Source organism: Procambarus clarkii, chromosome 42 (assembly GCF_040958095.1).
Source record: "Procambarus clarkii isolate CNS0578487 chromosome 42, FALCON_Pclarkii_2.0, whole genome shotgun sequence".
Taxonomy (NCBI): domain Eukaryota; kingdom Metazoa; phylum Arthropoda; class Malacostraca; order Decapoda; family Cambaridae; genus Procambarus; species Procambarus clarkii.
The window spans coordinates 30,165,904-30,237,992 of NC_091191.1; the positions used below are offsets into that span (position 1 = coordinate 30,165,904).

The window sequence follows — 72,089 nt, forward strand, 5'->3', positions numbered from 1 at the left end:
ATTGTTCATGTCGACAAAGGTAATCAGTGTGCCCGGTGGTCACAACATAAACTTTTGCCCAAGGTATATAATATGCTACTGACATCTGTGTCAAGTGAATTGAACAGGAGAACATCCTCTTTTATATCCCTCTATAAATCAAATATATAAAAAAAAAAATATTTATTTTAATTTGTTTTCTTTTATTAATCCAATTATCCTTCTTTAATTATCGAACATTGTAATTTGTTAATTATATATTGTTTTGAATGGGAAAGATGCTTACATACATACATATATATCTCAAAGGCATAGATTAGTTTAGTAAAGTTACTACAAAAAATTCAATATAATAGTAGTAATTAGGTTACATTTGTATACTACAGGACTTTAGGACTTTCAGTTGTGTGGGCCTAGCTAGTTTGTTTCCCCTTAGCTGGCAGAATACCACCCCCCTGCAACAGCATTTGTAGGATTCATGGGCATAGATAAGACCAAGGAGTATGCTTACCTCTACAATTACAACAAAATGGAAATTTTTGTTTCTTTGTACACTCTTTAGAGTCATGTTTATTACCACAGTACTTACACCTTGGGTCGTACTGGCATTTCAAAACCAAATGCCCCCAATAATAACACTTCAGGCATAATTTTGGCTTCTCTTGGTATTTTGAAACTTTTCTATAGCCTAGTCCTTGTACAAATTTTTTTTTAGGAGCCTCACCTTTTATTAAAGCTATAACCTGACTTTGTTTTTTATAATGAACAATGTTTCTCTTTACCCAAACAACACTGTCATTGTAAAGGAGACGATCGGGATCCAAGTAAGTTGGATATTTGAAAAGTATGACCTTTGTGAAAATACCTTCTTCTGGAACAACCATCACAATATTCTGAAAGCCATCTGTAGTTAAATGTTTAACTGCCTCTTCTGTTCCAACTGTGATATATGGCTGATGAAGACCCTGACCCTCCTTGAACACTAGTTTAAAATCTGGATACTCCATAGCTAAACGTACAGTCCACACTATCTTTTCATTGAAGTTCAGTAGGCATGTTTTAGGAAATAACAACCGCCTCCTTAGGCAGACCGCCTCAGTCATTTCATCAACACATAAGTTACTCACACTTATCACTGTAATTGTTGAGAATCACTAATTCACACTGTATATTTAGCTAGTTGTTTGATTACTACTACTACTACTAATTTCTGTTGATTCAAAAAAAAAAAAAAAGTTTGCGGCACAGGGGCATTTGGTATGCTCAATGTCCTAAACTTCCTCTAACAAATTAGGAATAAATATTCGTTCACAAATTAGTTGTGAAATTCGATCTCTCTTTTTCACAGTAAAATCTACTTTAGAATAATTGAAGAGAACCACAGAAACATTTCACCATCAATGACACCACCCCTAACATCAATGTGATTAAAAAAAAAAAAAAAAGTAAGATCAGATCTTGGAGCTATTCTTCATAACAACCTTCTGGTACTTTTACTTGAATATCTATCTTGATTACACCTTTTCCTTGTGCTGGCACAGTAACATCGTAGGCAGCACTGAAGCAAAAGGTAGATTGTTAATTAAAATATATTAAAATATATATGGTAATTAAAATATATTTAAATATAAATAAGTCATAAAATAAAAAAAAAAGTAAATTCCAACTATACAAGTCATATCCAGCAGCTAGTGTAGATCTAAAATGAACAAGATATATGCCAAGAAAATGTGGTGGTAATAGAAAAGAAGTTCAGGTAGGAGAGATATATATCTGTGTTTACTCTCACTCCGACAGAATTAATAATCTCATTAATATTTCTACTCCTTTTATATGTTCCTTGAGGTGCCAGTTACCACCAGAAACAAGTAAAAAAGTTGTTTAAAGATTTGGTCAATGTTCCAATACACTTATTAGTTTTCAAAAAACGTCTGAAAATGAATGTCTGGAGTTATCAAATCTAAAGCTGATATATCTTTGGTAAACTGTTCCAACAAATGTTCATCCAGGCTGGTTATGCTTTTAAATACAGTTCCACATTCAAAACAAGTAAAAAAGTTGTTTAAAGATTTGGGACTGATTTGCTGTTTGTTTCCACATATATCATATTTTTTTTCACTGTTTGTTTTCAAAGGCTGAATCATGTGTATTGATTTCAAATGTTGGGTCAAGTTATATTCATCCCTAAATCTATTCCCACACAATTGATATTTTAACCGTTTTACTCTGTGTGTTCCCATATGTCTAGTCAAGTCGCATTTTTTAAGGAATTTTTTTCTACATACGTCACATGAAAACCATTTTCTCTAATGTGTTGTTTGTTTGTTTTTTCACATTCACTGCACTTTGGAGTTTTACCGGTATGAATTGTAAAAAGGATAGTCTTCTTTGTATGAGTTGTGAAATGGACTGTTAGTGTTCTTATTGTACTATATTTTTTTCCACATACATCACATAAAAGAAAGTTGTTTGTTGTATGGGTTTTTGTTTGATCAAGTGACATCTCTAAGGGAATTATCTCACTTCCACCTGAAAAGAAAACAAAATTAATTAATTTATATAATTATTCTGATTTATAATATATACATTGACTTTTATTACATTATAGTAATATGATATACTTTATTTTTATTACTTAATAATTAACTTTGTTATAATAGACTTAAGTAAATTATACAACATACGTATGGGGTTGGGGTTGAAGAAACATTAAATGTTGAATGTGCTTTAGATTGTGTGATTGTTGTTTTACTACTCAGAATGAAGTGCCCATGAAGTATGGCGAACCTGTAATGATTTGCATAGCCTGGCAAACTCTTTTATATACCAATCCAGTCAGACTGATACAGACTTGAGAGGCTATAGTTACTTACTCAGTTATTTGTGACGTATTTTTCATTATGTTTTTGTAATTATTTAACTGATCCATAACCATTTGAGAATATATTTCTTTCTCTCTCTCTCTCTCTCTCTCTCTCTCTCTCTCTTTTTCTCCTACCCTATGTTATATATTTATATATTTACAATGAAGGGAAGAGAAGAGGATGGCTCACTGGGATGTGTTTTGTCAAAGAAAAACCCAGCACAATAACACTGCCTGAGTAGTAGGTGACTGCCCTCAACAAGAAGAGCAAGGGTTTATTTAGACCTGCTCTCTCTCTCTCTCTCTCTCTCTCTCTCTCTCTCCAAGTGTTAGTTTAAAATATTATTTGTTTCTTCAAGTCAATCTTCATCTAACAAACAAGATGTGGGAAGTAAATTAATCAATGAAAATGAGATGATGTGTAAAATTCACAAAGTTTTGGCTTTGTTAATATTTATTATGTTGATATATTGGTGTTATAGTAATGGTCAGATGGATAACGAAGACATGATCAATATAATATAATGTTAAGACAAATTGTCCTAGTGTTAGGTGGTTACCTAACTTTTAAATAAAATGATACAACCAGTTTTTGCCCCCCCCCTCTATACTACTAAATTTTATAAGATAGGAATTAAATAAAGGATATTTAATTTCTATATCTCTTTTATTCGCTCTAAATAAACCTTTTCTCGATGATCCTTGTCAAATATTCTTGCATCATTTAGAATTTTTGAAGTGTTCACACATCGCATCTTGAAACGATCCAGATCTGCAGCAGCTGTGTTCCACATTTTACCATCTATTCTACCTTTCTGATAGGCATATGCCCATACATATAAATATCGTATCGTTATATGTGGATTAAATTGAACTTCCTTTTTCATTTTTTCTTTTCTCTCCTCCATTATCCTCTATTTGACAAGTACACGTTTAGGTTCAGGTCTGAAAAGAAAACATAAATAAAGAATCACACTCCCACGATGATTGATTGATTGAATACAGTTCCAACAACCAACACCCACAATACCACCAACATCACCATCATTTTATAATTATCTGAAAATGACAAAAAATAGGTCTTTGTATATTATAAGCTCAGAAATATATATATAATACAATGGTAAATAACAAGATTATGATTTTTTAATATAAATAATGTAAATGTCATATAATACCTTCAAGAGATGATTTTGAGGATTAGCTAAAGATGCGCGTTGGAGTAACTCTTAACCCAGCTCAGACCGACTTATCTCCTCTCCGTCCCTTATTAGAATGCACAAGATAGTGTGGGTATCTCTCTTACATCCTGTCATCATATACATTACAATAGACTTGCCCAGCTGATAAATGGACCAACTCAGCCGGATTTCCTTGAAAAATCTATATATGATTTGATTTACATACCTTATTTTTTAACTAATTATCTTTTTAGTAATAATATTTAAACAAGTTAGTATATCATGCTTTACAGTATTATATCCTACATATAACAAAATAATCCCAATTTTATTAAACCTTTTTTTTTTTTAAATCTCTGTTAATTTGTTCAATGTCTATATAATGAGTAGGACCTTGAATTTCTATACCTAATTGTAAATCTGAGAAATATATATCAATTTCAAATAGTTTGTTATTTTTTAATAGACCTCTTTTGTTTATATCTACTTTGATATTATTATTTTTTTGTTTTTTTGTTAAATGACAAAATATAGATTTATATACACGATATTCTAATTTACTCTTAAATTTTCCCAAAGGAAAATTTCTATATTTTTTATTCATAGTTTTTTATATCCCATTTACAATAGATTTTTCTTTATAAGAAAAAATCACTTAAAAAAAAAAAAAAAAAAATATGTTACATTTTGAGTAAGAAAAAGACATAGGTGGGAACTTTGAATGTATATAATTGAAACCAAAAATGCATAATTTTCAAATAAATAACAACAGCGATGATTTACAAGAAGATGATGATGATGGGGGTTCTGGTAGGAGTTGTCACTGGTGTGTGTGTGGATAAAGTGTGAGTAGTGGTATCTATGATTTTCCCAAGTTTCATCTTAATAATGTAAGATAGATACTTTTTTTATGGTACTTGCACTTGGCTCTCCACCCCATCCTATCTGTGATTAATTACGTGAAACCATTATAAATATACAGATAAAGAATATCTTTCTCTCATTCTATCACAGATTACAATGGATAAGCTGGTGCTTGCAGCAATGGCCTTAGTGGTATTGTTCTTGGAGGCGCAAATTCTGGCGGCGATGATGATGGCGCTCTTGGATGCACTGGTCCTGGCGGTAATGGTGATGCTCTTGGTAGTTCAGGCCCTGGCTGTGGTGGTGGTGGTGCTTTTTGAGGTTCTGGTTCTAGTAGTGGAAGTATTGTTCTTGAAGGTCCTGGTCCTGGTGGTGGTGGTCAAATTGCTTGAGGCCATATTAGGACAACCCCGGGGCCCAGCAACCCCTCGGTCCGGTCCGCAACCAGTCACCCTTTTTTTTCTTACAAACCCGTCATGAAAATGTTCATTCCTCTTACCAATCACACATATATCATATTGTCGAATATGGTAAAAAAACGACTAAGTTAGCTAACTAGCTAGTTAGGAATATTATTTCTAAACTGTATTAATATGGAGTATAATAATAAAAATTATTTATAGTTATGGATTTCATTAAATCACAATGATTCCTCCCTGGACAACAAACCATCCACCATCCTTCTTCTTCCAGCACAAGCGTACTCCTGATTATACTTCCAAAAAACTTTCTTCTAACTTTTGAATACCCAATATAATATTAACTGTTTTAAGTGGATTCGCTCGAGATTTATCTGGGCGATGACGGCAAACCTTTATAATGTTTCTGTTGTTATTTAACAACACCTCATATATCTCACCATCATGAAAATTTTCAAATGGTAATGATGGGGATATTGATAGTTTGGATATGCTTAATTCCCCTTGAAAGAAGATGTAATAAGGTGCTAAATCATTTCTAAAATGGGCTCGTAATACTTGTAATATATTCATCCTTTCTGCAGCATTAAAAGCCGTAGAGACAATGTCTATAATGGCAACTGGTCGATAATTATGTACCATAAAGGAAGATGAATTGTTGTTTATAGAGTATAGATCAGTTTCTACTGTAAAAATGAAATCGATCAAAGAATGGAGAATATGTTGGGGTATTAAATGTGGATGTGATGTCGATAACATCAGAGGATTTGAAATAACAAAATGACTTGGGTAAAAACGTAAAATTCCATTATTACCATCCAACTTAAGGAATATATAAACAGGAGATTGATTCAAACTTTCAGACGGAGTTGGATGATGGGGAGTACTATCTTCATGAACATGTTGATACATACTAAGATTTAAAGGAAGTTGAGCTTCTAATCTCCAAGAAGTATACCAGTAAATTGAAGTTCCCGAAGGCGGTGATATTGTAGGTATACCCTCAGTATTCATTGTTAAAGCAGGTCCTGTCTCACTTTGTTGTAAATCTTCTGTTTCTAAAGTGAAAGGGAATATTTGGGTATGATCATTAGGAATGTATCGATGATATAGAACTGTTTTGGTTGAATAATCTAGGAGGTAAGTTGTTTTTATACAAAGATCACTTCCATCAAGAAAGCTAGCCATACCTACTAACATGCTTTCCCCACTGCTATCATCACTACTATTATGTTGTATATACTGGGCATCGTAAAAAGATTCCCCTTCATCACTAATATAAACAAATTCTAATGTGAGGGAATCTAAACGAAAAACCACTTTTTTGTCACTGAATTTCTTATATTGAATAAAATATCTATTCTGTTGTGGTTCAATAATTAGGCGATAGTCTCCAATCCGCATTTCTAAAACCCTAGAAATATATTGCATGGATAGTTCACCCAAGGGAGCTAAATGAGCTTGAATAAGTGGATGTGCAATATCCACATGACGCTGACATTAACGTTCTTCTACAAAATGAGTATTTTTACAAATTAAATTTTGGTCAGTATTCTGTCCTACCCTCATTATAGCCTCAAATGAAATAGAAATTTTATGAGGGGGTAGGTTACGATTAGTCTTGATACATGAATGTATAATTTCCGTAGCAGAATACAATTTACCATTGTTTTTAAACATCGAATATTTATGAGCTGCATAGGCCATTAAAATTTTATTTTGTAGAATTTCTCTACCATTTACAAAAATAGTATTTGCTAATATTTCATCGATTATTAAATTACATTTAACTTTCATTTTCGGGTTTAATTTTAATATCAATACAATTTTGAATTATCCAGTTATAGACTAGTATACTTGAATGTTTAAGACACTCTAACTGCCGTTTAATATCGTCGCTTGATGATTGATGTCTAAGAAAATATTCAAATAAAAAATATGGATAACTTTTAGAATTAACTAGCTTAGTTAAATCTTCACAGAGTTTTATTCCATAAACTTCTGTAATTATTTTATGTATTGTTTTCAAAAGGTATTTCAAAACGGTTGAATGGAAGGAATTGAAGAGTTTGATCATATCTTCAGTTTCATCGTCCTTTAATATTGGTGGTAACTGTATTTTTTGTTTTTTGGGTGATTTTGATTTCATATGTTGATTTACAATACTATCCTTAATACGATTATATTCATTATGAAGAGAAAAAATGTTTAAAACTGCTTTCCCTAAAATTTCAATTTTAATTAATTCATCCTCTTCATTTGATAATATACGTTTTTTATTTTTTATCTTTCTTTTGGGTGATGGAACAGTTGACAATGGTACATTTTGACTTCTATTATAATAATAGTCTAATATATTATTAGTAACAGAATCCAGTAATGTATTTACAAATTTAGAGGGATCTTCTTTCATTTTTAAAACAATAAAATTACTATCAACATTTTTATCAGACCCAGAACCTAGATTACTTAATGGTTCAATCACCTCCTGAACTATGTCATCGACAAAGTCTTTACAAATTTGTTGACGTCGATTCATTGTTAAGTTTTATAAGACTAAAAAAAAAAAAAGAATTAATCTCCTTTTATGCCCTTCTAAAAAAAAAATACTATAGAAATTTAGTTTTCTATTTACCATTCCAAATACAATTGTTTAGGACAAAACTCCAATAAAACCATGATTATATATGTTCGTTGCCATTTATTTAAATTGTTCAATTGTATTCGACCAAACTGCCGAATTTTATATTGCTTACTAAAATACAATATAACTAGGATGTGGAATGAAATCAGTCTCTCTATTTTTTCAAACTCCTTCTCTCATATATTAAAAATATTTCTATCAATCTTAAAGTACTATACAAAACAGTATGTTATCATTCAAATAGCCATTGATTGAAGTGCTTATCAGAGTCAGTCTCTGAAAAATCTTCAAATCAAGTAACATGAAGAAAAACACCATAACTAAGTATTTACAATCACATATAGTTGGGAGAAGAGCGGCTTCTATGAAGTTCGGAAAGACTGTTGTTGGACTTTACATCTTTAACTTCATCTGTTCACCAATCCCTGAAAATTAAAATAATGAATTTATGATTTTTCAAGGATTTTCGTAAACCCATGAAACCAGGAACATTCATTTTTAATAGCTTAATTTTCAACAAATTTCAATTAATAAATATATTTTGATGTCCAAAACTAAAACTAAAATACACACTTACTTACCACAACCATTTCCTTCTGATAAACTTTCTGTGTCTGAATTCCATAATATCTGGTGCAGGGAGAGGGTTGTACTTATCTGATTAATATTGCTGTTGTTTGATGCTTTAGGTAAGGTTGTGACAAGCTGCGATGTAAGGTTTTTGGATAATGAAGCTGTCGATTGAAGGTGAATATCATCATCCTCCCATTTATGAGGGGATGAAGGTGAGGCAGAATTGGTAATTTTGTTAGAGATGGGGAAAGATTTTGGCACCTTCCCTAGCCCTCACTCAATGATGATAACTTAGAAGATGAGAAAGAATATTTGCATTGAGCATCAAATAATAAACTTTAACTTTCCTCATCGTATCCCTTCTGGCTACCCACCACCCACACCATCCCTCCTGTCTGCAGCAAGTACACACTCGTTTGGGTTCTACCTAAATAATAAACTTTACTTTCCTCATTGTATCCTTCCTACCTACCTACCACTCACACCATCCGTACACACACTCGTGGGTTCTACATAACTTTTTTTATACTATAAAAAAAAGGAAAACAATGACATTGGACGCACTAAGTATACCACCCAATTTAATCCATGAAAATTCTATATGAACAAGAAAAAGAAATCTCACACAATCTTCATCACCATCGAGAGAAAATGAAGATCCATTAGAGACTGAAATTATAAGTGACCATCAAAATGCTGCAATAGAAACTGAAATTCCTTCTTTTAAAACAGAAATAAGATCATTAAAGGAAAAGAAAATAACTTCATACATAAATTATCAGATGGAAAAAATATTAATAATAACTATTTTTATTCTATTTTTAGTAAGTCTTTGGGAAAATAATTGGATTTTGGGAATAATTATTTTACTAACTATATTTTTGATTAAACCTATCCTTAGTAAAATAATAGCGGGATGGCTCATTGATATTTCAAATCGTAACGACTAAAAAAAAAAAAATACATAATTGTTTATAGGCCGAATTAAAATTAAATTGTTACACTTTTATTTTATTTACGTTTTAAGACTTTTGTTGTAATAAAAATCTCAACAAAATCTATATACTATGTATTTCAATTCCAGGGATAAAAGATACTTACAATATATATTTTTTTTTATTAACTAAAATATAAATTACATTTCATTTTCATATAATTATTATATAATAATGATTAACGCAAGAGGTATTTTCAATTATCGGCATCGACAATGGGCTTTACCTGGTGGAAACCTTAAACCCTGTCCTAAATGTTCGATCATTGATTTAGCCGATGCTGAATTAGAATTATTTCTTAGACACAGTCTCTACAATAAGCTTCAAATCGAAAATGATAGTTTTGAAAAGTTATTTAAAATTTACCCTGGCATAACTGGATTTTCATCTGAGTAATCAACCATATCTACTAAAATCCAAAAGTGATGAATCCCAATTTATAAAATATTATCTAGATCGCAAATTGGTACTAGGGGTAGGACTACAACTTCCTGAATGGGATAATGACAAGCGACTAGCAGATTATGCCAAGTATAATTTTGCAGTGCCTGTAATGAAAAGTGGTCAAATGTGGCAAATGTTGGTAGAAGATCCTGAGAGACCTATTGATTATGAACAATGGAAGTGCTGGCAAAGTAATCGGCTAATCCCCCCAAATACACATTTCCCGTTTAAATGTCTTATATGTGAAAACTTCCCCTTTGACGTTTATCCGGGCAATTTCATTGTGAGTGAATCTGTATGTTCCATCAAGTCGATAATATGGCCAGATCGTCGACGTCCTCATTTTAGCAGAAAAGAAAAAGCAGTTATTATTTATGAAGAATCTAAGATTAAAAAATGGCCTTTTCTCTCTTCCTATATAAACCAGGATATTAATCATTTAGGAAATATGGCAATCTTTACAACTGGTGAAATATTTATTAATTGTTTTTTAAATCTAGCTATACGCAAAGTAAATGCTACACTACTCCATAACAAGGTGGTTAAAATTTTGAAAGATCTTAACCATTCACTTTCTCAAGAAAATTTAACAGTTTTAATGGAATATTATCGATTAAAAAGGAGCGATGCTAACAAAAATAATCTTAAAATTTTGGAAAATTATACATCCAATCATAATAATAATAATAATAATAATATGAATGAAGGGAACAATGATATAAGATTAAAATTATCAGGACCACGAGTAGCTATGATTGCAATTAATCCTTTGAAAGTTAAAGCCACTGCTATTCGGTGTGGTCATATTGATGAGAGTATTACGCAAACAAAAATATTAAGCAATTCTGCAAGTATAAATACTTTAAATGAAAATAATGGTGGTAATTCATTTAATAATAGCGGGAATAATGAATGGAATAAAATTGGTCGGTTTAGTCGGAATTATTCATCTAATTCATATGCCAATATATGTCTGGTGGCATGTGGATTACAAAAATTATTGCCTAAAGATTCCAAAGCCAAAGAGCCTAAATCTATAATGGTAAGTGAGGTCGGTTTCATTGATTTACTCAATACACCTGATACTCCTCAACGATGTGGTATCATATTAGAAATGATACCTGATGTGATAATCACCTCTACCAGCATGTGTAATTCACAACCTGATAAATTCTTATTTACATATCTCCCTCAACTAAGACAAGTGGGAAATCCTTCACAACTTGATCAGTTAGAATCTAAATATGTCTATATAATTATTCATAATAAACTGTTTAATTTCCCATTAGATTCGATCAAGAATGGTTCTGCAGCTCAACATTTTTTTCCTCATTTGCCTCTAGTTCAATGGGAATATGTTTGTTTATTTGGAGTAGACAATTTATACCGATTTGTTCAATATATTTTGAAATTAAATATCGCCTGTATAGAATTATTAGAATACAAAAAAAATCAACTGTGGATATGCACCAGTCTGCCACGTATGTCTTATAAAATTTTACCCAATGGCCAACTCTATACGTCTAAGGAAATAGACACTTTTCAAATGGAGGCTAATCCATTTTTTTATTTACCACCTCAAATGCAACCTCAGATTTTTCTCAGGAAAGAAAATAGTGATCTCAAAGAGGATTTTGAATTACTCTATATTGGTTATGACCGGGAAAAAATACCTAATATTATGGGGCCAAATGCTCGAGCGATTAGCCGTCCTAATGCTGCCCATCCCCCTCGAATTAGTAACAGTCTGCAATCGTATCGTCATTATGCTGGTATTTCTGTCAATACTCATTCTGTAGGTGAAATTCATCAAAAGACAGTTATTCATACATTATACACAACATCTCGAATGAGTAAACTTTTACCCATTCCTTGTCAAAATCCTATGGTGGCAGTAGTAAACTGGCACAATCCCGAAGAAAGTATTACAGTAAAACAAGATAGTATAGACCGTGGGTTATTTTCAGGTGTTTCTTATGAAACATCAATTGTTCGATATAATTATGGATCAGGACAGAATGCACTACCAACTTTTTGTCAGACCTATTTTGATCAGCATACCCCACTTCAACGTGGTGTTCAGTTGGGAATTTTAAAAGGGGTTAATCCCAAGTGTCAAGAAGATAATAGTTTGCTTAATTTTACAATTGGAGAAATAGAATTCGTTCACATAGATGCCAATACTCTTGCTCTTATTTGGAATGGTAAAATTGGGGATTTAAAAGAGCCTATATATGACGATTCTGTTCCAGTATCCACAGGGACGAAGAATGGAAAAGGGAGTCGAAATGACTACCGAGTTACAGTAAATGATCCACACCACCCTTCCCATGAACGGCAACAACGGGTGAAGAAAACTCAATATTCTTTAGCTTTTAAAGAACATCATCCTAATTACATATTACATTTAGGTACTTTAAAATAGATAGTGTAGATTTACCAGTACTACAAAGTTGGCATTTTTCTCTGATAACAGTGTCACTATATATACCATCTTTAGGTGATAAGTTACAAACACCCACTTCACAAAAAGGTGTAATTGGGCGATTAGTTAGTGAACAGGATATGCCTTACATTAAATTAATGAGTCAGGGTGATATGTTTTCATCAAATGTACCCATTGATGTTTTAGTTAACCCTCATTCACTTAAAAGAGAAGCTCCAGATTTATATTGCAATACCTTTGATAATTTGAATTACATGGATGCAGCTTTTACTCTCACTTTTGAAAATGTTATTGAACATCTACAGTGGGGTCGAAAAACTTGTACTGGAATCCTTATGAATCCCTATACGGGTGAACCATATTTAAATAGAGATAATGAGCCAGTTTTAGCTAGTTTATATGAAGGTTCTTATATGTGTGTTACCAATCACCGCGCAAATGCTACGATGCACACTTCACGAGCAGATGAAGTTGTATTTTCTGAACTGACCGGAGCACCAGTTCGAGGACGACGTGGTGGTCTTTCCACAGGACCCATGGAACTTGTATCATTCCGTAGTATAGGAGCTGCTCGAATTCATACAGAATTTACTCAAATACGCTCAGACATGAAACACATTGAATTGGAAACTATTCAAAATAATGAAACAGAAACAGAAAAAAATGAAAATGAAAGTGGAGTTATCTGTGGATCAAAATACCTTCAACGTTATCATGACGATTTAATGTTAGCAAATATTAACTTAGCATACAAATGTACATCCATGGTAAATATTGAAGAAATTTAAAAAAAAAAAAAAATATTGTTGTTGTTAAATATGCTTGTTTAATAATATACATTCACCTAAGCCTTATTATTTATAAAACTGACTCTTTGCCACAGGGAAATAATTGTTGTGACACTAGTAAACTAGCTCTCTATAACTGCAGTGATTGGAAATCACCTCAGCCATAAAAAACTGGCTCTTTGCCACAAGGAAAAATAACTGCAGTGACTGGAAATCACCTCAGCCATAAAAAAACTGGCTCTTTGCCACAAGGAAAAATAACTGCAGTGACTGGAAATCACCTCAGCCATAAAAAAAACTGGCTCTTTGCCACAAGGAAAAATAACTGCAGTGACTGGAAATCACCTCAGCTATAAAAACTGGCTCTTTGCCATAAGGAAAAATAACTGCAGTGACTGGAAATCATCTCAGCTATAAAAACTGGCTCTTTGCCACAAGGACATAACCTGTGTTAGAATTGGAGTAAGTGAAGAATGTGTGTTATGCAATCGGTAAATAACTTTATTCTTCCTTCTTCTTCTTCTTCTTCTTCTTTTGCACTGGGGAAGCCGGCAGAGTGACTGACCAGAGAGACAGAATCATACGTTGCTGATAGAAACAGTCCTGTAAAACAGATAATAAGGCGTAAGTAAGGCTAATATTTTGTGTCTCTTATATAGAAATTACCACTTGATTTGTGTTATCTTACTTAATGTGTCTAAGAATCTGGTCATAACTATTGACTTTAAATAAACTTTCAATTGGAGTATGTGTGTATATATGGATGACTGATCTTACCTGCAGCTGATTGTTGGTTCTGATGTCCAACAATGAGGTTATTATTAGCAGACATCTGGATGTAATCGGCAGTGTCCCCCTTGACCTTGATCTTCTCGGGACCGACCATTGTGTCAGCCTCAACTCTCGTGGAAACTAGTAGACACAAGACTATTATCTTGAATACTTCCCCTTCCATGCTCTTCTGTACACATACAAAACCCAGCACGAGATGCTGTCAGAGTAGCAGGCGCCGGCCCTGTCAAACGTGTATGAGCAGTATATTCTTATTATTCTACTGCAGATAATTAATACTCTCAAATAGCGGGTGCTGTAGCTTTAGGAGAATGAGTTTTCTTATAGGATGTTGGTTAGACTGCTGTGGTTTTGAACACTGTGGTGGCGACGACGGCGACACGCGCCATCTTATATACAGCGAGGTTACCTCAGCCAGACTCCAGGGCGTCCGGTTGTGAAGAACACTTTCCACTATCTTTTTGGTCGAGTTTTATATTAAACTAAGCTTAGGTTGACTTATTCAGCTTGTCTTATCAGCCATAATATTTATTATTTTTTTTAGATCAGGTGACCCAGAGTACATCATCAACATTAAGAAAGAAGTACCCCCTAATAAACTTCGGTCACACTTACTTCACACTACCATCCATGTTCACTGGTCCAGATCCTAAAAATCGTGTATATTATTACTCTTGTTAACTACTGATTTTAAATCTTCCACAGCTCTTAGATTTTCAGGACCTTCAGTGAGTGTGAGTATATCAATCTCTTTATACAGTCTATTTCAGCATCACTACAAAAATTATACAATTACAGAATGCAAACTATAACTAATCCTCTGAGATGATAATATACCTTTATCTTATAAGATAAAACTATAAATTATATCCTTTTCCCTGTTACGAACCCGGATCCAGCGTCCGAGCCTGGAGCAGTGACAAACACGCCATCTGTGGGTCAGCTCCCGAAACCCCCGCCAAACGAACGACGACACCTAGTGAGGACAGCGTGTACTGGCCTCGAGGACCAGTTTCCAGTCTGGTTCAGCGCTCAACACCGCCGCTCCTGACCTCTGGTGAGGTGGTGCTCCGACGACAGCGCCATCTATGGACTGGATACGTCAGGTGTTTGTGTCTGAGGCTGTAAGTGTGGTGTTTTAGTGTCCCTGTTATTGATGACGTGTCTGCTTACAGAGCCGACCTGGGACCACTGTGTTGAAGGTGGAGTCAGTCTACCCGAGGCAGCCAGTCTCCATACTGTGAAGTTTGCTGCAGCTGTTGTGACGTCGTCCCCCCGGAAGAACACTGAGGTGTGTTAAGCCTGCCAGTGGAGTGGCAGTGAAAGGATTTACCCGGGACCGACTGTTGGAGACGATCATCCACTGGGGTATTGAGGACAGGAGGGTGATTTGTGATATCACACGAGACTCCTGTCTAGGGCGTACCCCTTAAATCGTTCGTGGAGTGGCCGTACCAGCCTTGGTGGCTCAGTACCTGCCAGCAGACCAGCTGGACGTGTGGTTGACGGCCTCCACGACGGTGCCCCCAGTGGACCTGTGTTTTGGCTGACCTGTGGCCCGGGTAGGCTCGGCATTCTCAGAGGACACGTCGTGAGGCCACGAAGAAAGCACCAAGGACTTGGCACCAGAGTCTTCAGCAGAAGACTAGATTATGCATGATCCCCCTGTAAAGTGTTAATACCCCTCCCCCTTGTGTACTCTTTTATTCTATATATTTAAACGGTGATGAACATTATATTATATTAAGTTCTTAGCTTTCTTTCCCTACTCCCTTTAAGTTACTTGCGTCACGGATCTCATCCCTTGATGGCCACTACTGGCTTGGGAACGGATACATATATCTTCCTCTAACAACATCAGAGTGAGAACCCCGTTGCGTCCCGAGAGGGCCGTAACATTCCCCAATTTGAATTATATCATAATGAGTTGGGGATTACAGATTACTTTTCTCCCTGAACACCAATTATTCATCTACTAACTAGGATATAATTCAAAATTTAAAATAATATACAAACTATATTGTAATGTTATTGATGAAAAGATTTTTATCACATCAGTTGCTAAAAGAAGATAATTAAATTTTATTTTCACCACACATATATATATTTAAGGAATCTGATATAGATTTATGTTAATTATACTTTTGTATAAGAGGAGGCAGGAAGTTCCAAGGCAATCATAATAGTCATGGGATCATCCAAAAAAAAAAAAAAAAAAAAAATTGTCAAGAAAAAATGTATCCATAATGAGAAATTCTTCAGAGAAACAATTACAGACAAAGTGAAGAAAATAGTGGACATGCTTATTAATGTCCATGGTAAAGGAGATAAAATGATTTATAACCTCTTCAATTTAGATAGGTATTGGGAAAAAGTATCCACGGTTTCTTTAACCCAAAATACTTATGTAAACGCCTGTTTGTCTTACTTGAGAGATCCAGTGCACACATATGACGCTCTCATCAGAATGAATGTTTTATCTCATAATGAAAAAGGTGATTACATGTTTGGTCATCCAGTAATATTACATGATAATCATCTTGCTGGACGACAGCTTCTAATTAAACGTTCTCGTGTGGATGTGATTATTGGGACTGTGACAACTGAACAAGGAATGCTAAATGGTATCTATAATACTGGTCCGATTACTTGCCAATCAGTCACATGTAGCTTCCGTGAATATCTGATAGCTAAAAAATTTTATAATAAATTTGTACAAAATTGTATTTAATAAATCAAATTATAAAAACTGAAATGTATTTTTGTTATGAAGGTATCCATCTCTTTATACAAAGTAGCTACATTCCAACATTCGGTTTCAGTATCCCCAAAATTTTATCCTTTTCCCCCAGTTTGAAATATTTTCATAAACAGTTGAAGATTTCAGGTCCAAAAAAAAAAAAAATAATACATTCGCTATTATTCCAAGAAAAAAAAGCTTTATAATCATTTCTAAATAAATGGATCCATATTTTTGGCTGTGTTTGGCACAAGCCAGCCATTGTTCGTAAATTTCATATTCTCTTGTTCAGCTGACACAGTGCTGCATCTGCTCTAGGCAACCAGCTAGCTATGTCGCAACCTTATTATTTAGAACGGGAACTTTAGTTTAGGTGGACGTCACCATGAATTTAATGAATAGTTCAGATTGGAGAATTATCAATTTCCACAATACCATCATTACAGCATGAGGCGATTTTTTTTTTAAGTAAAACGAAAGATATAATTAGTTAAACCAAAAAATATATTTCATTTGTTGTTTTATAAATCAAAGAGATATATATTTTTTATTTCATTTTTAATAACTCCTTTACTCTAAATTATTTCAGATTAAGAAAAATATACTTTAGTTACGTGACTAATTAAATTGCGACATATTGGACAGTTACTAAGTTGTAAAAGACACAATTCACAGACACAAAAATGTTGACAGGGTAAAATGAGAACACAACGTTCTTTATCTTGGCAGATATTACAGCGTGTATTCATTAAATTCTTATCATGTTGACAATCGGATGAAACTGTGAGTTGTTGACGTCCTAAATTCTTTATAGTAAAGCTCAATATCTGATCACATTTGGGATCAGATATACAATAAGTAGTTGTATTAGGCTCATTATAAGTCCTGGTTAATGTTACTGTGTCATTATTCATTGAGGTTAAACATATATTTCCAACTTCATCTTTTTCGTTTTGATTATTTTCTTCTATGATTTTAACCCTTTTAAATTTTCTTTGGTTAAAATATAAATATCTTGTTATAATAGCTATAGCTCGATCATATGATTTAAATGATCGTCCATAGAGTATTACTACATCTTTAAATACTCTTTTAACAATATCGCGTTTGTAACTTTTAGATAAAGTTACTAAAATATCTAATTTGTTCATCATTTGCATAATTATATCATTAGAAAATATTTTGGGGGGATATTTAGTGATTGTAGATGAACGTATATTTTTAATAAAATCAGGCCCTTTCATGATCAATATATAATAACATTGTGTTGACCAACGCCCATGTTCTATCCATGGATCATGACCTTCTTTCCAATTTCGAAAATGCATATTGCAATAGAAACAGATTACTTCATCTCCACGAGGTGGTTTTTTATAAAAAAAACCCAGCTTGGGCTAACTCTTTTGGGCTGGGATGTTTTATTGAAAGTGGCCACGAGTCTTTGAAACTAGACAAGCGAACTCTAACCTCACTATATTTTTCATGATGTGGAGTTTTATGCGAGAGTATCCCCTTGGGTAATCTGTTTTTTTTATCTAATTCAAATTCCAAATCTTTATTATACTTAATATACTTGGGTTCTATGAGATAAGATGAAAATTCAATAGGAATATTACCTACTGGTTCGCCCTTCAAAAATGGACATTTAGGGCTTATTCTCCTATGAAATTCACTAAGTTTAATAGTGTTGTTATTTAAAATGAGTATTATATCTTCATTGAAATAATCGTCATCATTTAAAATATCATCCCAAGAATTTACATAGACATAACAAAATGCACAAGCGCATTCTATTCCTTTTTTCAGATAGAAGAAGCCATTAGTTACCAACTCTTTGGGCTTTGGGTTACTTACAGGCCAATTAATAAATGTTTCTAATCGCTCTTGCTCGTATTTTAAATCATTGTCTATACACAGCATCTTTTATACTGATTAATCCTTGTGTCTTTTCTTCTATATATCAACATAAAAGAAATATTTTTTTTTTTTACTGAATAGTTAAAATAGCTTTTATTTCATCACTAGTAGTTAAAAAATGTATTTTTAATTTGGTTGATTCTTTATTTTTTCTTAGTAAACCTACCTCCACATATGAATTTATATTAAATATATTTATTGGCAGAGGTTTATAATTATTATTATTATTATTATTATTATTATCATTATTATCTATTACATATATATTTGCTTGATTTACATTAGCTTCACTAAATAATTTTTGAACTAAAATACTCACACAAGCCATAATATTTTTCATATCTTGATTAAAAGGTGAGGAATATGATGATGGGGGAAAAATATAAAAAAAATTATTGCTTATATCGATTAAATCTGGAATAGTTTGCCCAGATATATACTGCATATTAATATTTTTTTTATATACTATTAATGAAACTTGGTTCAACTAGAACCATACACACAAATCCACATTCACATTACAAAGTAATATATATGACACAGCATAAAGTATTCTGTGATAACATATGCTATTGACCTCAGAAACATTGACAGAGTTTATCATGTTATGAATTCAACAAAAAACATCTTAAATAATCATATAATTATTTATGCAACCTTTATTCCCATTTTCTTAATAATAGAAATTAATTTCTTCTTGCTTCTAAAGATTTCCTGATAAAGTGACACTTTATGTTGAAGAACTTTGTTTTCTTGGATCAGATTATTCATATCCAGCACAAGTTTTTCTGAGGTCAACGTATTGGCAAGTAATTGATGAACCTGTTGGTGGGTCAAGATTAAAATACGGGACCCTTTACTTGCAAGAAGAATTTCCTTCATTGTTGTTATGGGTTGATTTTCTTCACTTGGGTCTTGGGGACAAGGACGCTTTTGGGAAGTTGAAACAGTCTTTACTCCAATCTCGTTTCCTTGGGAAATTCTGGTATGTCCATAGGTTCTGGGCCTGGCGGGTCTGGTACTACTTCCAGCATTTTCTTGACCTATTGCTCCAGTTGAATTTACTCCAATGTCGCTTCCTTGGGAAATACTGATAGGTCCATGTGTTCTGAGTCTGGCGGGTCTTACACTTCTACTGGCATTTTCTGCACTGAGTTCATGGGAAGTTGTTGCAACAACAGTCTGACCTACTGTGGAAGATGATGGAGTTGCCGCTCCAGTTGAATTTACTCCAATGTTGCTTCTTTTAGATAATTGCTGTTGTGTTCTGGGTCCTGCTAATTTCGGAGGCAATGGGTCCACTCTAACTCTAGCAGCGAAAGTAGATGTTCTGCCTAAGTCTAAACAAACCGAACCATCAGTTATTCTGTTATAGCCACTGCCTCGGACACGTACTAAAGACCTTATTAGCAATTTCATGTCAAATTCATATGGTGCAACCATTATGAAAAACACTGTGCGCTCTCTTATTTTATATGATCAATTGTTATCCACTTCCCTAGAAAGAAACTTCCAACAGACAAAGGGTGGTTGTAGACCAGTTGATGGATAGGTTGGTTGGGTGGCTGTTGACCAGTTGATGGACAGGTTGGTTGGGTGGCTGTTGACCAGTTGATGGACAGGTTGGTTGGGTGGCTGTTGACCAGTTGATGGACAGGTTGGTTGGGTGGCTGTTGACCAGTTGATGGACAGGTTGGTTGGGTGGTGGTTGAGCAGTTGATGGACAGGTTACTACCGTGAAAGAAAAAAAAAATTATTTGAAAAAGAATAAGACACATACACACATACATTAGTATATTAAATATCTCTGTAGCTGAGAGAGCCATCTATAATAACCTTTCGATATGATGCGGAGCCTGGCCCGAAGGTGTGGACCTCTTAGCAGAAGTTGAATAAGACTAACTGCAGTGTTTCCGTCGCCACCTACCATAACTCGCTTATCTTTTGCCCTTCTAGCCCCCCCCCCCCATCATCCCCCAACTCAGCATTGTTGTATATTGCAGTTGTGACTCAATAATTAGAGAGTCGCTTAGTTGAATGCCGCCATACCATCTTCAAAACTACACTGGCTATAACTTCATTAAAGTAATCGACATATATAAGCTCACCTTTACGATGGATGTGATTGATCAGAAGCTCATGTTCATTTTCATAATAAATATATTTTTGTGATAACTGAAGAATCATCATTTTATACAATTGCCATTTTGATATAGGATATGACATAAAATAAAGCTTGAAAATATGAACAATGTTTTCGTTATTTTTTGGGAATTGCATGCTGATCTTCCTTAGACTAGTACCACGTAAAGTCCCAGTTCTGACTAAGCACTGTGTCAGCTGAGCCATATATAAGTATTCGTGGCCGCCGGCCATCCACTGACGGCCAGTCACACTCTTCGCTGCTCTTCCAAAGAAAAAAAAAGTGGTACGAAAAGCTCTCTTCAGAAAGAACTCACGCTGTTTCCTCAGATGGAATTAGAATGTAAGCTTATTCCTCATACAAATATAATATGTGATATTATTTTTTCTCAAAAGTATCAGACACCTGATCTAGATGAAATCCAAAACAATTAAAATATACCTTGTCATTTGAAATCTCGGTTAATTACAAGGTTAGTAATGCCTGTGTGAAAATTGGCCATAACACCAAAGATCCTCATCGAGTTGATTTGGCTTATTACACACTGGAGAATGGTGGCAAATCTTTACAAACTCACACTTACTATGAACTTGAACCCCTTTTCCAATCTCTGATGTCTCTTATTTTTTATAATTTTTTTTTTTGAGGGGGGGGGGAGGTATTTACAAAATTCCTTTCTCTAATGAGTTGACTGCTTACCATCGACATCCTCTTATTTATTTTCAACTATTCCTCCCCTTATAGTGTTTATATGTCTATCCTTTAGATTCTTTTTCTCTGTTAATGCCTCGACTTGTCGCCTGCCTTGAGTCTTATCTTTTGTCCTTTGTTTTGCGTCTTTTAAGTTCGTTTTATCTCTTTTTGATTTTGTTGTTTTCTCAACAGTTTCAGGCGAAGAAACTTTCTGAGAGGCGATTGCTTTTAAAATGCTGCCATCACCCAATACACTTTCGTACTTAACTTTTAGGTTTTTAAGGAACCACGATTTTTCTGCTTCCATATTAGCCTCGTGTAATAACGCAATCGATTTTAAATTCTTCTTTTCGTTATCGATAGACACTATTTGATTATTATCCTCATAGTTGCTTATAGAATACGTACCATTTATCAGTGTTAATTTACTAATATTGTATAGAATTGGGAAAACGGGTGCTATTTCTATAGCTTCATTTATCATCGGTATGTTCAATATTTCAGATAGCATATCATTGTGGTTATACATTTCTCTTGAAAAATAAAGGTTTAATTGAATGGAACGCCGAAGAATATTATCTTTATTACCGTGACAAGATTCTTATAGAACTGGGCGCAGAATATAAATTTGAAGATATGAGTTGAAAGTGAAATAAATAATTGCATCATTTCAGATTTCGCCATTTCATTCTTGCAAAACATTTTTCTCATTGAGAGTTTTTCGAATGCTGATCTTAAATACTTATTGTTGCATGTCCCGGCCAAGTAAGCATGGAGCTGAGTAGCGACAGCTTGGATGATTAATGTGAATTTATTCATTTGAGTTTCTTCATATTCTATGGGGTCCACCGAAGTCTCATCATGGTTAATCATCGACAAATGCATTCTTGTCTCACTTAATTCTGAAAGCATTTGTTTGTTGGAATCCTGGAGACTAGCATTTGTCTGTTGAATGGTCAACAGGTTAGAAGTTATTGTTTCATTTTCTTCTTGTAAGGTCTTAACATGTAAATCATTTTGTTGTTGTAAAGCCAGTATTTCATGAATATTATCAGAAGGGGACTTACGAATCACGTTCAAGATTATGTAATAAAAGCGTTGTACATTATTTGCATTCAAATCTTGCCTTATTTCCTTCTGGAATAATGTATATAGAATAGTAACGAATGCATAAACTTTTATAACTTCCTCATTCGTTCCTTTATGATCTTTTTCCAGGTCAACAATTCGTTTGGTTATAATTTCTTTAACTAAAACTATTGATGCCACCGCGTCTATTAACAATTTAGCAACATAATTAGGTTCGTCTAATTGACGTTTTAAATTATCATTTTCATTTGCATAAGGTATTATTTGACGTTCGTGTTCATATACTGTTTCATCGATAATATTAGTTTTAAATTTTTCTAATATTTGATTAAATAAATTTCTTTCTTCCTCGTTAGTAAAAATATTAAGAATATTATTATTTTGGTGTAGATCATTATTATTAATATAATTTAAACAGGAAATCCTATCTCTAATGTCCTTTTCACGTTCTTCGTGAATGTAGTTATCACGTTCGGTATTTAACTGATGAATGAACTTATTTATTATTGCTTCAATTTGTGATTTTCCTGTTGCTTTCGATTCATTATCATCATTTAAAGGAAATATGCTTGAAAAACAATGAATTATATCGCTATTCGATAATGTAGGTTTTGTATAAAGCCGCTCTAATGTTTCAATATTATATTTATTTGCTTCATTTATATTCTTTACTAATGTATTATATTCGTCATACTTTATTTTTTTAGAATTTTCACAATCTAGTAGTTTTTGTTGGCATTCTTGAACATAATGGTTTTGGGATACTAATAAATTATTATATTCTTCTTTTTCTGATACTTTATCATCTTTGCATTTTTGTAGGGCTTGTTGGCATTCCAGAAATTGCATTTTCTGGATCCTTATATCGTTTTCACATGCAGCTAATTTTAGTTGGTATTCCTTAAGAGACATTAAATTTATATTTATTTTCATATTTAATTCTTCTTGTTGTTGACGACTTATACTAGTATTATTTGAATTTATTAAATCGGTTAGTTTTTCTTTTTCATCAGCTAAGTCTTTTATTTGTTTGTCTTTATCTTCGAAGATATGTTGAAATTGTCTGTCTTTCGCATCTAACATAAATGCATATTCTGTTTCATACTGTTTCTTTTCATCATCGTATTGGATTATAAGCTTCATTTGATTATCTTGAAGAGTTGAATTTTCCTTCTTTAAATTCTCTATTTCATTTTCTTGGTCTCCTAATTTCTCTGTAAGCTGCACAATAGTAAGTTCTAAATCTCTCACATTTGTATTTAAATCTGTTATTGTGGCATCTTGATATCCACATTTATTTTCTAATTCACTTTTTTCATTCTCGCATTCATTACATTTTTTATTCAAATGAGCTATTGTTTGTTTTTGTTGATTCTGACTCTTAAGAGGATATGTTTCAGTTATTAATTTAATATATCGATCAGAGATAGTAAACAAATGAAGCATTTTATTCAATAATAAAATTATTCTTTTATCATCATCATTCACAACAACAAAATTGTTAATAAGAGTTTTTATGAATATACGTTCTCTCAAACCCGAGGAACCATTGTCTGGGAATGTTATAGTATTCAAGATTATTTTAACAATTTCACTCATTTTTTTTTAAATTATTGATTTAATATAATTCTACGATCAGGTGACAAAAATTAAGCAAGAAATAGAAGGATGAGTGGGGCTTCATTTTCAAACAGGTAAAAGAAATTATTTATTTATTTACCTGATTCTCATAGAAATTGTAGGGGACGATGATGGATTGAGAGAATTAATTGGAGGAGGAGGAGGAGATGGTGGGTGTGTTGAGTAAGTAGGAGGAGATAGTGGTTTCGGAAAAGGAACTTTTTTGGATGCTCCATTCCCTTATACCCCTTCTCAACATAGAAATTTGTTTCTCCTGTTCTTTAAACATTTTATACAAAACTGACAAATTTTGTTGAATAATATGGTTTTCATGTTTCAGCTTATTAATATTCAGCAATAGTTGCTGTTGTGTTCTGGGTCCTGCTAATTTCGGAGGCAATGGGTCCACTGGAACTGTAGCAGCGAAAGTGGATGTTCTGCTTAAGTCTAAAATGACTCCTGTGTTATAGGCACTGCCTGAGACACGTACTAAAGACCTTGACAATTGCATGTCATCAAATTCATATGGTGCAACCATTATGAAAAACAGTATGTGCTCTCTTATTTTATATGATCAATTGTTATCCACTTCCCAAGAAAGAAACTTCCAACAGAAAAAGGGTGGTTGTAGACCAGTTGATGGACAGATTGGTTGGGTGGTTGTAGATCAGTTGACAGACAAGTTGGTTGATTGGCTTGACTAGTTTGTGGAATGGTTGTTTGCTTCTTCAGTTCCGCCAGAGATTGAATAGTACTGCTTGTTTGTTCACTTTCACTGTCTAGAAAGTTATATCAAGAGGTAGTATGTAGTGTAGTGTGCTTGGATTGCGACTCTACCACTAATTAATCCATAAACTGTGTTCTGCTGCAGGCTACCTTAGTGACACTTTTACACTACCTTAAAGACAAAAAAAAAATAGAAATATATATTTTGAAAGGATACACACACACACATTGGTATAACTAAACTACAACTTTTCCTCATCTGAGATTATATCTGGGGAGAGGAATAATATTTCGTCAATAATAATTTTAAGGTATTTATTATAGGAATAATAGGATTTGAAATTCATATATTTCCAGCCGGGTTGATAGATAGGATACATTATGTTATGTAAATGGTCTAAAATCATCCTTATTACTGTAGGTGTGGACATATTTTTGTATCCAACACAACTTTCTTGACAATGATGTTTTCTAATTTCTTAGAAGAGTCTTGGGTATGAAGTATTTTCAATATGGTCTCCCTCAGCACCTTCAGCCACCAGCACATCTGTACGTTCATTTCCATAAATTCAAACATGTTAGGCTTTGCAGTATTGCTCTCGAATCGTACATATCATATCATTATCACACATCTAAAATATTCTTTACTATGATATAATTGCTTTAATAGTATATTTTATCTCAGCTCTGCAAATTGGACATGTGGATATGTTTGATGCACATTTGAAACAAGTGCATATGTGATTACAAGGTAAAAACATTAACTCACTCTCCTTCTCCATACAAATCTTACACTCAATCACTCTGTGTCTAATTGTACCTTCTGACTTTGGGAGAGCGGCAACTTGATCAGTTATTCTACCAAATAATGGTTGTGGGTTAGAATCACCAGACATTGGTGGGCTTGGGACAACATCAACTTCAGTCAATGCCAATTCATCAACTATTGTAGATTCTACTTGCTGATTGGGGTAAGAAGCCAACTCAGTTCCATCAGACATTGGTTGGCTTGGGACAACATCAACTTCAGCCAATGCCAATTCCATTAAAGTTGTAGATGATTCTACTTGTTGGTTTTGGTCAGAAGCCAACTCAGTTCCATCAGACATTGGTTGGCTTGGGACAACATCAACTTCAGCCGATGCCAATTCCATTAAAGTTGTAGATGATTCTACTTGTTGGTTTTGGTCAGAAGCCAACTCAGTTCCATCAGACATTGGTTGGCTTGGGACAACATCAACTTCAGCCAATGCCAATTCCATTAAAGTTGTAGATGATTCTACTTGTTGGTTTGTGTCAGAAGCCAACTCATTTCTATCAGACATGGGTGGGCTTGGGACAACATCAACTTCAGCCAATGCCAATTTATTTACTAGAAGTTTTCTAACTTCGTCTTCTATGTACTGTAAGACTGCTTCAATAAATGACTCAATGTCAAAGAAAGGTAACCCCTTCTCTTTGAGTTGATTATGATACGTTGTCATCACATGATCTTCCTTGAAACCCATTGAAATAAGGTGCTTAGTTATGTCTAGTTCCTTAATAAGTTTGTGTTGATCTTCATTGATATGGGTTATTGAAGGGTTTGTCTCATAAGGTGGCCTTTCCCTTTGAACCTGAAAAAAAAATAAAGTTAATGTTACAAATGGCTTTTATAAAGATTACAATAATAATAGTCAACCTTCATTTCAAGTTACTTAGCTGACATACCTGATCAATGAATTCTTTTCCTTTCATCAAGAAGAGGAAGGTACACTCTGGGTACCAGCGAGCATGTTCATCCCAAGGTATATCATCAGTTTCCCAGTTTCGAAGTCCATTCCCACAATGATAACAGCGCACATGATCACTTAAACCACAATAGAAGAATCCAGCTTCTGACAATTCAGTTGGTTTCTGTGTTACACGTTCAGGCCAATTGTTAAAGCTTGCTAGGCGACTTTCAAGTGTTAAGTATTCTTTTCGCTTGGCAATGGTATGTTGGTGAACTCCATTGTCTGTCATAGGACTTAGACCACAGACATCTATTCCTTGTCTATAGGACGAATTTTTACTATTTCTCAGTGGAACGGAATAACCCTCGAATTTTTCATTAAATATCAGTGGAAAATTTCCCACTGGTTGGTTTCGAATGAATTGACAATGGGGAAAGTGATACTGATGTTCGCCTCTGGGAGTGTCTCCTCTTTCCCAGGAACCAAGAATGCCTCGACAAAAGACACAAGCAACGTGGTCATTTGTTCGAAGATAGTAAAAGCCATCACGAGCCAAATCAGATGGTTCTAACCATTCAAGTGGCCAATCTATGTAGGTATCCAAACGTTCCTTTTCAAACAGTAAACTGTCATATGAATCAAACTTCTTAGAAATAGATCTTTTCACGTTCTGATTAAATGTGCATTCTGGTTTCTCTTTCTTATGTATAGCAATGATTCTATTTTCATCTTTGTTTACGTTCGTGGCATCAATTTGAAAATGGCACATTGAACATATTATTTGTATTACAAAATATTTGCTTTATGAGTATAATAGAAACCCGCCTTTGCAAGTACATGACTGTTTACACTGAAGTTACAGTCCTTAAAAGTCTCCAAACGATTTTTTTCTTCTCTCATTGCTATGAAAACAAAATGTGAGTGTTGTATTAGACTGACTAGTTAGTGACTGAGAGAGGCATCTCTCTCTCTCTCTCTTTATATAATACACAATCTCCCTCCCCCTCCTCCTCCTCATCCTCTTCCTGTTGACTCATAGACTTAAAATTGGGACTATAAGAGTTTATCAGCTGAAATCCTTTACCAGATCCCTTAAAAAGCTGAAATAAGTAAGAAAAATATAGGGAACCAAGTGGAAATTCTGTGATAAAAATAGAAATTTTAATTGTGGAAATTTTACTACATTTTTTACACTGCTACCTAACTACTTACTTATTTTTATTGATGAACACTTTATATATCATGTGTAAATAAATACAAACTCCAGTCTAAAAGATGTCATCCCTACCACAGGTGTTACTAGAAAACATATTTTAATTAATTGTCCCTAGTCCACTTCTCGACAGTAATGAAGACGGTAATTTGTCTCTATAGACTTCTAAAGATGATCAAGATGAAAATGTGTAACTGAGTTGGTTGTCTTCCCAATGCCTTCCACTGTATAATAAAGTTAATGGTAACTAACCACCTAATTCCTCTTCTTCATCATCTTCAAAATTGTCGGTCAAATTTTTTTCAAAAAGAAACCTGCTCCATATTGTTGGAAATTGGGGCCTAATATCTTCCACAGCAATATGTTTTTTTTCTACTTTTTCATTTAGCCACTGTAGAAAACTTGTCCCCATTTCCTGAAAGTAATGATAATTATTTATTAGTGTTATAAATCCCTTATTTTTCAACCTAATTTTTCAAATAATTAATTTCTTAAGAGGGTCTTTTTATGAAAACAAAGTAGGTAGGTGCTTTACCCATCATACTCACCTTACATCTTTGTAAAATATAAATCGAGAACTTGAGCCATTTCTGAATTTCATTTAGTCGTAATTGAGTTAAGTGAATATTATTCTCTAAACTCCAATTTTGCTTGTTTTTTTTCTTGGATAAAAAACAATAAACTGCTTTTTCCCTCAAGGCTCTAAGTATTACATACCATCTTGTTTTTACTTTTATCATTCCAATTGTTTCTTCATTCTCATTTAGAAAATAAAAAACTTCACCTTCTTTGTAAAGATCACTTCGCACCTGTAAAAATAATTTAATAATATAGTTTCATAAAAGAAATTGTATTGAAAAATGTGACAATATAAATTGGCACTTCCTTGTACAATAGACTTTTTGTTTGCCTACCTTATTCTGGTGTTTCACTACATCTTTAGCTTCAATTATTGAATAGGCAGGAGATGTAAAGCCTAATGCCGTAAACAGGTTGAGTGTGTAGTGTGGAGGTAACGCAAGAAGGCTAGTCTCTTCATATTCGTTGTACAATGGAGTAAAACAGATAACGTTGAGTTGATGCTTATCCAAGTGACTGAGGTTAACAATATGTTGGTTGTCAGGTTGAAGAAGCTCACACACAGCTGTACATTTAGTATAGTGTAAGATACTATATACCAAATGTCGATTCATAATATCCATATTATTCAATGTATCCCACAGTGATCTGGCCACAACTTTAGCAACAACATAACGTTCTCCATCATACCGCTCAATGTCTTCCCTTTCTCCAATTAACATATGAACACTTTTACTCCCAGTAATTAAAAAAAATTTACCATTAATGTATCTGCCACTGAAATGAGCTGATTCACCATTCACTTTAGTCATACAAACTACTTTAGAAGTAGTAGTACTGAGATCTTCTAAGCAATATTGTTTCCATAGATCATTTGTTTCCGGTTGTTTATCATCCTCATCACCAATACCACCAGTAAATTTTTTATTGGCAAAGATCACTAAATCAAACTGTCCCTTAAACTCCAAGAGTGTTACACCACGAGGAACATTTTTTCGAACTTCAGGATCATTGTTGTAGATTGTGTCATCAGGGCCATAGCAGTTGACCTTTATATCATGAAGAATAGCAGGGTCGTCTTCAGGGGATAGGATTCCATGTGGGACATTTGCACTTATTCTTTTTATCTTCTTTTTTTCTTTCAATGTTTTTAAAAGATTTTCATACCTACAAACAAAACGAAAAAAAAAAAAATAAGAAGTAATAATTTATTGGGGTATGGATATTATAAAAATATATATATGATATATATTATTAACATATTATAATAATGATACTTACAATTCCGAAGACTTTAAACTGTTTTCAGCATAGCAAATCATCTTCTGAAATGATGCTCCAAATGTATTTGGAAGTTTTTCTTTCATCTTGTTTTGGTATATGTTATCAAGGGTCATCATTAACATATTTATAGAAAGTGGTGAATCCATAGTTGTTGTATATGTCAACAATTAAATAATATTAAATAGTTATCACTATGGATATATGCATGCTGCATCAGACCACTTAACACTGAGGTAATAATACTGGGCATAACGCTTTTATATACTTGAAGGCGATTTAACTCACCCCTACCCCTCCTCCTCCTCCTCCTACTCCTCAAGTCAGAATTTGAAAAGATAGATATAAAAGAATTCAACTGTCAGTTACAACCCTAGTCCTGTGCTGTATCTAGTGAGTCCACTTTGATAATATTATAATATAATAAGATAATATAATTATATTGACTTAGTTTGGGTAAGGTAGGGTCTTGTTTGGTCTTACTCTAATTATTAGTCCTGCATCACCTTATACTATCTTAGATAAAAATGTTGATTGATCAGTTAAGTTACATATGCCTTAACATATTTTTTTTTTTTTTTTTTACATTCACAGATTTGAAATAGATCACCATTATGACTGATATTAACGAGACAACAGCAAATTTTGAAAATGATAAGACTCTGAGTGAACCCAACCCTACAGGCAAAGCAATGAACCCCAACGAAATATGGGAAGCTGAATCTGTAAAGACTGAACCCAACCCTACTAACCCCAATGAAATATGGGAAATTGAATCTGTAAAGATTATGTTAATAAAACTTGAAGAAATACTACTAAAGTGGGGAATAAAATATGAATTATTCATGAGACAAAATAATGGAGTCAAGCTTGAAAATACCTATCAAGTGATTTTGATGTCCAAGGCCTCATCACAGGAAAAAATTGAAATAGACCATATTAAAGTAGTATTTCAAGATGATGAATTGGTTTTGTTTAATGGGTGTGATGACAACTTAAGTTACCACCTGAAAAAACACAAATATGTTGTGTGTGAGTATACGCTCATCCAATTAACTATCGGTAGTTTTTTTAAATATGAAGAAAAATTACCCACTACTTTGTACATACGAATTTTTAAAGATGAATGGGCATCCAGCCCAGCGTGGGATAATCGGGTGAAGTAACTTTACACACAAAATTTAATGATTATTTCCTCGGCTCCAAAATAGATGTTTTCCTCCTCCCCAACTTCAATGGAAGAATCACTTGATATATCAATGAGATCATGCTTAAATATCATGTCTCCAAAAAGCTATAAATGTCTCCTGTCCCCCCTCCCCTCTATTTGGAGGAGGTGGGTGCAAGGCGTCGTCCTCATTCACTCCAAACCCACCTTCACGTATCTAGACAGTCTTCACAATACCGACATATGACAATTTGTACTGACACTCACCGGAACTAGTGCCAGCCATACTGACATTATCATCTTACTTTTTAATTATACTACATCTGTTCCCATTCTGGGCTCACTTTTTATTTAGTGAAAAATTACAGTGAAATTAAAAGGTGCCCCCATTCCCCTACCTATGTACACTAGAATAATAAAGGCAAAATTAAAAAAAAATAAAGCAATATATTTTATAATTCATACACACTTTTATTTAGTGAAAATTACAGTGGAATTAAAAATTAAATGAGGCAGCCTTCAACTGTTCGAAAGTTTTTTTTTTTTTAAATCAGCAATCTCCTGCCAGAGGTTTGTATTCTTCTTCTTCTTCAGGTCGGTGATGTATCCACGTCAGTCACTATGTCAGTCACTGTGCGGAAGTTTTGAATAACATTGGCTCTTTGGTCCCATTATAAATTAATATGACTTCCAAGTGGTTGCACATATCAATTCCTCAAAAGAAAGGCGGGTTGTTTCAGCCTTCCAACTCTTTAATTTCATTTTTTAAATCATCAATCTCCTGCTTGAGGTCGGTGTAGTTCTGCTTCAGGTAAGTGATTATTTTTAATAACTCTTGCTCTATCATCTTCAATAGTGTGTTGTTCTGATTGATGTCGGTGTTGTTCTGCTTGATGTTGGTGATTATTTTGCTGATTAATTGTAACAACTCTTGGTCTGTCTTCAAAAGTATTGTCTCATTCTGCTTGATGATGTCGGTATTGTTCTGCTTGAGGTTGGTGTTGTTCAGCTTGATGTCGTGGATTATTTGTAACAACTCTTTCTCTATATTCAATATTAGTGTCTCCTCTTTCTCTTCCCAGCATAGTTTCAAGGTTTTTTTCAGCGTATCTTGTGTCCTATTCTCCATCCTGGGGTTCATCTGAGGAGAGAGCATCTCGGACAACTTTTTCTTTGGAAGAGCAGCGAAGCTGGCAATCAGTGGATGTAATATAAGAGTGAGAGTGGTCGGCGGCAACGAATATTTATATATATGGCTCAACTGACACAGTACTGCTCCGGGCAACCAGCTATTACATTACTAGGTGGACTTCACCGCCATGAGTTTGATCACAAGGTTTTCAACACTTTATCTAAAATATCACTTTTAAAAATGTTGACTTCAACCTTCAACGGACCAAAAATTTTTATTAAATCAGTATTCTTCTGCTTGAGGTTGGTGGTGTTCATCGTTTTTTCTAATCAATATTCTTTTGATTGAGGTGTATTGATGTTCTCTCTGTGACATCAATAAGCATTGTTTCAATTTTTTTTTCAGCGCAGCTTCTTTACCTTAACTTGTGGGTGACAGAAAGTTAATGAAATTGGGGAGTATGACTGCTACGGGATGCCCACTCACGGATGCGATCCGGTGCTTTTGGTTGCTGGGTTGAAGAAGTTACGTAAAAAAGTGAATTTGAATTAAAAATTGCCCAAATACTAGAAAAAGGTGGGGGCCTGGGAGCCTTTTGGAAAAATTTGGGTTGGGCTAGGATAATAAAATAAATTAATTTGTGGAAATAATATAATATATTCAGTATCTCATTCTTTTACCTTTTTTTACCCCAATTATTTATTTAGAGTGACTAACAACTACTACTATTTTCTGATTGAACTGTCCATTCATGCTTATTTTGTAAAAGTATTTTCTTGGGGAAATAAGCCACCACAATGTAGCCAACAACATTCAGAAACCGGTTTCAAGGTTCTGCTATACAGGCATTCCTCATTTTTTTCTCCAGTCTGTGTGATTTTATCCATGATGGCTTCGGTAAAAAAAAAAAAGTAAATTCCGAATGGTCTGAACAACTTCTATCTTCCATTTAGTGTCTGTCACTTCGACATCTCTTTTTGGGAAGTTGCGGAGCTGTGTAGTAGCAAATAAGAAAGACATTAATATATTCTCTACCGAATAAATTTTAACAGCATAGGAATTCACAGATTAAAAAAAAAAAAACTTTTAATCACAAAAAAATAAATAACGTACAACTGAAATTAATCCTCTTAGTAAAGTTAATTACAAATACATACCTGTGCCTGTTGTTGTTTCCTGACCGAAGACACGTTCCTCCACATTCTCCTGCTTCTCCCATTCCTCCCCTGACTTGGTGTCATCATCTCCATCTGAAGACCATGGCCATTTGATTTTTCTAGAATCAAGCTTCCTTAGTGCCTTTTCTTTCTTCTTCATCTTCCTCTTTATGGCCTTATTTAGTACCAAGCCCTTTAGTTTGTCAATCAACCGGTCACTTTCGAATGCGTCTGAGGACGACGATAAGGACGACGATAAAGACGATAATGAGGAAGAAGATGAAGAAGATGACCTTGCTTTTACCGTTGATTCAACCAAACAAGACATTTGCTCAAGTAAGACAGATACAGCTTGACCTCTTTCAGCTTGTTCTTTTGCTTCCCCAGAAGAGTTAGTAGTTATCTCGAAACCCTTCATCAGTTCGGAAACAAGGGGTGGGGGAGGATAGAGGGAGGAAAGAACGAATAACAATAAATTAAAATTACTATTATAATTGTGTTTTACTGTAGTATAATGAATAAAAAATCAATTCTAAATGTTAATTTACCTGAAAGAGACAAATAATTACAAGTCAATCATTTTACACTATACTCTCTTTATATGTTTCCAAATGGCTTAGGAAGTGGTATATTCTGACTTGTTCCTTCAGCTTCGACTGTACCTGATCATTGCACACATAAGTAGTTAATGTAGGTACTATAACAATAAGAAATAGAGTGTGTGGTTTTTTTTATGATTTGATTCATAAACTGAACTGGTAAGGAATTGATTATTGAAGCTTGTTGTTATGTAATTCTTGATGGACTAGATGACTGCATATGGATCAATAGTTAAACTGTAATGACGCCCGCCACTACCCTACTGAATGATAAACTGCTTAATTTCAGTAGACTGTACACCTGACACTGGAGCTGGAGAGAGAGCAAGGGTTTGTGACTCTTAAATAGGCAGAAATTCTCCTTTTATACCACTATCCCATCCCCCTCCCTCCACCATAGGTTGCTGAATCAATTCAAGTTATTTTCATTAATATTTTCTATATTTTTATTAATATAGGCCGATTACTAAATTCTAATTCTGATTATTTTGTTAGATCATAAACACATAATTTAATGGATAAGTAGTATATAATCAAAGGCTGAATGTTTTCTTAAAATCTTTCTATTCTCTTTCCCTCTTTTTTGGAGTTGAGTTAATTTGCCTACTCCCCGACCTGCTACTCCTTTTTTTAATTTTTTTATTATTATCCCCCCCCCCCAAAAAAAAAGTCCTTTTTATCACCCTTCTTTTCGTCTAGCATTATTACATCCTCTTCTATTTCCTTTTCAACCTCCTTCTTTTCTTCTAGCACTATTGAACTAGTGTCATTTATTGGTTTAATATCCTCATTCTTTACCTTCAACTGATGAACTGGGGTCATTTATTGGATTAATATCAACTTCCTCTTCCAATTGCTTTCCATCTGTTCCTCTCCTATTCATGAACTGTTTTCCTCTTTGATTCTTTTTCAGAGTCAATATTTCATTTTTTCGTCTGTCTTGGGTATTTAATTTTGATCGTTGTTTGGCATCTTTTTGTTTTGTCCCCGAATCTGTTGTTTTATATGTTTTTGATGTTTTTGTTGTTTCCTGTGATGAAACTTTCTGAGAGGAAATTGTTTTTAAAATGATTTCATCGCCGATTACATTTAAATACTTCTTTATTATTTGTGTTTCAATAAACCATTTCTTTTCTTGTTCAATATCATCACTGTTCAATAATGTAAGTAATTTTAAATTGTTATCCTTGTTATCAATAGACACTATTTGGTTTTTGTAAATTTCATCGTCGTTAATGTTAATTTTTTCTCCAATCAGTGTTAAACCCTTAATATTATATATAATGGGAAAAACAGAAGGGGTTTTAATAGCTTTCTTTATATTTTGGGAGTTTAATAAAGCTGTTTTCATAGTATCGATGTCATATAGGTTTTGTGAAAAATATAGGTTTAATTGAATAGAAGGCATAAGAATTTTATCGTTTATTACCGTAACAAGATTTTTATAGAACTGGGCGCAGAATATAAATTTAGAAATATGATTCGAAAGAGAATAGAATAATTGTTTCATTTCATTTTTGGCAACACTATTCCTACAAAATATTTCTTTTACTTTAATCTGATCGAATGCTAATAACAAATACTTTTTTCGGCACTTCTCTGATAGGTAAGCATCGAGTTCATTAATAATAGTTCTGATAATAGAAGTGAACTTTTCTACTAGAGTTTCATCATAGTCTGAAGAAACGTCAATTGTATTAATCATCGACAAATGTATTTTCGATTCTTTTAATTCAGAAGTCATGACTAACATTTTAGAATTCATTTCTTTATTTGTTTGTTTTAATATCGAATTTTCTGATTCCTGCATTTGTTGAATGGCTAATATTTTAGAAGTATCACCATATGATTTGTGAATCACTTGCAAGATAATTACATAAAAGTGTTTTATATTTCGTATGCTAAAATCTTTTTTAAGTTCGTTCTGATAAATTGTATATATAATTGTAATAAAAGTATATACCTTTATAACTTCATAATTTGTTTCTTTGGTATATTTGTATAAATCCGCAAGTTGTTCTATTATCTTTTCTTTAACTAAATCCATAGATGCAAGTTCATCTACTAACATTTTAGCCAAATAATTTGGTTCTTGTAACTGACGCTTTAAAACAACATTTAAATCAACATAAGACATTAATTCTGTTTTGTGTTTTGTACTATTTCATCAGTAATATTAGTTTTGAAACTATTTAGTATATGATTAAATAACCATCTTTCTTCCTCGTTAGTAAATAATATATTTGCTATATTTTCAGGTTGTAGATCATTATTATTATAATTACTATTGTTAATAATGTCATTTAACTTAGCCATTCTATTTGTGTGTTCTTGTTGAATATAATTCTTGTGTTCTGTATTAAAATGATCAATAATCTTTATTATTATTTCTTCAATTAGTTTATTTTTTTCACTTGAATAACTATTATTTATAAACAATATATTTGAAAAACATTCAGTTATATCATTATTTGATAATATAGATTTTTTTTTAAATTATTAAATAATGTATTATTAAAATTATTTATTGTGTTTATATTCACCAAGAATTCCTTATATTTATTTAGCATTTGGTCCTGAAGTTGTTTATAAGTTTCTTCTTCTTGTCGATGTTTCTCAAGTTCTTTTGTTTTGAGTGATAATAACTCCTCATATTGCCGTTGATGGGCTTGTTTTTGTTTCATATAGGTTTTTTCTAGTTCATGTTTTTCATAGTTACATTTCTCAAGTTCATTTTTGTAAGTTTCTTCTAGTTGATGTTTTTCATTAATATGTCTATGACTTTGAGTTAATTCTTCATTTATTCTATTTATTTCTTGTTTTTGTTCAGATAATTGTGTGGTACATAGTTGTAGGTTTTTATTGAGTTCAATGTTTTTAGATATTATTTTAGTATTATTTGAATTAATTAGAATATTTAACTGTTTAATTTGATTACCTAATTCTGTTATTTGTTTGTCTTTTTCTGTTAGTTGTTTGTCTTTTTCTATATTTCTATTATCTAATTCTTTTATTTGTTTGTCTTTTTCCTCTATTTTATCTTCACATTCTTTTAATTGACCTAAATACAATACTTGGGTTTTCAATTCTTCTTCATATTCATTGTTGTCAATTTCTATTTTGTTTATTATATTTTTTTGTTTTTCTATTTCAGTTGTAAACTTGTCAACTTGTTTATTTAAATCGAGTATTTCGCGTTCTTTTTCTGCTATCACAGTCTCTAGGAATTTTTTTTTCCATATTACACTCATCATATTGTTTATTTAATAAAGCTATGGTTTCCTTTTGTTGATATTGACTTTTAATAAGAGGATATGTTTTAGTTATTAATTTTATGTATCGATCAGATAGATCAAATAAATGAAACAATTTATTTAGTAATATGATTGTTCTTGTTTCATCATCATCCTTAGCAGAAACATTGTTTAAATAAGTTTTTATATTTATACGTTCTCTTAAACCTGAGGTCCCATCCTCAGGGAAATGTACCATACTCAAGATTGTTTTAACAATTTCACTCATTTTTTATGGGGTGAGAAAAAAATACCTATTTTGAAGTCCTATGTTAATTTTATCTTATTGAAATGAAATGAAACGCACATTATTTTGAATAGGACATTCAATGTTGATTTTTCAGCATTCAAAATAATTATTTCTTGCATTGAATACAGGATACCATAATTTTACATTCTCTCGAATATTACGTTTCTGGACTCATAATCGGAAACTATATCAGGGAGGAGTCCTGATCTTCCTCCTGTTTCTTGTTCTTCTTCCGAGATTTCCACATAGATATTAAATTTAATGCTAGCAAAGGTTTCTGCGGAATTAATGTTCTTAGCCACCATTTTACATTCCACCTCATTATTACCATCTTGAAGTTCAAGTTTCATTACCACAAATGGTGGTAATGAATTTTCTTTAATTGGAAAATCATACTTAGAGAATCCCTGAATAAATATATCTTGACTTGCCGCATGCGTACATGATATCCACAATTTGTCCATGTCGAATTTTTTTCTTTTATTATGTGATTTGGTCCGTACTGCATTTATATGGTTTTGTAATTTAACATCTTGTATTTCACTTTGATCTGTATAAACATTAGGTTTCAAATCATTAATATTCCAAGGAAATATTAAAATAATTGGATTTTTGGTATAATATCCCTTGTCGTAACTAGAATTTTGCCATACATAATTTGTGTTATTTGAGACAATAATATTATCTAAATATCTGTGGATTTTATTGTAATTTAAAAGGAAGCTATTAAAAGGCTTAATGATTGTATTCTCACTTTCGATTCTATTCTTAGGATTATACGAAATTGGTGGTTTAGGAATAATTACGAGACCTTTATAGGTATTTATATCTCTGATAAACGGGGAGAATAATGATTCCAACTTTGAGATGATTATATTAGATTCTTCAGATGACTCTGTTGTTGTTGTTGTTGTTGAACTGATGGTGGATGGTAATGTTGTTTCTTGAAGTACTTCAGAGGACGTTGTTGTTGTTGTTGTTGTTGTTGTTGGACTGATGGTGGTTTGTAATGTTTCAGAGAATTTTGTTATTGTTGGACTGATGGTGGATTGTAATGTTGTTTCATGAATCGGATCATGTCTGATAGCCTTACTGACATTGATACGTTTTCCGCGTAAATAAATAATTATTATAACGACTATAATTAGGATTATAGCAACTAAAATTCTTATTATCCCCATTGTTACTTTTTTCTTTTTTTCCTATTGTTTTTTAGTTATAATAAATTCATAAAAAATTTTATTTTAACAGAATATCAAACATATGCTGTACATTTGTTTCTTTAAAAAAATAGAGGTTTAATAATAATGGAAAATTGTTTTTTATTAGCTTTTAATTATATACAAACTTTTTCTGAATCGAATGGATATGTCCATAAACGACATATCCTATATGAAGCCTCTGCTTCAGTAGTAAATATGGCTAATGGTTATTGTTATGTAGATAAATCGGTCTTTCATTTCCCCTTCAAATGCATTAATAGGTATCTAGATATATATACAAAAACGAACAAAGATGAAATAACAGATGAAGAATTAAACCAAAATCAAGAAGAATTAAATAACTTAAGCGAATGTCTAGAAACTCTGGTGTCAGAATATGATATAAAATATGTCTGGGTCTATGGAAATAATCAAATCTTATTCCAATTACCTGTTTTACAAAATCTGGCAGTCTTCGATATCCGAAATAAGAACATCCACACATTTAGAGACAAAATAACAATAAATAAATCTTTTAATGAATCTCGAAATGTATTATACCGTCGGGGTAATATTTATACATTTCCACCAGTTTTACATAGTATTACAAATCTTTGTCATTTACTCACCCAAAATTTGATTAATGGATACCATGATTCCACAAAGAGTATTACCTTCTATAACACAAATAAAAACAGCAATAATGATCTACAGTGTAAGATGACCAGACCACACACTAGAAATTGAAGAGACGACGACGTTTCGGTCCGTCCTGGACCATTCTCAAGTCGATTGTGGCAAGTCACAATCGACTTGAGAATGGTCCAGGACGGACCGAAACGTCGTCGTCTCTTCAATTTCTAGTGTGTGGTCTGGTCATCATACTTCAGCCACGTTATTGTGACTCATCGCCTGCATCTACAGTGTAATTTTCATTTAGAAGGTGAGAGTAGTTCAACTTGTGCTTGTCTGTTGAATGAAATAAACCGCCTTACTCTTATGTTCATATCGGCTAGTCAAGAGCTATATACGACAGAATATAAAGATTACATTAATAGTAATCATAGGGATAAGGAACGAATGTGCCAATATATGGCTGAACGTGAAGTCGAATACAAACTGCAAGCGCTGTTGCTCAGTATGGTTTGGCCCGAGAAAATACATTGGCAATGTAGGAGAAACATAAATGGAATGGATGTAGGCGTAACAATTCGAAACTCTCTTGATAAAAATAAATATAACTGGATTCAATGGGAGGTTAGGAATTTTAACAAACACATAATGAAGCAAACAAGGGTGAATCATCAAGATTCATATATCATAGCAAATATTCTGATCTTTTTAGGGTATGAAGAAACACATAATATATGTAAACTACCATAACAACAATCCTAAAACATTTCATGCTAAGAAGATAATAAAACTAAATTATTTTCAAATGCATGACTTAGGAAAGAACCTGGGACATTGTTTAGCTTAACAATATGAAAGATGCAAGAATAAGGTTTTTTTTTTCAATGGTCACAAAGGGTTGACATGTTTCATTCCATATTAATTCCACTGTAATTTTCATTAAATAAAAGTGTGCATGTTTTTATTTGTTTAAATTTTGCCTTGGTAATTATTATTCAGTGTATTCAGTGTAGGTTATCGAAAGGGCAGGACTGTATGGGACATATGTTGTTTTCGTTGTGTTTGTGAATTGCCTAGATAAGCTAGATAGTAATAAGTACCACATAAAAGTCCCGGTTCTGACTAATAGCTGGTTGCCGGAAGCACTGTGTTAGCTGAGCCACATATATAAATATCCGTGGCCACTCTCACTACATCCACTAACGGACGGCCATCCAGCCAGCCCACCACACACGCTTTGCTGCCCTTCCAAGAAAAAGCTGTACGAAGATGCTTTCCCAGATTAACCCTAGGCAGAGACAAGCTGAGTTGAATAAAAACTTGAAAAGAATGGAAACACTCTTGAAGAAGAAAAAGAAAGAGTTGATTTACCTCAAGAACGAGAATAAGATGTTAACACAGAAGAATGTTGTTATCTACCAGAAGTTTCCACCAAACAAGAGAGTGAACTAGAAAATAGAATATATAAGGGAGGAAGAAAAAGAAAGAGTTGTTTTACCTCAAGAACGAGAATAAGATGTTAACACAGAAGAATGAAGTTTCCACCAACCAACAAGAGAGTGAACTAGTACCTCAAGAACGAGCGTAAGATGTTAACACAGAAGATGCCACCAACCAACAAGAGAGTGAACTAGAAAATAGAATATCCACTATTATTAAAGTGTTTATAATAAATAAACATTGTTTATTTGAATGCCTTAATGTTTGTTTGTTTGTGTGTGTGTGTGTGTGCCAGATTTAACCTTGTTTGTGTTAATATGCTATAAAGTTTGTGTGAAGATGCTCTGGGAAAATGAAGGAAATCAACCATTCCAATAAATATATTTTTCTAACTACATACATAAATAAAATAATTATATTATAAAAAAACAGTACCACCCAATTTAATATCATAAAATTGTGTAGTGAGTACAATAGGGCATGAATGATAGATACTACTACTAACCTTAAATATGGCACGAGCCAAGTTTAATTAATAAAGCTTAGGTAGGGGAAAATCAACAGAGGTGGTCACAGCAATAATAACAATTGAGTTGGCCCACCCACATCGGGTGGCCCTGGATGAATTATTAAATAATTAATCATCTGTAGGGGGCCATTTCTTGATATATATTTAGTAAAAATGTAAGGTCCTCAATGAAAGCATTATCTAATTGAGACTTACTAATAGACTCTTGGTAGAAGATAGCATCTGCTATGTCTTCATGCCTGCAAAAATAGGCTGCCGAGTGCAAATGATGAGGATAATTTGAAGAATAATGACGTGCTAAATGTAAGTGTTGATTATACCTTTTACTGGGTATCAGGTAAAAAGGACAATTTCGACATTGACAAGCATTACCCAACAGCCCTACATTTGGTCGGTATTTCTTATACACTTCTTCAAAAGTATCATTTGTTACCTGAACTCCTCGTCCAGAAGCCTCTATTAGGATTTGTGACCTTGTCATGGGGCGCACAATTTCTCTGTGTGTTGATAAATATTCCTGCAACCACAAATCCTTTTTATGTTGAACAATTATATTTTCAAACTCCTTGTAAATATTGAGACAATTCTCCTGGTGAACCCGCTGAGTCACTAAAGCTTGGACGTTATCACTAACATTTGAAGTTAGCCGTTCACGAGAGTCTCTATACTGTAGGGCATGTGCAGTACAAATAAACACATTGTGTTCATTAAACATATTGTCAATAACGTCTTCCTTTAGACCAACTTCTTTTGCAAAAATTCGCAATGAAAACCAAGATATATCTCCAGCCAGAAAAACATCCCGTAGCTTCTCTACCTTTTTCATATCCACAGCTATGGGGATCTGTTCAATTAACTTTTCCTTAATATTTTGCATGTCCTCGTCTTTAAAATGTTTTCTGGCTGTCTTCTCAACCTCTTCTAAGGTATAAAAATCCTTAAGGGTTAGGTTTTCTGAGGTCGCAATGTAGTTCTTCACCCATTCTTCTTTAAGCTTTTCATCAACAAGTGTTTTGGCAAAGAAATCAGTGAAGGGTGTGGAATTCTTTTCCTGTTTCTTATATTTAGAAAAGCAACGACCAATGTATTCTAAGAGAATCATCCTCACAACTTTGATAACAACTTTATCCTCCAGAGGAGTCTCATCACTTCGTTGATGTAAGTAAAGTATAAACATAGGTTTAATTAGTGACTCACATTTTATGAGTTTTTCCCCCAAATTTCTTTCAAAACTCTCTGTCATGAGTGCTTGGGCCGTGTCATTGATAAGCACTTGCCAATATTTCCTAAAACTTGGTCGGTGGAGATACCCCGATGTTGCTGTTGCTTCTATGTGTGCAATACGCAATCGCACAAACTCGGGCCTAGGCTGAGTTGGGTTTTCAAACAGAATCCTAATCCAGGTCACTCCTAAAGCTGCCATGTGAATGTCAAAATCAATAATGTATGGATTTTTTGTGATTGCATAAGTCGCACACATCGCATGGAGTCTTGTACCCATTAATGGGGCCATAACTTGGGAAGCATCTTGAGAAAAGATCGGGATTATGGCATTAAAGTTATTATCAGATACCAACTCCACTACTTTGCTCTTTTCTATGGCAACCAGGCTCATGATAGTATATGGCCATTTCAGTATACATCTAACACTATATGACCATGGATTGATTGTTACAGAGTCACTATGTGGAGCATACACGGGAATGCCAGAGATCGTAAACAGTTTTAAAAACTCATATTTATTATTACTATTCAACATCGTGGGGAAATCTCGATCTTGCAAGTCAGATATAGTGGAGATCATTGTTACTTGACAATAACCATCTGGATCATTTTTAATGCGCATTATCAACTTTTTTTGTTCTTCATAAATCTCCATGAACATTTTACAATCATTTCTATAATCTTCATCTGAATGACCTTTCATCTGAAGACATTTAGTTTCATATTTTCCACCTCTTACTGTTGAACTCAGAATAGTTTCAGCCAGATCTTTTTCATTTTGGAATTTTTCAGTGGTTAATATTACTCTTATTTTATTAAGCAAGGATCTTAACTCTAATTCATATTTGTTAAATTCTTTTTGTTCTAACCGATCTCGAATAGATCTACTACTGAGTTCCTCACTAGCTTGAATTGATTTCAAAATTCTTTCCATTAAAGGTAATACATCTGAAGGAACTGGTTCTTTCTTATTATTAATTTGAATAATAACAGAATTCCATTGTCGAAATACTTCATTCAACTCAAATAATGATATACGACGAAACTGGGGTGAAATGTGACATCCATTATTACCATATATTAATCTAAGTTGTTTCACTTGTTCTTGTTCACAGGGAAAATATACCCACTCATTCAGGTAGAATTTGTCCTTGGCTATACCCCCTGGCAGTAAGAAACCTTTCACTGACAACTTCAGGATCGGTGAAGTTCCATCAGATATGTATCCACCAATTTTCTTCATCTCTTCCTCTAATTCATCTGACGTTTTCGCCCAGAAAAGTGAAGGCATATTGGTACTACCATTGTGCAAACGCGACCTTATATCCAGACTATACTGAACGGGAAAGTCACATCCCACACCTAACACAAAAACCTCACAAATCTTATTCTCAACCTCATTCATTTTGTCAATAACATGACTTGGCTGAATCAATGTTGTATTATGATGGCCGTCAGTAATAAGAAACACTTTGATATACCTCTCCTTACATTGGTAAACTTCATGTACAATAGTTTGTAGGGCACCAGTCAAATCTGTTTGACCATTAGCAAAATCACTATTTATTAGGTTTGTTTCTGATCGTTTTAATTTAACTTTACTGCCAAACACGAACAGATTCGTTCTCCCTACCAAATGAGGTGCCACATATTCGTTCCACCCTGTCATTACACCATTCCAGTAAATGAACATGGATCCTGACACATCTGCCATGAGAATATTGTAGGTACTTGCTTGATGAGACACATTATTCTTTGGATCCGCTCCCGTTAATAATAAATCTGGTACTTTAGCTGGCATCTGGAACACTATGTGAGTCTTCTCTTCACCTTCGACATTCTTCTCTTTAATAATACAGAGTTCCATTTCCAATATCCCAAAATCATTCGTCTCTTGTTCATCATCTTCCTCTATTATAACCATTTCAGGCGGGAGGGGGGGCAACATTAGCTGCTGTGTAGATTGTTCTAAAAAAAAAAAAAAAAAAAAAACATAAACATATATTAAAATAAGAAAAAAAAAAGGTATATTGTAAAAAATGTATATAAACATCTATATATTCGTATTATTACCTACCATCCATTGTTTCCTCTTCTAACAAGGGACTTGGACTTCTAGATTTGGGGTTCGTTTCAGCTTTCTCCAAGTAATTTCCCATTATGTCAGTTTGTCTTTAAGGAGAGGATGCGGAGGGCATCCTGACTGCTAATAAACTGAAGGCTCAGATGATATTCAACTCCTTTTATATAATCATACAACATGCACTTCACTTCTGTTTCATTGTCACTGATGTATCCAAGATGGACTGTATAGTAGGCATAATGTATTGTAAGATTTTTCTAAGGTACCTGATGTTTGAACACATATGATGTTTAAATATTTGTTTTTATGAAGAAGGTTTGAATCTTTTTCTTATTGGATTATCATCATTGTCTTCAACATTTTCCATTAATTCTTCATCATGTTCTTTTAAATTAAAGAATTGATTGGCATCGTATTCTGCCTGAACCTTACCCCGATTATTAATAAATTCTATTATACCACACATAATTAAACTTATTCCAGTTTGAACCAAGGCATGTATTATTATTGTACTAGAAGAAGTTGGTTGAAAGTGTTTCATATCTTTCATGTCTAATGAAAGAAGCATTAATAATTTGTCAACATGTTCATTCTTGTTATTTTCAATGCGTTGTAAACTAATTATAATCTGCTTAAAAATCAGGTTTATTGACGATAAATACTGAGGATATTTCTGGAGAGCAATGTCTTTAATTTGTTCAGAAACATTTTTAAATAATTGAAAGAAGTCTTTAACATAAGAGTGATCTGATAATATATTTTGTACCAAAGTTATCATATTTATAATATTTCTCAATTCTTCATCGTCCATATCCTCTAGATTTTGATTACCAAATTCATAAATAAATTTAGACATTTCATCATCATTGTTTTTAGGAGAACATTTTTGTTGAATGTATATTTTCAATAGATATCGTCGTAATTCTTTATTATTCTTTTTCACTTTATAATCAAATACATGACTATATAAACTACCTCTATCTTTTTTTGGGAAATGTGGTCTAGGAGATGGAAAATCTGTTAGTTCTGGTTGTTTTTGTTGTTCTAGTTTTGATTCTGGTTCCATTTTAGGTTTAGGTCTTGGTTCAAGTTCAAGTATGGGTTCAGGTTCAAGTATGGGTTCGGGTTCAAGTTCAAGTATGGGTTCAGGTTCAAGTATGGGTTCGGGTTCGGGTTGTAAAGAAATTTGTGAAAATAAAGGTAATGACGATATTGAATCTGAAGATAGTATTCTTGAGTAATCATCAGATGATGTAGGTAAATATAAATTACTATTAATAATAGATTCCATTTTTATTTACTAAGGTAATAAATGTACATTATATATTTCATCAAACCCCAAAAATATCATAATATTTTGAATGAAATTAGAATCTCGATGGTTGATTGATTTTTCCGTCATAATAAGCTTAGAAAATTGACTAGTTTGCCATTTAATTAATTTATATTTATCTATATTTTTCCTTGGATAATCTATTAGTTTTACTGACACATAAATCCCATTTTCATTTCTATAACAGTCCCAATGAAATTTTTCGGGATAAATCATACTGAGTAGTAGCGTTTGTAGTTTGAATTCAACTTCACGTCCAGCCATGAATTGACAGAAGCGTTCATTGTGATTTGGATTGCATTTAATATATTCTTTGTATTCGATTAAATATAGATCTTGACTGGCGGATAAAAACATGAGAATGAGGCGATTTATTTCATTTAATAAACATGCACACGTTGAATTGCTCTTGGTGGCTTTGAAATGTAAAGAACAATGTAAATGTCTACAATCTGGGTTCTTTTTACTATCTGCATAAAAATTAATAGTCTTCAAAGAATCTTGATATCCTCTAATTAAATTTTTGGAGAGCATTTGACAAAGATTAGTTATACTATGTGAAGGTGGTGGAAAATTATTACGTTTATTATAAACTTGTATAGGTCTTGGTATGGAATACTCATCTAATTTAATTTCTTCTCCAAATTTATAGATAGTTGAACTCCTTATATTAAAGACAGTAAGATACTGCAATACCGGTAATTTAAAAAGGATTTGATTAATTCCATAAACCCAAGCATATTTTACATTAAACTTGGTTACTAACAATTCTAGGCACTTATTCAAATCATCATCGTCATCATCACTAATCATTTCATCTTCATCTGCCTTTAAATGTAGAGATGTATAAATATTTTTAAGAGGGAAATGAAAAGGTGATTTATCTACATTACAAAAACCATTAGACATATTTACTACTAAAACAGAAGCTTCATAAAGAATATGATTTTTATAAAGACGGGGATTATAGTAACTATCATTTGGTTCATAAGATGTTTTTTTAATGTAGTTGAAAGCTAACAATAAACAATTATTGTCCATTTTTTATATATATATATATATATATATATATATATATATATATATATATATATATATATATATATATATATATATATATATATATATACATATATATATATATATATATATATATATATATATATATATATATATATATATATATATATATTATAAATGTTAGAAGATTGCATGTTATATATAGTATAATATATATTTAATTATTTATTTACATATTTTTGTTATTTATATATAAACGATTCGATTATTATTATTATTATTATCATCATTATTATTATTATTAATAATATTATTATTAATATTATTAACTGCAGCATTAGTCGTAGCAGTATCAATAGTAATAGTTGTACCAATATTATCAATAGGGTTATTTGTAATTGTATTAGTAAGTATATTATTATTATTATTATTATTATTAGATATTGATAGAGAATTATTATTTATGGTTGGTGAAGCTTCTTTAGATGCCAATGGGTAAATGTGATCTTCCAAATTAGAGATTGTATTTACATTCATATGACGATAACGGTGTCGTAGGGCCATTCGTGCATTGCTACCCCAGTGAATACTTTCATCATTTGTAAGCAATTGGTTAACTTCACCAACGCCACCCTCACCACTAAATTCTTCATCTTCTTCATTTCCACCTTCCATTATTATTTCACCTTGATTGATATAACTTTTTAAAAATTCCTTAACGTTTGAATGTTCTAAAATTTCACTAATAATTTTAAAAGGTAAAATATGATTCTTACCTAATTGTCTTGAAAGACTGTTAAAAGTACGTGTAGCAAAATCAGCTCGGAGTGAATGGAGACCTGCCCCTTTTAAATCTTCTTGAACACTATATTCTTCATTAGGAGATAATTTCTGATTTCTTTCTTTAGCAACTTTCCAAAGATAACTTTTAAAAACTTTATGTGTACTCTGGTAACTAAAATCAAAAATAGGTTTATCCAAATGATCAGCTATATTTGTCCCAGGATATTTCAGTAGAGTTAATCTTAACATCTTCTTATTTGCATAGGGAATGAGGTATTGAATAAAAAAAGTGGAAGCCCCTCCTTTTAATAAAGGAATGTTGCGATCCTTACCGTGTTTACTGTATACTACTGGCAAAACGACAGTCTGAGTGGCTGGGTAATATGCATCTACAACATTACGATAAGTTACATTGTTGGCTTCTTTGGCTCGAAGACCTGTATGGTATATAAGTAAAATTTTGTAAGCATGTTCAGACTGAGAAAAATTCCATATTCTAGCAACCGTCTGAGAGATCAAACGGCTATCTAAAATAGGCTTATTGTTACGGCGTAAATTAACCGATGTACGAGGAAGACGCATTTCTTGTCCAAGAATGGGACCTACGATGTACTTGTTTAGTGTTCGAACGTTGGTTAGACGCGTCATATATTTTAAATTGGCATCCCGATTTAAATATACATTATATATATTTATCAAATCTGGTGTAACCGGCGACTTGCTGAAGTTTAAAACGGCCAAATTTTTCAAACGTACACTTGTAATTCTTCAAACTAGATGGGTTAAGTAATAAACGTTTTTTGCGCCTTTGTAGTGTGGATATAGGAGGAGAAGATTGTTGTTTATTGGTTTCTTCATCTTCATTTTCAACATATGTTATAATTTCTCATTGCTTACGTGGATTAAAAATAGGACGATTGAATTCCTGTTTTATACATTCCAAATCACTTTGGTTTAGGTATTTACTAAATATTTGATCAATAACATGTTCATCCATTTTTTTATATATTTACCAAAAATTTTATATTAGAGGGGATAAGTATATGTGTATTAGAGGAATAGTAATGAATAGGAATATATATGTGCTGAAGCACAATATAATACTTGTATAATTTACATAAGTTAAGCTTACAGGCACAGAAAACATTTCACCCATATATTTTGTATAATTATTTGTTATAATTTCTTTCATTTGAGCAATTTTATCTAAACAAGAAAGACTAGGATTATTATTATTATTATTATTATTATTGTTAATATTACTAATTTTGTTATTAATGTTCCCTGCAGTTATCTCATGTTGAAAATTCTGAATTTGTCGTATATCTTTGCTTATATTATCATAAATAAACTTTTCTAAATCAGGAATAATATAGAGATAATATACAGATACAATTTGTTGAAGTTTTTCTTTACGCAAATCAATACTAAACATGCTATTTAATGATATACCGACTAAACTAAAAATTAAACTATAATTTTATGATGGTAATAAAATAGATAAAAATATAGAGGCTATATTAAATATATTCATAATTTTAGAACATAACGAATATAATCGAGATATTGAACAAAAATTTTCATAATTTTTATAAATTTTATCAATTTCATCAATATATTGTTCAATTATTAAATTATCTAATTCTAAAAGTATGTTATTTTCATGTTGTAAGCCGTTATTACTATTCATTGTAGTTATTTTTTGTATTATTTAAAAAATATAATGTTGGATATATCTAATACAAAAATTTACTATTGTTTACAATGTTCAGGATTTTTCTGTTGGATTCTTAATATTTCCATCGAGTATAAATATTGCCCCAAGTGTTTTTCAACAGCCACAATTAATGTCTACATTCAAGATGCCAAGTTCATATTGGATGCGTCAATTACTAATGAAATTTGCGAGCGAGGAAATACTAATAAAGAATTCAAACTTCATGAATGTACTAAACACTCAGATTATACCTCATTTATGGAAAAAAGTTTCCAATCTGGAAGAAGAATGTTTTCTCTTATTCTCATCCCCCCCTGTAGCACCTGAGGGTAGATTAAAATTTCAACAGAATGTGGTAAAACAACCAAATTTATCCTCATTACAAACAATATCTGTAATCTATTTAAATAAAAGTGATACAAATATATTGAGTATCACCAGTAACGGTATTTTAAAAATAAATGTTTCTCAGGAAATTGGAGAAATTTTATTAGTAGCTATACTATTTATTAAATCAATTGGAAAAACATATGTTTTTATATCGGTCGAAGATAATAGTATTAGTGTAGTATGTATTTTAAAAAATCATATTAAAAGAGGAAAATTTTTTAATCAACAACTTTCCCAATTTCGTAAAAGCTATATCTATACCAACTTTTCAGTATACAGCCACTTGGAAATATTTAAACAATTATTGAGAGGAACCAATACCCTTTAAAACTTGTGGATTATTACATCGACATATGGCACAAAATAACTTGTCAAAGTTATCCATCTGGTAACAAGAAATACATATACCATGCCCACAATGTAACATTATAAGATTTTTATCGCTATTTTCATTTAAACAAATTGGACAAGTAAAGCGGACATATATGGCTAAAGCTTCTGGAAGATTTTGCTGTTGGAGATAACAGTCTTCCTGGTCTTCATTTTTTATAGTGATGTGATCATAATTCCATAAAATATATACTTCAGCTTCTACCAAGTTTTTATTATCAACATAACAATTATTGATTTTAGATAATTCATGGAATTTACTGTACATTTGTAATGATGATCTTTTTTTATCCTTATTACGTTTTTTTCGTTTTCGTTTTCGTTTTCGTTTAAGATAATGTCGATTTCTTTTGGGATCTTGTAAATAAAGTAAATAAATATTTTCTCCTTTAGTTATCATTTTTTATTAATTTTATACGTCCTGTGAGTGCGAGATGATGGAGAAGTTTTAGTGGATTTTTTAAATGGTGTGTCTGTAAACGATATGTCATTAGTGTATATATGTTACTTTTTAAATACTCAAGAGGTCGGCGACACATTTTGGTTTTTTGGGGAATAGTTAAAGAAGTAGTTGACTCTTCCACAGAAAAAACATATGCTATTTCAGGAAATTCTGATAATGTACAACATATATTATTCGTTGGGGGGGAAGTAGGATGGTAGATGAGTTGGCCTTGTTCTACGAAAAAATGATAATTTTGAGGCATAATATGAACAAAAACATTTTCACGTTCATTTTTAGTATTTTTATTATTATATTTATATACAGCCATAGAGTATAGTATGAGTGGTAAAGATTCTTTTTCTATTGTCTTTCTTTTATTGTTTAGTATCAGATTTTTACTTACTTCAATCTGATTTGGTGAAAAATATATAATTAAATAAAACCAAATAATAATACTAAGAATAGTAAGAATAACGAAAAATAAAATATCATAATACATACACATTTTTTGTATAATTAAATATTTAGTCTAGTGACTATTCTTCGCGATGGTAAATCTGGAGAGGTAAGACTTTTTAAAAATAATTGATAAAATATATTATCATTATCATTAGCATTACATGATGATATATCTGATAATACCATTTGAGCTTCTCGTGGAGTTAACTGTAATCCCTCTTTTTTTTCTCCATTCTCTCTCATGTGTAGGACAATTGTTTTTATTCATAGCACATCTCACACTCTCTATATCCCATTGCACTGTACTAGGTGGACTAATAATACGGACGTGTTCCAACGAAGTTTGAATCATAGTTGTAGATAAATGTTCAATACCCTCCTTTATTTTCAATTCATTATCTTGGAAAAGTTTTTCAAATATTTTAGTTATATTTTCATCATGTTTTGTAATTTTTAAAAACTTCTTTGGATTCCCTAATATCGACTGTGAGGTGGTGAGATTAGATGACCCAAAGGCTGGAGGAGGTGGTAACACTTTCATATTTCAAATATAAAAATAATATCAAATAAGACAATGATCAGTTTATCAAAGTGTGATATTTTAAAATTACATGAGGCACAGAAACATCAAAATGTCAATACCCATTTGTTACATTTATACAATCCCCAAAATATTGGAAATAAAAAAAATAGGGATTTGGAAGAATTTCCGTTAGTTTATGATTCAAAGTTATATAAGTTTATCACATATGTAAATGAATACAAATCTAAATTAGGAAGTAATGTAGCTATTATTGAAAAATTTGATAAACATTTTTTATCATGCTCGCCTCAGTATGTATTAGGACATTACCTCATGGGTGATACAGGTGTTAACATATATTATCAAGAGTTTCAAAAAAAATTAAGTGATATTAGCCATATATCGGGAAGTTTTGCCCTAGGTAACATGTTAACTCCAAATTTGGATTATACAATGTGGATTAGGTCTGAAGATTTACAGCTCAATCGTATATTTGTTGGTCAAGTATTTCTGACAGTTTCACAAATGCGTCAACTAATAAGTCAGTCTCCATACAGAAAACATCAAATACTAGGTTTCAGTGATGTTACTACACCTTCGAATTTTGAAAAATTGGTTAACGAAGAAAATGCTGCTCAGTTCTTTGATTTTATTCCATTTCTTCGTAACCATTCAAAAACAGTTCTTGAAAAAGATATGGTATATATTACTGAAAAAATTGTATATTGTAAAACTTAAAGTAATGTAATTTCAAATAAAAAATGAATAAACAGGAAGCAACTAAAATTATTAATACCTTGGATCAATTATTATTGCTTCCTATAGGTAAATTATATGGACAAATTCAAGATATAAATGATACAGCTATTATAAAGAAGATTTTAGATGATTTTAATGATATTATTATTAAAGGAGATGAAAATATTCAAAAAATCATTGATCCAAATCTCTTAGCATTTTCTAACAAAACTAATATTCAAAATTTCAAAGCAAATATAGAAGCACTTCTTTGTGGTGACCTTTATTTTTTAAGAAAATTAACATTTATATATGGAACAAAAGTACGAGAAATGTTCCGGATACATATTCAGACTAAATATCCATATTATATTTATTGTAATTATTTACAAGATGTAAATATGTTGCTTACGTGTCTTAATGATTGTGAAATATATGATGAAAAATCTCTATGTACAATATTTAATGATGATAATATATATAATAATATCCAGGCAATTCTAATTTGGACAAGATTTAAAGAGTGGTTTAAAATTTATCCATACTGTTCCATTCTAAAACAAATTTCCAAATTAGAAACAAGTGAGAGTTTTTTAGAATTTATGCGTTTACATAATAAAATTAATACTGGATGTTTTCGATATAGTCTTGTAAATTTTGGAGATCGAATTTTTCTCATAAGAGACAAATATAAACGAAGATTTTGTAATGAAAGTTTAGTAGACAATGAAAAAAAAAATATTATAGAAGATGCTTCCCATCCTTTAGCTACCATTCCAGATGAGCAGTTATATTGGAACTGTAGTAATTCAATGGATATTGAAAGTTTATTGGAAACTTCATCTTTTGAGAAAGCAGTTTTTAATAAAGGATGTAAAGCTCTATGTAATCCACATAATTATAATTTAGCTAAAACCTACTTATATCCTAATTCAAAAATACATCCCATTGACCCAAATTTTAATAAAAATTGTATTTATGTTTGTGAAACTGGGTCGATTTTGAGGTTAATATCATTGGAACTTCAAGAACATTCTCTTAGACATTACACCGTTATACATCCCACAAATATATTTAATTACCATAATACTATTATACTTTTGTTATTTATCATAATAATAATATTAATTGTTTACTTTTATTTATACATATATAAAAATATATAATGACTATAGTTAGTATAGAAACTATTACCCCCAGCAACGACCCTAACCCCAGCAACACCCCTAATCCTAACCCCAGCAACACCCCTAACCCTAACCTCAGCAACACCCCTAACCCTAACCCCAGCAACACCCCTAACCCTAACCTCAGCAACAACCCTAACCCCAGCAACAACCCTAACCCTAACCTCAGCAACAACCCTAACCTCAGCAACAACCCTAACCCCAGCAACAACCCTAACCCTAACCCCAGCAACAACCCTAACCCTAACCTCAGCAACAACCCTACCCTAACCCCAGCAACGACCCTAACCCCAGCAACGACCCTAACCCCAACAACACCCCTAACCCTAATTCTAGCAACAACCCTAATAATTCAAGTGACAACCCTAATAATTCCAGCAACAACCCTAATCCCAGCAACACCAACCCGATCTCAAGTCCTACCTCCAACTCCACCAACCTTAACCAACCTAATAATCAAAATTCAAATAACATTATAAATAATCGCCAAACAAAAGTTATATTAAAACTAATTACAATTACACTTATGACATCTGTTTTTGGTACAGTTTTATATATTCTTGGAGATAATATGGTAAATAGAAAAATTTATGAATGCATAACCCCTTATTTGTTATCTCATATACAAAATAATTTGAATAATTATTCGATAATTTCTAATTAAAAACATACAGAGTCAGTACCTGATGTGAATTCAATTTTAATATTTAAAATAATTTTAAACACTTATAATTTCTAATAAAAAAAAAAAAAATGTGTGTCATACTTCTCAAATTTAGGTAGGCTATGATATAAAAACAGCATTTATTACACATTTTTACACATCCAAAGTATAATAATAGCATTAAACTTCTAGTTAAAAACTAATCCTTAATAATATAGTCTATTAGAACAGTTTGATCAATTTGTTGGTTTCCTGATATAGAAGTGAATTTTGGATAATGTAATTCCACTATTCACCTTTTCAAAATTTTCCTCTAGATAATGGGAAAAAAGAGCATTACACTCACAACAAAACATTTTATCTCCAACATAAATGAACTTGTTTCCCTTAAACTCTTTAATAGCATATAAGGCATCACTATAATATTCATACTTTAAAGGTTCTCTTTCACTTAGGTTGAGTTCATCTATCATTTCATAATATCCTGAAGTGCTCATATAAAAACTACCCTCAGCCATTGCACTTGGGATTGAACTCTTTTTTTCTAGTGGCCATGTCATTAAAAGAACATCTGGATGATATTTATTATTAATTGCCTCAGAGATATTTATATTATCAACCTCCATCCATGATATAGAATTTATGTTTGAGTAATTATCAGTAGCTTTCACGTCCACATTTCTTAATCTCAATAGATTTTCAATGAATGCAGTGCCAGCAAAAACACTTACAAGAGAACCTTCACCTGTGAATTTAATAATTGCATCTATTTCTATTTCTAGTGGCAAATAATGATCAAATACTCCTCGTAGCATTCTACACAAATCAGGAAAAATATGAAGACAGTTAATTATATACAAAATTTCTTCTTCCAATGGGTAAATTGAAGAAAACTTCTTGGATATTTTATTCCTTTTTACATCTAGTGAGAAATCCATCTGTTTCTCCAACTGCCTTTTTTCTTCATCTGGTGTTATTATTGTGTATATCTTCTTTTCATCTGCATTCAAGATAAAATTCCACCACTCTGCAGCGTTCGAAGATGATATTTTATCTTTGAATTTTCTTATAAATAACTTTGGTAACTTTCCACCACGAGTGGGAATTTCATCAAATTCTGAAAAACAAACTATCAAAAAGGACTTTTCGACAGCCTCTGTTCAATAAAATTGTCCCACACACATGGCACGGTATTTCATATGCATGTTGTGTGTTGAAATGTATTACTAAGTAGTACATTGCAAAGAACTTTTTCTGGCAAATATCACAGGCAAAACATTTTCTTGTCAAAATTTTGGACAGATAATTACCATTGCAGATTTCTCTCTCACACCGATCACATTTTGTATGGGTCAGGTAAGACTGATGATCAAAAAAAAAAAATAACTTTATCACCCTTGTATGTTGAAATATTCTTAAAAAAACTTTTAGGAGATGTCATTATCAGCACTTGATTATAAGTCAGTTCCACCACTAGTAATCTCTTCACCATTCACAAAGGCTTCACCTCTCCATTCCAATTGACGTAGTTCTTGATCAAGTTGAGTCCAACCATTAGAGGGTGATGATATGAGTAGTCGAACATTTTGATCCATAATAAATTTTTGAATGGTTGAACCCATCTCATATTCTGGTTTTGTGTCTGGTCTCACTATATATTTTTTTTGTTCATAAGTCAGATTTCGCCACATAATCTTTGCAATCGGACTTTCCCATATTTTGCTAGTGTCTGTTATTTGGGTTATAATATCATTGCCTAGTGGCCTAAACTGGTGATTTTCATTTTCAATAAACTTGTTAAAAACAGAAATTACTTTTCTCCATATGTTGGTGCCAGTCATAATGTTCAATCCAATCTACCACCTGTAAAATCAAATGTATGATAGGTTAAATTTTTACAGACATATTGTGCAAATTAATGTTTATATATATTTCATATTTCAATCAGAGGAAAAAAAAAGATAAGCCTTATCATTTTGTGCTGAAGGTCGGTTATTTTAATAGCTTATTTACATTGTTTATGTATCAACTTTTGTGGTAAGATATGATTAATTCCAAAAGATGTCATTCCTACCACATTAGAAAACATTTTCACTGATTATGACCATTATTGTAATTTTTTATTAAAAAAAAATTGTTAATTATTAGTAAAAAATCATATGATTACAACAAGATTCAGAACAGAATAATTAATTAAAAAAAAATAATAATGTATTTCTTGGACCAATCTTCTGAAGGCTTTGTTGTACTGTTGTAGCTAGTTAATATAAAGCTTCCATATAGAAGTCATCGTCCAATGTTCATTTTCTCCATCTTCATGTTGTTTTACCTCAGTGCAACATCCTTTATAATCAGGGTTGTAGAGAGCTGTAAACTCATTCTGTAAATAAACTTTCTGATTGAGTAATCTCAAATGTTCAGGTAAGCTTAAATCCACTCCTGCATATTTTTTGGCAATCTCTGCCATTACCTTAACCCATTCTATAACACTTTGAATTTTACTGTAGCATACTTCTATTCTTCCCAAACCGAGGTGAACAGGCGTTATGATCTGTGACTCCAAACGGAAGTTATCATATAACATTTCTACTGCTCGTATTTTCATCATTCTTTCAACTAAATTATTGCAGTTTCTTTTTTTTGGATTTGTAGCCTCATACTGCTGCTTTTCAATCTCCGCTAAGCTCCTTATGCGTGCAATAAAGTTGGGGATATCTTCATAATCCACTACACAATGCCCAATGGCGATAGTCACAATCACATCATTAACAGAGGCTGGATAAAAAGAGTCATCCAGCACCTGTGGCCGGTATATCCCGTCCTCACTTGATGGCGCCACTGTCCATTTGGAGGGGGGGGTTTCGGGAGAATCCTTACTTGATGGCGCCGCTGTCCATTTGGAGGCGGGGGGGGGGGGGGGGTTCATGAGAATCCTTACTTGATGGAGCCGCTGTCAATTTGGATGGGGGGTGGGTTTCAGGAGAATCCTTACTTGATGGCGCCGCTGTCCATTTGGAGGGGGGGGTGGGTTTCGGGAGAATCCTTACTTGATGGCGCCGCTGTCCATTTGGAGGGGGGGTGGGTTTCGGGAGAATCCTTACTTGATGGCGCCGCTGCTGTCCATTTGGAGGGGGAAGTTTCGGGATAATCCTCACTTGATGGTGGTGCTGCTGCTGCTGTCCATTTGGAGGGGGAAGTTTCGGGAGAATCCTCACTTGATGGTGGTGGTGCTGCTGTCCATTTGGAGGGGGAAGTTTTGGGAGAATCCTCACTTGATGGTGGTGGTGCTGCTGTCCATTTGGAGGGGGGGTGGGTTTCGGGAGAATCCTCACTTGATGGTGGTGGTGCTGCTGCTGTCCATTTGGAGGGGGAAGTTTCGGGAGAATCCTCACTTGATGGTGGTGCTGCTGCTGCTGTCCATTTGGAGGGGGAAGTTTCGGGAGAATCCTCACTTGATGGTGGTGCTGCTGCTGTCCATTTGGAGGGGGAAGTTTCGGGAGAATCCTCACTTGATGGTGGTGGTGCTGCTGTCCATTTGGAGGGGGAGGGTTCGGGAGCAGACTCACAGATAGTGCTGTCATCACTAATCTGTGCCATTCCTGACTGAAGAAGGAGTGATTTACAATTACACTGTTTATTATTATTATTATTATTATTATTATTTTATTTATTTTATCTCAAAATGCTACCCACCATCCGTCTGTCCTCGTTCAGTTCCATAGTGAGAATGAGCTTAGAGTTTTTTTTATCCCACTTAAGTACACATTCGAGAGTTGCGCCAGCATGTTTCTCTACACTTTGGTGGCCAATTTAAATCTGGTTCCCCCCCCCCCCCCAAAAAAAAAGCAGCTCACAACCACCTCGGTGAGATCACTCTAATTTATCATTGTGGGTCAGTTGTTTAATCTAGGAAAGTCTCTTAAGAAAGCAACTGGTGAAAGCGGCAAGTATCACTAATTTCCCATTCTTCAGACATCAGTTGTTCTTTGGGAGACTATTTCCATTATGAACTTATAATTATTTAAATACATAATACTTTTAAATCTTCCACAGCTCTCTTCCAGAATCCAATCATTAGATGTTCTAGACCTTCATTAAGTATGAATTGTTTAAGGTGTTAATGGGGAATTTGGATGGTGGTATCTATCTTTTCATGCAATGTGGCTACATTCCAACATTCTGTTTCAGTATCCGAAACCAAACTTTTTACAATCTTCCGAGTGCATTGGGCTACTAAACTACAATTTTTCCTCATCTGAGATGATAATAAACCCTCATCTTTCAAGATAAAACTACAAATTTTATCCTTTTCCCCAGTTTGAATTATATTTATAAAGAGTTTGGGATTACGGGTTACAAAAATTATACATTCTCTTATAATAAGAGTAATAGATGATAATCATTTCGATAAAAAATGATCCATATTCTTTCACCCCTAAGCGAGCAATTAGTGCATTATATTTTTTAGTTTTTTCCACATGATAAACTCTGTCAATGCTTTTGAAGTCATTACTAAATTTTAAGTCAATGATGTATATATTGTCACAGTCTTCATCACCATCACTAAAAATGCGACAAGAATAGTTTTCATATTTAAACCATCTATCATTAATTTCATTAACCAAAGTTTCATATAAATTTTTCATGTATGGTTCCATATATTTTATGGTCTGACATTTTTTGGTTTTACATAAACTATATTGGTTGATTTGATACCAGGAATTATCAACCTCTTTTTCAAAACATTTCACCCATTTTTCATAAACATCATATTGTCCAGTTGATTTCCAATTAATGTGTTCAAACATCAGGTACCTAAAATAAAAATCTCGCTTGAAATAGTTTTTTGTTAACAGAAATTCTTCTTCATCACATTTGTAGTATGTCGACCAAAGTGGAATTGATATTCCATCGATTCGCATCATCTCTCTTAAAGTTGCTTTTTCCTCTTCTGAAGCTTGAACCATCTTTAGAAATGTAAGAGGGTCCTTGGCAAAGGATTTATATCCATTGTTATTGCTTCTTATATTAAAATTTTCGTCATAAACACATAATATTGTATATCTTTCATCTATATTTGAAATAAGTTCGATGAAGAATCCTTCGTTTTCTATTTGACATCGTAGTATAAATTGAAATTGTGATGCTAGTGGTTTCCCTTCCTCGTTAGATCCCATCCATATTTTCAAGGAATAAAGAGTTTGTATTTCTGTTTCAAACAAAAAATTTGATGGTAATTTTAAATCTCGTTCTAATGTAATATTTAGTCCACAATTATAAAAGTATTGAATATAGTTAGACAATTGTAAACTTGATGTAATTGAAGGTACAAAAGATTTGAAATTCTCACATTCCGTAGTAAACATCATCTTGTCGAAAGGATTCATTATGAAAAAAAAAAAAAAAAAAAAAAAAAATCTCTAATAAAATGTCAATTTACCCCTAAATGGCCTCTCTGGCAAAAGAATGTTGAAAATTATCTCAAATTTTTTTGGTTAAAGCTGTGTATGTGGATATTGGTATCCCAGATGGTTTTTCTCCTCCTCTATTACTTTTGATTCTTTCCCGCAACATCCTGGATTGCTATGGGAGAGGAATCCACAAGAAACTTAACGACTCTTCCTTAGTTGGTTAGTATCCTCACAGCTCTCTTACATCTCGGCCTGTCACAGTCTGTTTAAAAAAAATCCGTTATAGTAGAAGAAATAAGGAGACTGATTGACCTAGTTGTGTGAGAACCATGAGCAAACAATAGTCACTCTCCTTTTTTCAATATAATAACAGATATGACAGCCACACCATCAGGAGATCCACCCCCCCCCCCTCACAAATGAAATGAGAACACTGACCTGCTCGCGTGAATGGAGAGCAACTATGAAGCAAGAGAGGGCGGCTCTGTCTTATATTGACAGGAAACTTTCTTAAAAAAAAAAAAAAAAAAAAAAAAAAAAAAGTCACTTCTCGCTCGTTGAGTCCTCCTTATTTCAATCAACATTTTTCATACAGTTTTGAGATTAATTTTTAAAAATTAAATGTTGTAAATGAATTGGAATGGTGGTATCCATTTTTTCATGTCTTGTTCCATATATGTTATAGTCGGACAATTTTTTTTTCACATAAAGAAAAAGAGGATGATCATCCCTGGTATCAATTGTCCAGTGGAATTCCAATGAATGGGTTCAAACATCAAATAACTAAAATATTTATCTCTCCCAAAATAGCTTTGTGCTTCTCTTAACAAAAGTTCTTCTTCATAATAACTTTTGTAGTATGTCGACAAAGGTGGAATCGATATTCCGTCGATTTGCACTAAAGCTTCTTTTTCCTCTTCTGAAGCTTGAACCATCTTTAGAAATAGGATAGGGTCTTTGATAAAGGATTTATATCCACTTTTAGTGCTTGTTATTTCCAATTTTCGATCAAAATTATAATCACATAATATTGTATATCTTTCATCTAAGTTTGAAATAATATTGTGATACTACCTCTTTGGTCTGCTTGAGCTGCCAACACATCTCCTAAAAATACATTAAAAATCACTAACCTGGTCACGTGGATAGAGAGCAACTGAGCAAGTATGAAGCTGCTCTTGTCTTATATATAGCCTGACAAAATTATCCTCTCTAAAAATAAATGTTCTATCATACCTCCCACTCATTTGACAAGGGAGAACTCTGTGGTCTCCATTTTCTCATGATCACAAGATTTTCAACGCTTTATCCAAATGGGATAAACAGGCAGGAACAACTGTGACTCTTGTACAACAATAGTATAATTAACATATATCTATATCAAATGCCTTAAATATTTGTGGTGAAAATAAATTTTGGTTTCCTTCTTTTAGTAACTGATGAGATAAAATATTTTCATTATCCCATTCTATTACAATATGTGGAATTTGATAGATGAGTTTGATAAAAGATGGCATCAAGAAAGGTAGTGAATGCCCCAAAACAGAAGTTAACATGGATGATATACATGTTTCTAAGGATGGGAGTTTTCCTTTTCCTTTTTCTATATTAATTCTGAATAATAAAGTAGAAGCTACACTCACTAATTGTTGAAATTTAACCTGGTCAATAGGAACATAAGATTTGTGTAAGTACCAAATTATAATATATTGTAAATGAGGCAAAACAATTTTATACTGTTGTTGTTGTTGTTGTTGTTTGTGTTTATGGGCATTATTAAAATTTACAGTTTCATAATCAATGTTAAATGAATTTATTGGAATGACATAGGCTATAGTTTTATATTTCTTTTTATTTTGTGTTATATACAAGTTAGTAGATGAGTTTAAGAGTTTATTGGAATAAACATAAATCGTCATTTTTTAATACAGTCATCACAAAAGTGATGAGATTCGATTGACTCATCTGCAAGTCTTCGTAATGTTGGTATTTGGAGGAGGTGTAGTGGTTTATTTGACTGGTGACATTTATAACAACATGCTACATTCTTACTTTTTTCCAGTTGATGCCATTTTTCAACTCTCTGGTATATTGATAAATTCGGATGGACTGTTTTTAAAAGGTGTTCTGGAGAAATGTACTTTAAGAGAGGTTCCATAAAAGTATCAAAATTATGTAATTCCATATTATCGAAATCAAAATTGGCATTCATTTTTTATCTAAAGGGTTAGGTTTTCAACGATGCTTGAGGTTTTAAGCAATTCTATAATATTTTTTTGTATCTCTTGACTTTTATAGACATCATTCAAAATCAATGTTGGATTATATGAGTGAATAATTTTTCTTAAAATGTGGCGTACTTTATCTCGTCTTTCGCAACCCCACATTAACATCACACACATTGTCACGGTTACAATGATACCATACATAGTAGGAATGACACTGTATTTATCTCGTTTAGGCAAACGTGTAAAATATCGGTTAGAAAGATATTGAACATATCTTTTATAATTGAGTTTTGATTTAGATATTTGTTTAGAAAAGACATCACAGATATTTTCGGAATGAAATACTGGCATCGGTTCTGTGATTATAGAATATATATTTAAAGAAGGAAGAAAAAGGCCTCCGTAATCAATTAATTTAATTCGATGAATGTCATCATTGGATACAAATACATTTTGAGGATTAATATCGTAATAAGTACCTGATATATATTTGTCAGTAGTATTATATAAGACTAATTGAACATCAATAAGCTGTCTAAGAACTGTAGTAAGCAATTGTTGACGACAATACTGCTCATTTTTCAATAAGTCGACTTTTTTCCTTAGTAGGATCCAATCGCGTGGGTTTAAGTATTCCATTTCGATAAAGTAGCCTATAGATTTAGATATGAAAGGACATTTATACTCAATATTATTCAAAGAATGAGGAACTTTTGTAGGTTGTGATGACACTAGAAATTTCCTTGTGGACAGTGTATTACATTATAGGCAGTTTCGACCATAAACACACGATACACTTGAACAAAGAATGCCTTTCTGATATTTTCATCAAGACGTGCAATGTTTTCAATCTCCATTAAAAAATCCCTTTTCCGGCGAAAACTCTTTCGAGCCACAAATGTTTGTAGATACTTTTTTCCTCGTTTGTGCTTCTTCTTAGAAGATTTAAAAAGTTTGGAAGCCGTGTGTGGGTAAATATTTTGAAACACATGTATTTGATGTGGTAATCTAGGATCAAGAAGTTCAATAGTAGGTACTTGAACAAGATCAACTTTACCATAATCACCTTTACCTAAATAACGTTTGTGGGTATTAAATGTAAAACGAATATGATTAGATATTCTATTATTTAGTGTTTCACATTCATCAGGCTTAGTCAATTTGTTTTTCCCCTTAATGACTTCCATTTTTTAATTATTTATGATATAATCCCAACTTGAAAATGGATACCAAACCCAACTTTTATAAGTCTTATGAAATTTTGATAGAAGGTATAAAAAAAGAAAAACGTATATATATAACTATATATAATACAACAGTTTTTGTTTTTCATATATTATAATATAAACACGGTCATGACAAATACAACTAAAAATATTTGAAGTAATTCACAAACTATTGGACTGAAATGGAGGAATTTATCAAGAAAGGTAATCAAACATATCCTAATCTCTTAAAAATATATTCTTTGGCAACATATATTAGAAGATAATTATGGACTGTAATGGTATAACCAATGTTTCTTTCTTCTTTGTAGATAACTTGGAGTTTATTAATGGAGACATTACTGACCCTGTATATAGAAGCCCCAATATAGCGCTTGTACAAATACTCAACTGTGTAGCTGTTAAATCTCATGGACTTTCTCAGATTCTTGCTGAGATATATCCATACTGTGGTTCTTATACACGACGCCTGGCAATAGGCACTTTAAACCGTGCTATGCTTGAAGATAGACCTCAACCAGGAAATATTGAGATTTGTCATCCTAACACTGTAACAAAGGGACCAGTAGTTGTAAATGTTTTTGGCCAGTTTTATATGGGGAAGGAGAAAAATCAAAACCTTTATACTAAAAGACTCATACAGCAGTTACAGCAGTCGTGTACTGTTGATGTTGGACCTAAAGGAAGAAATCCTAGACATTTAGAACCTTTCGATCATCAACTTTTATCTGGCCTTTTAAAAGATACATCCCAAAACAGGATTTATTGGTTTAATGAAGGTCTAAATAAATTAGCAGTGCAAGTATCTAATGGAAAATACAGTTTGGTAATTTTTCCATCGTTAATTGGGTGTGGATTGGCTGGTGGAAACTGGGAAAGAGACTACTTACCAGCAATTATAAAATTTTCTAGACAGGTCTACCCCTTTGGTGTCAGAGTTAAAATTATAAACAAAATTATGTCAAAGACATCATAACAATGAAAAGAATAGTTAAACCTCCTAATTTATATATATATTTTTTTCATAGGTTCCCCCCTTTATGACCAAAAAAAAAAAACAGGAAAGTGTCATTAACATAAATAAGACAGACCCCCACCCTCCCTGGTCAATTGTTGTTGTGTGATGATTTAATCCTGACAAAAGAATTTTCTACACACCAAACCCGAGAAAAGTGCTGTTTTTTTTTGTTTATTTTTTTTTAGAATAGTCAACTATGGAATAAAGAGCTTTTTTCCCCTTCCTTACAACTCCATTTCTTCCCCCTTTTTTTTTTAATTAATATTAATGTTATCTTTCATATTTCTTCTAGGTTTAATATGGAATTATTCCTGGGGAAATGTCCAAAGAGAAGACATTTAAAAAATATATATATACAAAATATCAAATTCAAAAAACTCAAGAGGTTGCCAACTTTTTTGACTTGTAAGATTTCTCCTACAAGGTCAAGATTACAGCAGAATATCAAAGTGAGAAACATCATAGAAATTATGACAGAAGCAGAAAAGGCATCATTAACTATTATATTTAATTGTTCACCAAATATCAGATCAATTGATACTGATATAAATCTGTTTGAAAATGAACATGATTTTAGACAAGACGAGTGTTTTGAAACTAAGAATAATTCTACAGTCCTGGTTAAAATACCATTTTTGAAAAAATATCAAACAAACCTGGTGTCCAACCGACTCTGGGGACCTGATAATAAGGACGTTGTCATTGATATATCAATTAAACACGGTTCCCTTAAAACTATCAAGAAAAATGTCATTCGTCATCAAATTGTATCTTGCCCCATTTGTTTAGATATGAATGGGTCAGGTGACATGGTTTTTATGTTTGATGATTATATGGTTGGATGTGGTCACAGTATTTGTCCTCAATGTATGTTTACATTATCAGCCAAAATTTTGTTGGGTAAAAAATCTACAGGGAAATTTGATTATAATAATTATGGCTGCCTTAGATATATGAATAATTCTTATGGGATGTACTCTTTTTTATCAAATATTATCTACAAAGATGAAATATTGTGTCCACTTTGTAAGCAAATAGTAAAAAGTGTGTTTGTGTTGAATATGCATCATCTAAAATGTAGCATTAGGGAATTTTCTCGTAAGTATGCCCAAATCTTATTTTGGGGTAATCAAACTGACAGGCTGTTTTTAGAAGACGCAACTAGTTTTATATATGGAGGGGAGCAATTGGCAGTCACTGATTTGTATATAGAAAGATATATTATGGAAAACAGTTGGATTTTTGACGAATATGTGACACCAGTTACCCTATACCTTAACTTTAATGAAACACTTTTAGAGATGAAACTTGTTTTTAAGAGTTTACAGCCATATTTATTAAAACTAGCCTCAAAAAATTCTAATGATCCATCAAATAGAAAATACTTATTATTCTTTAACCAACTTTGTCATAGAAAGGGGGGTGAACCAATCCTGAGACCAACATTCATTAAATAAAACAATTAAAAAAAATGTTTTTTTGTAAATAAATGTATATGTATGTGTTATTTGTACCTCTGTTTGGGTTTCAATCAGAGGGCATCAATTTCTCAGGCAGCAACAGGTACCACCTAGCGTTCATATTCATATGACAACCCAAGGCCAGCCATCACCACTTCAGTTGTAAGGTCCACCGCAGGTACAGACACAGTTGCCACCCCAGGGCCCACCTCAGGGCCCAGCTCAGGCACCAATGCTGTAAAAACTCTAGTCCGAAAAGTTAAAATGTCATCCTTACCACATTTCCATATCATATTTTTATTCATTTTATATATATATTTTTTTTCTTTTTTTTTTGGATAATGATGATGATGATGCTGATGAGGAGGAGGAGGGTGTAATTATTTATTTCTTATGTTTTCTCATTTGAAACTGTGTTTGGTTGAAGTTGTAGCTGGTTAGATACATTATCCAAATCTGTATCTACAGTATTTTTAGTCCACCTGTGAGCGTGTTTTGACTCAAGGTTGTGCAGTGTGCTCTTTTTGTAAGTAAGTATATGAAACATATAAATAAATAAATAAATAAATAGCATACACCTTAACCTTTTAAGTTAATGTGTTTTTTTTTTCAGAAGATGGGTGAGAGGGAAAAAGGTAAGAAGATCTTTATGCAGAGGTGTGCACAGTGTCACACTGTTGAATTAAACGGCAAGCACAAAACTGGACCCAATCTAAATGGCCTCTTCGGCCGCCAAACTGGTCAGGCTTCTGGCTATATTTACACTTATGCCAACAAGGCCAAGAGTATCACGTGGGACAAAGATAATCTGGATATCTACTTGACCAACCCCAAGAAATTTATTCCAGGCACAAAGATGGTGTTCGTTGGTCTTAAGAAGAAGAATGAGCATGCAGACTTGATTGCTTACCTGGAAACCTCCACCAAGTAGAGCAAGCATTAATATTTTTGTGGTCTCACCACTTTAAATCAATAAATCATCCTGCTATCAAAATTTACTAAAAAAAAAAAAAAAAAAAAAAAAAAAAAAAAAAGAAGGGCAGTAAAAATTACAAAACGTTGCTCAAAGAGTGGAGGAGACAGCTGGTTGCCCGGAGTAGATGGTAGCAGTATCAGCTGAATTATATAAATATCAAGTAGTCGCAGGCTACTCTCACATTTTACATCCACTGACGGCCAACCAACACACGCTTCGCTACTCTTCCATCCAATAGAAATTTAGTAGCCACATTCTTACTAATATTTGGAATATTCAGGTGTACAAAGTGTGTTGATATATGTTGGCTAGGAAACCTTGACCGAATTTATCATTTAAATTCGGCGAAGAGCGAATTAATTGCTCGAATAGTGGCGAAAGAATACGGATCATTTTATGTAGAAAAGGTAAACCACGTACTTTTCATAACCCGAAATCCCCATCTCTTTATGGACCTCATTCAAACGGGAGAAAAGGAAGAAATCTGTCATTTTATTATAGAAGACGAAGGTTTATCATCATCACCACCACCACCACCATGTAAAAGCACCTACAACCCAAATACTTTGCAGGCAATGTGCGTCAATCAATTTGTGAATTACTTTTTGAATATTACTAGAATAGGATATTGGACCATGGCCTGCTTACGTAGAGCAATCAACACCAACCGTAATATTCCTCATTTATTTAAACTCCAATTAATCAACGAAGTTCAACGGAATCGAATGATTAGATCGTGGGAAAGAGCAGTGGCAGATGAATTGAATCAAAACAATTTTTCAAAAAAAATCACCAGGCCTTAGAGAGAATATCATTAGGATGTTATGATTGGTTGTAACGGAATAAAAATCTGGAGAGGATTGAACAAACTGACAAAACCATTAAAAAATATCTCTCATCATTATTTCATGATAATTAAATTTAATGTGGGAATCATTAATATTATCATTTATTAACTTATATAACTTATAAGCTATAAATAATTATCTTATTAGATTATGTCTCAGGGGTAAATAATATAATCCAGGAATTTTTTTTTATGTTAAATTTTTCATTATTTATATGTTCGATATCTTTATTAATGAAAAGTTCCTCTTTTTTGTTCACATTTTTTTTAAATCCTTTAAATATTCAATTCTAATACTTTCTCGAAATGATCTGCCCAAGCAACAAATAGGGAATTAATTATTGGCTAAGATTTATTGTCATATGAATTTGTTATTATATATTTGTGATAGAATTTAATCAAATAAATCCCAATAACATATGGTCTTTGTTTCAAGGTTATCTGACCATGGCATAGACAAACAAAGACTACTTTTTTTTCCGTGGCATAACGTGTCGATGTTAATGTACTATTAGATCAAAGATCAAAGTGACTGACTGAACTCTGGCCGATGGTAGATTTAACCAGTTCAGTTATCATTTTCTGCACTTCAGAAGATTTCATCATTTGAATAAAAGGTTACTAAAATATGTTCTCGTTTTTGGTAAATGAATGGATGGATAGTTAGTGAAATTCTAAATTTTTATTGTCAATTTGTTTTTCCTAGTTTGTGATAATATTTGCTGAAAACTTTGTTCTGGTTGAATCTATACTTAAATTTTTTTCACACTCATTGTACATAAAGGGATTTACTCCTACTAACATTCGGAATACTCATTTGCACAAAGCTTTTAAAACCATGGTATCCATGTTTCCCTTTAAATCTTTTACATCTTCGATTACATCAAGTTCCCAAATAAAAAAATATGTAGACAAATATTTTTCAATTGGTTTAAATATTACTTTAGAACCATCTATAAGTAAATTAATACAATTTAACCCCCAAATTGTAAATGTTTATGCTATTAAAATATGGATAGGATCTACTCAAGAAGGATATCCTGCGGCATCCCAATTGCAATTTATACTGCGAGTCTTATTTAATGAGGCTGAAAATTATTGTTCTTATATGTTTGTAGAATTCTTCTCTAACATTGACCAAAGAAGCATCATGTTCTGTGAACATAATTTCAAGTACCCCCATGATCCGGATTACTTAATAGTGCCTATCAAGGGATATAGGTCCTACGCCAAAGATCCTTCCATATTTCTGATGATGATACAAGCTTCCAATCAGGAACGAAAAGCTCTGAGAGAGATGATGATAGCAGACGGAATATCGATTCCATCGTCATGTAGCAAAGTTGATCAGGCAGCGCTGAAAAAGCTTATGTCTATAAAACAATATTTGAATCGGCATTATTATTTCATGCACATGATGTTTAAAAAAATACGTTGGAAATTAACCCGAGATGTGAGAGCTTACGAAGCATGGTTTAAAAATAAAAAATGGCTTAAATACGTTAATCGCAGGATGATTCGAAATAAACCCTATTGTTTACATGATGGGTTTGCATATTATCATCACAAGCCTCGTCAAGATATAATTTATAGGGACCCCAACTATAAACGTTGTTATCCTTATGGGGTACCCGAATATTGTAATAAATGGTCTGAAAATTATACATTTCGGGTTTTCAGTGATGGTGATAAAAAGTGTGATGATATATGTTGTATTAACATAGGAAAGCTTGACAGAATTTATCATTTAAATTCTGCGAAGAGAGAATTAATTGCTCGAATAGTGGCGAAAGACAATGGATCCTTTTATGTAGAAAGGGTAAACCGCGTACTTTTCATAACCCGAAATCCCCATCTCTTTATGGACCTCATTCAAACGGGAGAAAAGGAAGAAATCTGTCGTTTTATTATAGAAGACGAAGGTTTATCATCATCATCATCACCACCTCCATGTAAAAACACCTACAAGCCAAATAGTTTGCAGGCAATGTGCGTCAATCAATTTGTGAATTCCTTTTTGGATATTAATAGAATGGGATATTGGACCGTGGCCTGCTTACGTAGAACAATCAACACCAACCCTAATATTCCTCATTTTTTAAAACGCCAATTAATCAATGAAGTTCAACGGAATCTAATGATTAGATCATGGGAAAGAGCAGTAGCAGATGAAACAACTACTGAACTTTTATTTCAAACACACCACAGACCCCGAGATGAGAAACATTGGCAAATTGGATAGCGATCACTATTCATACATTTTGTATGGTTTAGTGACGGTGATGACCACTGCCATTTAATGAAACTCGTTCACATGTCCAAAACAGTAGTGACATATTTATTGGGATTGTGTAAGAGACACAAAGCACTGTGTAGTATTTTAAGTTATTTTACTGAATTGATTATGTTATAAAATATTTGTTTATTATTCTTATAATAAATAAATCTTGAAGTTAGGAGCAAATGTTAAAAGTATAAATAAAAACCATTGATGAATCTTATAATATACTATAACGTAATAATGCCAAACCAATTAATTCACATATTTCTTTACATTACAAAGGAAACTTAAGTAACTGAATGGACTCTGGCCGAAATCAAGGCCTTTAAAAATGTATTTGTCTTTCGTTTTGTATAGATCCTGTTGATCATTTCATTTACTGACGACGTCATTATACTTGGCTTCAATGCCCCCACCATCATTATTACCACCTCCTCTCATATTATTTGAGATAACTAAAATTAAGTCAAATGGTATAAAAAGGGGAACTAATCATTATTAAAAGTACAAGTTTTCAACAACTATTGTCACTAATTAGAAATTAAATTTTTGTAAGAAGTGTATAAAAGTAATAAAAATTTAGAATTTCACTTAACTATTACATTCATTTGCCCAAAACGAGCACAGTAATAATAAGTATAATGACGTCGTCAGTAAACGAAATTATCAACTATATTTTATTCTTTAGAAAAGAGTATGATGCTGCAAAACTTAAACATATCTTAGTAACCTTTTATTCAAATGATGAACTCCTAGCTACCAAAAAAATTTTGGTATCATGTAATAATGGTAAGTGGTGGCCATTGGGAGTAGAAGAATTTAATTATCCACATAAGATGTATTACAATGATCTATACAAAACAAAAGACGAACACGTTACTTCTATTTTTAAAGGCCTTGATTACCTGGAAACCGAAGGTAGATTACCGAAACCTTCAATAGATTTGAGTAAATATCCCCAATATGAATTAACCACCCATATAACTGTTATTGAGGTGCTAACTAAATTGTCGAGGCTTCAAGATAATGTGGATCATTTACAAAATGTTGCCTTGCGACTAACGGAAGAAGTACGTAACTCTGAAATACAGAAAATAACTGAACTGGTTAAATCTACCATCGGCCAGAGTCCAGTCAGTCACTTAAGTTCCCTTTCTAATGTAAAGAATGATATGTGAATTAATTGGTTGGACATTATTACATTATAGTATAGTATAAGATTCATTATGTGTAGGGGGGTGAGGGGGGTAGGATTTAGAGTCTTTGATCCAATAGTACATTAACATCGACACGTTATGCCACGGAAAAAAAAGTAGTCTTTGTTTGTCTATGCCATGGTCAGATAACCTTGAAACAAAGACCATATGTTATTGGGATTTATTTGATTAAATTCTATCACAAATATATAATAAAAAATTCATATGACAATAAATCTTAGCCAATAATTAATTCCCTATTTGTTGCTAGGGCAGATCATTTCGAGAAAGTATTAGAATTGAATAGTTAAAGGATTTAAAAAAATATGAACAAAAAAGAGGAACTTTTCATTAATATAGATATCGAACATATAAATAATGAAAAATTTAACACCAAAAAAATTCCTGGATTACATTATTTACCCCTGAGACATAATCTAATAAGATACTTATTTATAGCTTATAAGTTATATAAGTTAATAAATGATAATATTAATGATTCCCACATTAAATTTAATTATCCGCCCAATCTTAGCAGAAGACAGTTAATTTATTGGAAAATTTACGATATGTCAGGATTAACAGCTGATAATAAATTTATCTGGTATGAAAATTTTTTTAAACAATTTCACAATCAGGATATTGTAATTGACGAAGATTTTGGGGTATATTCCCCATTTAAAATTGAAGAGGTCAAAATGATAATATATATTAACACTGTGGTAGATTTATGGTTTTTTCTTTTAGATGGGGTAAGAAATGTTGAACAAAGTTTAAGTGAGTATATTATTAGAAATTGTTTAACTTATGAACAAACATTTGAAGTAAACAAAAAATCAATTACAAATATTGATATGTACATTAAAATCGATGAAGTCGTGAGATATGATGAGAATATAATTGAGCATCTTATTAGTAATTATGAAAAAAATAATAATTGGTCAAAACTAAGAAATATATCACTATCTACAGCGTGGGACATGCATTGTGATTTATTAGAACAATTTACTAGTATTATTAATAAAATTAAAAATCCAATAGAAACAATACCAAGAGATGCCAAATTTTATTCTTATCTTTCCCCTGATTATGTAGTAACTAAAATGGTGGCTTACCTCTCACAAAAAAGGGAAAATATTACTATTTGGAAAAATCAGTACCAAAACTACTCCATAAAAAAGAATGGAATTATAAAAAAGATGAGAAATCGGGGGGTGTTGAAAGATCAAGTTGTAGAAAGGGAGGTAGAAGAAGAAGAAGAAGACAAAGATTACATTTGTACAACATAGCAATGATGAAATAATGATGAAAGATATTTGTAATGGTTATGTCAGTTTGTTCAATCTTCTCCAGATTTTTATTCCGTTACAACTTTCCAATCAT

The 72,089-nt window shown here is 32.5% G+C and overlaps 2 protein-coding genes across 2 annotated transcripts; both read right to left on the minus strand.

Annotated features, from left to right (window-relative positions):
- Nucleotides 1–20,655: 20,655 nt before the first annotated feature.
- On the minus strand, nucleotides 20,656–27,400 carry LOC138373468 (baculoviral IAP repeat-containing protein 2-like). Its single transcript, XM_069339679.1, has 5 exons — nucleotides 26,627–27,400; nucleotides 26,158–26,532; nucleotides 25,686–25,878; nucleotides 23,243–23,835; nucleotides 20,656–20,820 (listed from the first exon to the last, which is right to left on the minus strand). Exons 1-5 carry the CDS (start codon nucleotides 27,398–27,400, stop codon nucleotides 20,656–20,658), a joined length of 2,100 nt encoding a protein of 699 aa, XP_069195780.1.
- A 6,358-nt stretch (nucleotides 27,401–33,758) lies between these two features.
- LOC138373469 (uncharacterized protein MCAP_0864-like) lies at nucleotides 33,759–42,911 on the minus strand. The gene is made up of 5 exons (XM_069339680.1): nucleotides 42,401–42,911; nucleotides 36,304–36,980; nucleotides 35,724–35,864; nucleotides 34,444–34,564; nucleotides 33,759–33,823 (listed from the first exon to the last, which is right to left on the minus strand). The coding sequence occupies exons 1-5, from the start codon at nucleotides 42,909–42,911 to the stop codon at nucleotides 33,759–33,761; spliced, it is 1,515 nt and encodes a 504-aa protein (XP_069195781.1).
- Between the last annotated feature and the right edge of the window lie 29,178 nt (nucleotides 42,912–72,089).

Excerpts from the sequence above, each read along its gene's own strand:
- LOC138373469 (XM_069339680.1), bottom strand. The coding sequence starts at position 42,911 with ATGATCTCCACTATATCTGACTTGCAAGATCGAGATTTCCCCACGATG. Across the intron at positions 36,981-42,400 it reads GGGGTATCTCCACCGACCAA|AGACTGTGATAGCAGAAAAA; the intron begins GTTTTAGGAAAT and ends AAAAATTCCTAG. Across the intron at positions 35,865-36,303 it reads ATAAATATAAGGAATTCTTG|CGTCAGTTACAAGAACCAAA; the intron begins GTGAATATAAAC and ends GTTGTTTTAAAG.
- LOC138373468 (XM_069339679.1), bottom strand. The coding sequence starts at position 27,400 with ATGTGCCATTTTCAAATTGATGCCACGAACGTAAACAAAGATGAAAAT. Across the intron at positions 26,533-26,626 it reads GAAAAGAATTCATTGATCAG|GTTCAAAGGGAAAGGCCACC; the intron begins GTATGTCAGCTA and ends TTTTTTTTTCAG. Across the intron at positions 20,821-23,242 it reads ATGACGAATATAATACATTA|TTATCACAAAAATATATTTA; the intron begins GTAAAGAATATA and ends ATGATTCTTCAG.